General features: G+C 46.4%; 1 protein-coding gene across 1 annotated transcript; it reads right to left on the bottom strand.

The window, feature by feature from the left end:
- Nucleotides 1-9,881: 9,881 nt before the first annotated feature.
- On the bottom strand, nucleotides 9,882-38,646 carry CTCFL (CCCTC-binding factor like). The gene is made up of 10 exons (XM_074405406.1): nucleotides 38,113-38,646; nucleotides 37,508-37,733; nucleotides 29,835-30,005; nucleotides 29,385-29,518; nucleotides 26,369-26,489; nucleotides 25,275-25,424; nucleotides 23,251-23,411; nucleotides 19,279-19,461; nucleotides 14,907-15,027; nucleotides 9,882-10,030 (listed from the first exon to the last, which is right to left on the bottom strand). Exons 1-10 carry the CDS (start codon nucleotides 38,644-38,646, stop codon nucleotides 9,882-9,884), a joined length of 1,950 nt encoding a protein of 649 aa, XP_074261507.1.
- Nucleotides 38,647-71,794: the final 33,148 nt, after the last annotated feature.

Consider the following 71,794-nt stretch of genomic DNA (forward strand, 5'->3'; position numbering starts at 1 on the left):
TAAAGAACTTGGTCCAGAACACATAAATAACTCTCAAACAACCCAGAATATAAAATGTCAAAAGATATGAACGGGCACCTCACCAGAAACCATCTGCAGATGGCGAGTAAGCATATGAAAAGATTTCCCAAATAATTGGCGATTAGTGAAACGCAAATTAAAGCTGCAGTGAGATGTCACTACATGCGAGGTAGAATGGCTAAAAGCAAAAACAAAAACAAAAGCCTGACCGGGCGCGGCGGCTCACGCCTGTAATCCCAGCACTTTGGGAGGCCGAGGCAGGTGGATCACTTGAGGTTAGGAGTTTGAGACCGGCCTGGTCAACATGGTGAAACCCTGTGTCTACTAAAAATACAAAAATCAGCCATGTGTGGTGGCACACACCTGTAGTCCCAGCTACTCAGGAGGCCGAGGCAGGAGAATCGCTTGAACCCAGGAGGCAGAGGTTGCAGGGAGCAGAGATGGCACCACCACACTCCGGCCTGCACTCCAGCCTGGAGTCTCAAAAAAAAAAAAAAAAAAAAAAAAGAAAAAAAAAAAAAAAAGCCTGATAATGTAAGTATGCAAGTGGTGGTGAATATTTCCAGTGGGGCGATGGGCATGCTCAGACCTTGCCTGTAGGAATGCAGAGTGATGCATTCACGTCAGAAAACGGTTTGGCAATTTCTTATAAACATTTATCTACTTAGGGACTCAGAAATCTCACCCCTAGGTCTTGCCCAAGGGAAAGAAAAATATCTGTTTACCCAAAACCTGTATGCAAATGTTTAGAGTGGCTTAATTCACAAGCCTCTCAAATTGGAAAGAAAGCCAGTGTCCTTGAACTGGTGAATGGATGAAAGGATTGTGGAATGATCACACAATGGAATATCCCTCAACATTCAAAAGAAAGGACCAGCCGGGTGCCAAACAGCAGGGTGAATCTCAAGTCATTTGCTGAATGAAAGAAGCCACATTCAAATACATAGTGTAGGATTCCAGCTCTGTGACATTCTGGAAAAGACAAAACTCTATAGGACAATTGAAACAAGATTCAGTGCTGGGCGCTGGGGATAGGGTTAGTGATTGACTACAAAGGAGTATTACAGAGCCAAACTGGGATCTGTTTGGCACAGTAAAACTGCATGTCCACACCAAGCTTTCTAGTCATAGAAAGAAAGGTTTTTCTTGTAGGGTGTCAGGTATGGAGAACGAGGCAGCTCAGAGTTTCAGTTCTGACCTCCCTGATGACTTGCAGGTCAGGGTTTTTGAAGGTAGGGGTAAATTATTGGAAAGTAACAGTTACCAGCAAAATTAAAAATTAATATAGCCGGGCGCGGTGGCTCAAGCCTGTAATCCCAGCACTTTGGGAGGCTGAGGCGGGTGGATCACGAGGTCGAGAGATCGAGACCAACCTGGTCAACATGGTGAAACCCCGTCTCTACTAAAAATACAAAAAAAAGAGTTAGCTGGGCATGGTGGCGTGTTCCTGTAATCCCAGCTGCTCAGGAGGCTGAGGCAGGAGAATTGCCTGAACCCAGGAGGTGGAGGTTGCGGTGAGCCGAGATCGCGCCATTGCACTCCAGCCTGGTAACAAGCGCGAAACTCCGTCTCAAAAAAAAAAAAAAAAAAAAAAAATTAATATACGAAGGTTCTATATTGGTTGAGACTTAACAGGGAGGGATGTCTTCAAGTGGGGCTTGCAGGTTGTAGGTAGATTCAGAGAGCTTCTGATTTGCCATTGGTTAAGGAAGACAAGCTTTGTTTAAAAATCTGGGGTCAGGGCTGGGCATGGTGGCTCACGCCTGTAATCCCAGCACTTTCGGAGGCTGAGGTGGGCGGATCATCTGAGGTCAGGAGTTCGAGACCAGCCTGGCCCACATAGAGAAACCCCTTCTCTACTAAAAACACAAATTTAGCCAGGCGTGGTGGCACATGCTTGTAATCCCAGCTACTCGGGAGGCTGAAGCAGGAGAATAGCTTTAACTTGGGAGGTGGAGGTTGTGGTGAGCCGAGACTATGCCATTGCACTCCAGCCTGGGCAACAAGAGCAAAACTCTGTGTCCAGGAAAAAAAAAAAAAAATCTTTGGTCAGTAGAAAAGTGTTAACTGGCTGGGGCCAGTGACTTTTTTAAGCCCCTCAGGATAAAACTTAGGACAAAGGATGATGATTAAAGTTGAGTTTTTACTTTTCTTAAATTTGAGCTGTATGTGTCTGGATCTGTCTGATGGAAGTCCTTAGAGGGGGTCTGAGATTTTGAAAGACAACTCCGTAGCTTATGTTAAGATGCTGTCTTTGAGTTTTACAGGGAGAGTAAACATTTTGCGGACTTTAACTTTTTTAGTTATTGTCGTAGGTTATTATTTTGTTTTAGTAAGTTATTTATTTACATACTTTTGGGCTAGCTAGGTGTCTGGATTTCTTTTTGAAGGAACTCAGGGTTTTTATGTGTGGGGTCCACAGGCCCCTAAAAAGGTGGTCCCTGTTCTAATTTGGGGGCACGGTGGGATGCCTGGATGATGGAGGTGCTCTGTGTTTTGGTTTAAGGGGTGATGACATGACCATTCATTTGTCAAAACTCATAGATACTTAAAATTTTACTGTATGTAAGTTATTCCTCAAAAAAGTTTTTAATTTAAAGACTTAAAAATGTGTAAAACAGTGCATTGTTGGGAAATTGCATTAAGAATTCTGTTTCCACTTCACTAGATGAAAAGCTGTGTAAGTAAACTCATTTCCATTTGGCCAGGTGATGCCTCACCTTCTCATGACTGATTTCTAACCTCCATGGAATTAAAAAATATACATCTGTCAGGAACTATCTACCTGTCTGCATCCATCCGTCCAAGCGTCTGAAGTCACCCTACTCCTTGCAATAAATGGTAAGGATAATGTTTAAAAAGCAACTGCCGCTCTTATTTGGAAATGGGTCCATATCACCAAGGGTGGCATGTCACCCAGATATAAGACCAAACAAGACCCAAAGAAACTCGAGAGTCAGACAGACGAGTCCCACAGTGGCTGAGTCCTGCCACGCTCCACATGAGCCCATCTACTGCCCGGGTGGAAGGAAACCCGGTGTAGTCAGACCTGAGACCCCCTTGCTGCCTCCTTCCCGTCCCCCGAGCCTTGCGTGGCCACTGCAAAACTGGGGTCTTGTTGCTTCCGCTCCCACGTCACCTGGGCATGCAATCGTGCTGATCACTCTGTGGAGGAGGCCTGGCAAATTCCACAGCATGGGTCACGTGTTGCTTCCAGAGGCTCTGGAACAAAGACCGGGTGACAGGCCAGCAGAGAGATGCTGAATTGCTCTTTGGGGTTGAACCACCCAGAATAAAATGCTGAGGGCCAGGCTACTGAGAGAATCTTCCGTTTGTTGAACATCTGTGGAAGCAGGAAAGACACGCAGGCTGGAGAGCAGGTGGCCTCTGGGGCTGATGCTCCTGTGCCACTCCCAAGATTCTGTTTCTGAGGGTCTGCGAGTGGGGGAGGGGGTGTTCCTGAATCTGTTCTTCTTATAAGCTCCCTAGAACATCCCTAGGTCCAAAGAGATTCATGAGTCACTGTGGTCGAGGGCCTTGAATGTTGGGTGAGGGAGCTGGGCTTGCACCTCCAGATGGTGGGATCAGAGGAAGGCCAGGGTGTCACATGTCAAGACTTGAGCAAGGCCACACGGCAGGAGGAGGGAACACTTTGGCCCAGGCAGATACAGCCACTGGTGACACAGCGAGAAGCACATATACAGGTAGGAGGGTACAGGGAGTCTGCCCAGCCTGCCTCTAGTGGGAAGCAGCCCCACAGGGACTGGGTGCCAGCCGTAGGCGCACAGAGGTGGATCGACATGTGTTCAGTCAAAAGCCGGGCTCTCCCTCCGTCCTGACAGCAGCCGCAGCATTCTATCCCGAGGGCATCTCCCCTCCCTCCCACCCCCTCCTTGCACCTCTCAGCGAAAGCACCACTCACCCTTTCCTTAAAAATGACTTGCATTCGGGTGCTGGTAATCAGCTGTAACATGGGGCTGTATCTAGGATATTGTATATTCACATGCTTGGGATCACATTCTAAAATTGCAGGCACCTGAAGTCAAAACAGAGTGAGGTCAGCAGTCATGGCCACGTTTCAGGGAGGCTGTGGAGCTCCGAAGTCATGTGGGGCTGACCCTGGGGACTCCGGTGTTCGTCCAGGGGCTGAGTGCGCCGGGGAGCTGGCGGCTCAATTGGGTACATCCATCGATGAAACTCTCTGACTCCTTCCACCTCCTCGGAAGACTTTCGAATACCAGATTCTTTTCAGGGGTTGCAGGCAAGAAGCTGCAGACTGCTCACTGGTGCTTTGCCGCAGAGACAGAACAGGCATGTTTGTTCCTGTTACTGCTTTAAATCACGCTTTGAACTCCAGGGCAGCTGAATCTAACTCCTATACAATCGGTAAATCTGGCATGCCTGTGTAACAAGGGCATTATTTAACGGACACAATGGTTGTTTTTATCTAATAGAAGAATCCTTGGATCACTGTTAAAATTGTGTCTGTATTCACAGATAATTTTAGCACCGCAAGCCTGTCGCTCTCCCTGCTGCGGGAAAGAGGTTCTCATGCTGTGACAATGCCAGATGAGCTTCTTCCCACACACGAGTATGTGTTTAAATTGTCACGCGGCCATTAGGTGAAGAGCTACCCTGGAAAAGCGAGAGAAAACACATCTTTTTCTGTGGAATCTAGTGACCCATGGGGACTGAGTTAAAGTCATTCATTGCTGCTGGGCACCATGCCCCACTCCTGTAATCCTGTCACTTTGGGCTGCAGCGGGCCAACTGCTGGAGACCAGGAGTTCAAGACCAGCCTGAGTAACATGGCAAGACCCCATCTCTACAAAAAATACAAAAATTAGTCAGGCATGGTGGCACACACCTGCGGTCCCAGCTACTCGGGAGGCTGAGGTGGGAGGATCGCCTGGGCCCAGGAGTCAGAGGTTGCAGTGAGCCGAGATCGCACCACTCCAGCCTGCATAACAAAGCAAGACTCTGTCTCAAAAAATAAAAAAAAATAAAAATAAATTAATTCATTGTCTAGTATGTCATTGTCTGCCATTTTACTGCTTCTGATAGTTCAGGCCTTAGGGTATGATTATAGCAATTACCAGAATGAGTCTGTTAATCAGCAACCTTTGGACTCCTGTGCACATGGTCATACTTCATTAAGAGGAACAATAGCGTGTGTTGAGGCTCCCAGTTGCACCTGAGAGGAGCTTTGCACAGCCTTTCTATATGAACTCTGCAGCCAGCTTTCATCCACTGCGGTGCAATTAGGAGTTTTTGGTTTGAGACAGGGTTTTGCTCTATCACTCAGGCTGGAGCGCAGTGGTGCAGGCAGCCTCAACCTCCCAGGATCAAGTCATCCTCCCACCTCAGCCTCCCGAGTACTGGGACCACAGTCACATGCCACTGCGTCCAGCTAAGTTTTTACATTTTTATTTTCTGTAGCGATGGGGTCTCCCTGTGTTGCCCACGTTGGTCTTGAACTCCTGGGCTCAAGCTATCCTCCTGCTTCCGTCTCCCAAAGTGCTGGCACCTGGTCTCAATTAAGATTTTTTATTTTTTTTGAGACAGGGTCTCAATCTGCTGCCCAGGCTGGAGTGCAGCGGGCTCATTAAGGCTCACTGCAGCCTCAGCCTCCCTGGCTCAGGTGATCCTCCCACCTCAGCCTCCTGAGTAGCTGGGACTACAGGTGCACACCATCACATTCAGCTAATTTTTGTATTTTTTGTTGTTGTTATTGTTGTTAAGGTTTTACCATGCTGACCCGGCTGGTCTTGAACTCCTGGGCTCCAGCAACCCTGCCTGCCTTGGTCTTCCAAAGTGCTGGGATCACAGGCACCAGCTACTAGGCCCAGGCTAATTAAATTTGTTGATGGCACTTTTTGTCCTGACAAAGCGCACTGAGCATCCCATATAGTACTCTATCTGCCATGCACGGAAAAATAAACATATGCATCTTAAATTGCTAAATTGTACAGACTTTAAAAGATAATGATTTAGAGTAACCAGGTTCATAATCACACCCATGCCTTAGACATGGTACAAAAGTTGCTAAACACAGCATGAACTAGGCTGCCCCTTAAAGCCTACATTCATCTGATACTCTCAAATACAAATAAACTGTAATGGAAGCGTGAGGAGATGCGGAAAGTCGATTTGATAAGCCAAATGTCCCAAGGCATGAATGGAACAGATTTCAGCGGAAATTACAACGCCCATTAACCCATTAATGACTAATAGTCATAAGGAATGCATTTACAAGGACTATTCAACGGTTATCAGAAAAATTAAACATATACTCTGGAAATAATATCTGGAAACTATCTTGCCATTTTCGAAAGGCAGGCTGTCAAACTTTATCATATAAAACGACTTCAGTTTCATCGTGCCTATCCAGCCTTTCCAGTGACTGACCTCAAACGATAGAGGCTAACATGCATCAGCCAGGTCTCAGGTTTGTTTAAAAGCCACCCTTTATATGGTAAAACTGTTGTCAAACAATGTTGTAATTTAAACACCCCCTCCCTGCAAAACAGAAATGTTAAGCTGTGCAAGGGGTGTACATCTTGGAATTATTTCCTGCAGGATCTCAAAACTATTTTAAGCAAAAGCATGTCACTCACCAAACATTCACGAACTCACAGCCAACTAGTGTCCTCACTCCTAGATTTGGCAAAGGTCCCTTCTCTTCCTTGACAAGGAAAAGTTTTCTTTCTGTATCATAGAATTAATAAAATTGCCAAGACTTTGCTATAACTTTGCGTTCTGATTAGCCTCGAATAATAAACCTGTCTCAATATTGGAAAAGACAGAAGCGACTGCCCTCTTGTGGGCACTATTGTCACTGCTTCTATTTTGGAATCAAATGCACTAACACCTTCTTGCCGGGTGTGGGTGAGAGTCACACGTAACTGAGTAGGTATTGCCTATCTCCTCTGAATTTTGTTCTCCATCTCAGCAGGTGTTACACACATGGAACACTGCAACTATTTATAAAAGTGTGTTTATAAGGAGCTTTTTTTTTTTGGAGACAGTCTTGCTCTGATGCTCTGGAGTGCAGTGGTGCAATCTCTGCTTACTGCAACCTCTCCGCCTCCTGGTTCAAGTGTTTCTCCTGCCTCCGCCCCCACCCCGGGGTAACTGGGATTACAGGTGCCCACCACCATGCCCGGCTAATTTTTAGTAGAGATGGGGTTTCAGCATGTTGGCCAGCCTGGTCTCGAACTCCTAACCTCAGGTCATCCACCTGCCTCAGCCTCCCAAAGTGCTGGGATTACAGGAGTGAGCCACTGCACCTGGTCTAGGAGTTTTATTTATTTATTTAAACTGTGTTTAGATACCAACTGGTCTTGCATTTTCAAACATGTTTCTTATATGATCTGTTCTTGAAGTTAAAATACAGTTGGTCATGGTAAAATACACATGATGTAGTTTGGATATTTGTCCCTGCCCAAAGCTCATGTTGAATTGTAATCCCCAATGTTGGAGGCAGGGCCTGGTAGGAGGTGGATGGATCATGGGGGCAATTTCTCCCGAGCGGTTTAGCACCATGTGCTCGGTGCTGTCCTCATGACAGTGGCAGTCCTCATGGGATCTGGCCGTTAAGAAGTGTGCGGCACCTCCCCCTCCCACTCCTGCTTTTACCATATGACACGCCTACCCCCTCTTTGCCTTGACTGTAAGTTTCCTGAGGCCTCCCCAGAAGCTGGGCAGATGCCAACATCATGGCTCCTGTACAGCCTGTGGAACTGCAAGTCAGCTAAAACTCTTTTCTTTATAAATTACCCAGTTTCAGGTATTTCTTTACAGCAATGTGAGAAAGGACTAATACAACATAAAATTTATCATCTTAGCTATTTTTAAATGTATGGTTCAGCAGAATAATTAGGTAGATTCACACTGTTGTGTGGCCATCACCATTGCTGATCTCCAGATCTCTTTCTTCGTCCCAGATAAACTCTGTATCCATTAAACACTAACTCTGCATTCTCCCTTCACCCCTCAGTGCTTGGCAACCATCACTTTACCGTCTGTCTCTATGAATCTGACTAGATAACTCCTATAAGGTATTTGTCCTTTTGTGACTAGCTGATTTCACTCAGCATAACGTCCTCCAGGTTCACCCATGTTGCAGCACGTTTCAGGGCTTCCTTCCTTTTTAAGACTGCATAATATTCCACTGCATGTATATACCACATTTTGTTTATCCATTCACCTGTCAATGGAATTTGGGTTGTTTCCACCTTTATATGCTGCTATGAACGTGAGTGTGCAAACGCCTCTTGCAAGCCCTGCTTTTAGTTCTTTTGGGTATACAGTCTATCTGGAAGTGGAGTTGGTGGGTCATATGCTCATTCTATTTTCATTTTTTTTTTTGAGAAACTGCCATACTGCTTTCCACAGTGGCTGTGCCATTTCACATTCCCACCAACAGTGTGCAGAGGTTCCACTTTCTCTACATTCTCTCCAGACAAAGAAGGCATTTTTAAGGACCAGTACTGACATATAACAAAGATAGCAATTTTAAGTCATTTCATTTTATTGAATTATGTAAAACATCTTTAAATAACAGTAAAAAAATAAACCATTGCAAAAATTCAAACAGTTACAATGATGGCATACTACAGCCCACAGAATTTAAATCTTATGTGAATTGAGTTGAATTATTTGCTGGTACAAAGAGAATATAACGCTCTTCCTGCTGGAAAATTATTTCCACATATTCACATTGTATAGAGCTTCTGAATTTGTGATATTTTCAGTAACAGATCCATATCTTAAGAATTTGAATTTAGGACCTATCAATGATCTTAAAATACAGGGGTAGAGAGACGTTTGCAGCAAAAGAAACTGCTGAACTAAGCAAAGAAGAAAAATCTAGCTCCATATAAAGATAGATACTAATTTCAAGTGCTAAAGGGGCATCTCTCATGCTGCTCGAGGGTGGGAAAAATCTTGTCAATTGGCAACAGAGAAATACTCACTAATCATTGGGCGTTATGAAAAAGTGCAAATTCCTTACAGGTTCACATTTTCATTATCTGATTTTTATGTTTCTTCTCACTCTGCCAATTATTTTAAAAATATAAAAAAAAGTAGTTTTGTTGAAAAAAGCGTTATGAAGTGAAAGAAATACTAATAAGCAATAATGGAATGTAACCAGGGCAATTTCATACTTGCCAAGGAACATAATTAAAAGAGACTACAAAAATATAAAGGTGAACTTTGCTACCGATACCAAAGTAAAATAGATTTATTCCTTATTTTTTAGTCTAGTCTGGTTGTTTCATTCCCTACTCAGTTTTCCTTTTTATAACACTAAAACACTTTTTTTGATTGAATTTATAACTAATTAAAAGCATTATGGTAGCTTTAAATTTGTAGAAAATTCATTTGTATAAAAAATATAAAATTCGTCTTTAACGTTTACAATCATACTATTAGAAATATCATGGGTGTACACAGTGCAACATAAAAATGTCCAGCTTTGGCTGTTGAAGCTCTAGCTGGTCTAGACTACTACTTTGAAGTGACTATTACCCCAAAATCATTACTCATTCATTGTGGACCACCTTGCCAATAGCAAGGAATAAATTCATAGGTTTGAGGTGTTACCCTCTCATTCAAGGTTTAAGATTTGATAAAATACCTGCAATGTTTCTTTGAAATATCCAGCTAAAAACAGAAAAACAATTCTAGGCATTACCTCCAACTTGCATTCATTCATTGTCATGAACTTAATTGTTTCAAAGCAAATGCTAAACATTTCTAAATTGCTTTAGGATTTAGGGGCAGTGAGCAGGCAGCCTGAATCTCTCTCACTTATCCAGGATTTAGGGGCAGTGAGCAGGCGGCCTGAATCTCTCTCACTTATCCATCACGTTGAGGAGCATTTCGCAGGTCTCTTCATGCACGTACTCTTTGACTCTGGCTGTAGCTTCTCCATAGGCGACAGGCAGCGTCTCCCCTGGGAACTGTTCCCGCTTTGTGGTGGAAGCCTCCTCAGCAGCAGCTTCTTGAGAAAAAGCCCAGGATGAGCAAATTTATCAGAAAGCCAAGGAACTGGAATTAATCAACTGTGCAAACATATTTTGGAAACTATCACTTAAATTTTAATACAGCAGCAAGCACGTTAGAAAGCAATCTAACTGAAATGACAGTACTAGTCTCATCTAACTACTGCCTCCAGTCAGGGTTTCTCTGCCTCAGCGCTACAGATGTTTGGGGCCAGAGAGCTGTCTGCTGGGGGGAGGTGCTGTTCCAGGCAGTGTAGGATGTTGGCAGTGACCCTGGCCTCTACTGGTAGATGCCAGGAGCACCCGCCTTTCCAGCTGCAGAAACCATAAAAATGTCTCCAGACATTACCAGTGTCCCCTGCAGGTGACAGGGGGGCACAGTCACTCCCAGCTGGCAACAGCTGCTGTAGGTGAACGAGGAACTTAGAGATTTCTATCGAGGTGGATCATAGAGATTGATATCGTGGCTAGGCTGTTCACCTAAGTCTCATCCCGGTGCCCGTGGAGTGACGATGCCTACATGAAGCCAGTCAGCTGCTCACAGGACATTGGTCCCTTTGGCCAATCAACATATACTGAGTACTGATTCTGGGTCACGAATCCTGCTAGGGATGCTGGGGCCAACTCCAGGTGTGTACCTAGAACCTGATCCCCCTCCAGCAGCTCAGGAGCCAGTCTGCACAACTGGGAGAGTGTAAAACAGACCACTGTGAGCCGACCCACAGTCAACCCTCTACTCCAGCTGTCCCCAACCTTTTCATTACCAGGGACCAGTTTCATGGAAGACAGTTTTTTCATGGACTGGTTGAGGGGGTTGGTTTTGGGATGGGTCAAACACATTACATTTATTGTGCACTTTATTTCTATTATTATTATATTAATGAAATAATTATATAACTCACCATATTGTGGAATCAGTGGGAGCCCTGAGCTTGTTTCCTGCAACTAGGCAGTCCCCTCTGGGGGTGATGGGAGACAGTGACAGATCATCAGGCATTAGATTCTCATACGGAGTGTGCCACCTAGATCCCTCGCATGCGCAGTTCACAACAGGGTGTGCACTCCTATGAGAATCTAACGCCGCCACTGATCTGACAGGAGGTGGAGCTCAGGGGGTCATGAGAGTGATGGGGAGCGGCTGTCAATACAGATGAGGCTTCGCTCGCTCACCCACCACTCACCTCCTGCTGTGAGGCCACAGGTCCATGGCCTGGGGGTTGGGAGCCTCTGCTCTATTTATCTTCCAAATTACTTCCCCAAACACCCATAGAGTGCCACACTGAAGAACACTATTGCCTCATGCCAGTTTTAAGCTGTCTGAAGATATTTTTGCCTGTGCTTCCTTGAAGTATTTCTGGGTGGGGGATGGCAGGGGACAAGAAGACCCAGTGCTTAGATATGAAAAGAAACACTGAGATCCACAAAACAGGCCATCAGGCCAAGCACAGTGGCTCACACCTGTAATCCCATCGCTGGGAGGTTGAGGTGGGCAGAGCACTTGAGGTCAGGAGTTTGAGACCAGCCTGTGCAACATGGTCAAACCCCATCTCCACTAAAAAAAATACAAAAATTAGCCAGGCGTGGTGGCAGGCACCTGTAATCCCAGCTCCCTGGAAGACTGAGGCATGAGAATCACCTGAACCCAGGAGGCAGAGGTTGCAGTGGGCCAAGATCACACCTGAGCTACAAAGTGAAACTGTCTAAAACACACACGCGCACACACACACACGCACACGCACATACACACACATAGACACACACACGCACACATACACATACACACACACGCACACACACACACACATGCACACATGCGAACACACACACATACACACACACGCACACACACACACGCGCACACATACACATATACACACACACACACATGCACACACACATACACACACATGCACACACACGCGCACACACACATACACACACACACACATACACACACACACACGTGCCATCAGTAACATGTCGAGACCCATCCATGAACTGGAAAGGTGCTGCACAATTACCTGGATAACACAGGCTGTAAAAACCCTGAAATGCAAATTCAGTCTCATAGTTTTTGCCAGGTTATCTGCCTTAATTCATACTTGCTTTGGATATCACTGCTGACCGTAAAACATATGAAAAAGGTCTGCATACTGAACGACACCATTCCTATCAGCAGTCTTTAAGCCTACGAGAGCCTTCTCAACTCTTCTCCACAGCAAAAATGTCACCGACTGAGGGTGACATTTTCAAAATTCACCCCAAATCATTTGGTCTTCTAGAGGTTTCATTTAAGAGATAATTTAAAAAAACCCACTACACTGAGGTGTGAAGATGGGGAGAACTGCAGAGGTGGCTTTAGGTGTCGAATGAGTGCAGAAGTCACATTTCCCATGGACCTTTTAGGATCTGACCTAACTTAGGGCGCGGGCAGCCAGTAACCTGGCCTCGGATCTCCACAGTTCGAGCGGACCAACTGTGAGTCACATTTCACCAGTCTGTCTTCCCCAATAAAGGACTGTGGGTATTATTCACTTGTTTATTCAGTAAGTGGTGGCTTCACGAGCGCTGCTAAGGCCAGGCCTGGCACCAGGAGCTGGGGACAGACGGAGTGGGCCAGGCCCACCTGGGAGGAGCCTGCAGTGGGCTGCAGGTGGAAGTCTGGTGCTTATTAAATAACCAAATAAGTGTGAAGTGCACAGGAGGGGCAGCAGGGGACCAGGTGGGCGGTCGCACCCAGTGTTTTTATTTTTCTGAAGACATGGAGCATGTTTAAGGCTGATGGGAAAGGGCAGGCCAGGAGGGATGAGTTGGCCAAGGAGGGTGAATGGGGGTCATAAAGCTGCCGATCTGGGGGGTGGGTTCCAGACTCAGAGGCAGAAGTGGCCTCAGATGGGAGGGGTGGCTCCTGCAGCCCCTTCCTCCATTAAAAAATATGAAAATTGCTATTTTACATCATTGGTATAAAGACAAATGAAATCCAGGCTGCATCCATTACTTGATACCCATCAGTGTGACACTGATTTTTCTTCTGATGTGACCCTATGAGCCCGGTGGACAGCCCTGTGCCTGTGGGGCCGGATGAAGAAGCCCCAGGAGCTGGCAGAGGATAGCGGGAACTCAGGCTGGGAGTGAGAGGAAACAGGAGTGCCAGGGGCAGCGGGCAGCAGAGCCCATCTGCTGGTGAGAGTCAGCGAGGCCTCCACCCAGAGGGAGGGAGGCAGGGGCTGGGAGTTAGGGATGAAGGAGCTCATTGGAAATCAGTAGAAAATTTTTGATGCTGAAGTCCAGAATGAGGTCTCTGGGGTCTGGTCACAGCCTCACCCTCCAGGACCTGCGTGCCCGGGCAGGCTCGTCCCCACCCTGAGGTACAGCTCTCTCTCTGCCAGACAGATGATAGTGCCCCCTGCAGAGGACTGTGGTCAGGATAAGAAGGGACTCACATACACTGTCAGTGATAACTGCTGAGCCCTGGAGGAGAAAGGAGGGTGCTGATTCTGGAGAGTTCCAGCTGAGCTGAGCAATGGGGCACTGCCTGGGACCCCTCAGCCTCGCCACTGCCCTGCCAGACAGGGCTTGGCTGTGTGACGCGGGCATGGGAAAGGCAGGCCTGGGGCACACTGAGGCTTAGGGATTCGCCAGATGGTGAGACACACAGAAAGATTGGGCAAGTGTGGCCTGGGGACAGAGCGGCTGGAACCAGGGACCCAGAACTGACTCCCCACAGAGGCAGCAGGAAGGACTGCAGGATGCCTGCTTCTACTTGAGTTTCAGATACATGATGGACATTTTTTTTAGTAAATGTATATCCCAAATAATGTGTGGGACACATTTAAACAATGATTCACTGTTTATCTGAAATTCAGATTGAGCCGGGCATCCTCTATCTGATCTGGCAACTTTTGAGGGAAGGCAGGTGGAGGGCAGTTATCACGTGTGGTAAATTCTCAAGGCAAGAACTGAGGCTGGAATCAGAACGTGGGGGACGTGCTTGTGCCGTGAGGTTGGACGGTCTCCAATCATCTCGGGTTCTGAAGTCCTCACAGGAAAGGAGTGGAGAAGCTAGAGAGCAGGTGTTCACCTGTGCAGGCGTCGGGTCTGCCCCTCTTACAGCGGAGCCATGCACAGGACACACAGGACAGGGCCCAGCTTCGCACCAACCTGGAAACTCACTTCAGCTTCCTGAGGCCAGAGGGGGAAGACTGTGATGGCTGTGTGGGCTGGATGGTGGTCCCCAACAGGATATATACATATCCTAAGCCCCATAGCTGACCTCCTTTTTTCAAAAGAAGTCCTAAATTCCTAAATCCTAAGTGACAAATGTCTTTGTAAGAGGCAGAAGAGAAGGCCCAGACATAGAAGAGAGGAGAGAGCTACAAAAAGACGAAGGCACAGACTGGAGGATGTGGCCATAAACTGAGGAACGCCGGAGCCACCAGAGCTGCAAGAGGACAGGAAGGACCCTCCCTTAGGTCCCCAGAGGGAGGGCGGCCCTGCCCACATCTGGATTGAGGATTTCTGGCCTCTAGAGCTATCTGAAAATCAATTTCTGTCGTATCAAGTCACCCAGCTTGTGGTCATCTACTGCAACAGCCCAGGAGAGTCCCCATAGCTGAAGGCGACAGTCCAATGTGATGGAAGAGGGCTCCTGGCGGTGGGGGTTGCACGTGGACCTGCGTGGGGCTCTCACACTGACTTTCTCACGCTATGCTCACTGCCATTCTGAGAGGCCTGGCACAAGTGATCTGGTAGGACCAACTGGTAGACAAACATGGGCTCTGGACACGTCCCCTGCACAGTAACACTCGGCACCCAGGACAATTACAACCAGAAAATCACTGTCGTATTAAAAAAAAATCCGCGTAAAATCAGTACCGTCTCTCCTCGTGGCCTCCTTCGGGACAGTCTGCTTCCTCTTTCCTGTTCTTCCTTTTCCTGAAGTGGCTGCCTTCGCTTGCCCTGAGCCACACTTCTCCGAGTGTCTATGCATGTTACTCTGCCGGGGAATTGACACAGAACACACAAGGCGAGTGAGAGGGAGCAGGGACCCCTGAGGGGGACCCCCAAACATGGAAATAAAGGAGAATCCTGAGTTCTTTTGAAGGAAACTCCAGGTACTTTGCTAGCCCTAAGGAGTGAATGAGAAACCTGATTAGCAAGAAGGAGGCTGGGCATGGTGACTCACATGTGTGATCCTAGTGCTTTAGGAGGCCAAGGAGGGAGGGCTGCTTGAGCCCAGGAGTTTGAGACCAACCTGGGCAATACAGTGAGACCCCATCTCTACAAAAGATAGAACATAAAAAAAAATTAGCCAGCTGTGGTGGCAGGTACCCTGAGATCCCAGCTACTCATGAGGCTGAGGTGGGAGGATCGCTTCAGCCCGGGAGGTCAAGGTTGCCGGAAAAAAAAGGAAAAGGTAATAGGAAGCAAAAACAATAGCCAAGGAAGCTCAACTCCGGGTGTTTGGTGCCCTTGCAGAAACCTAAGGTAACAGCCTCTTTTTGAGATGGAGTCTTGCTCTGTCCCCCAGGCTGGAATGTGGTGGCAGGATCTTGGCTCACTGCGACCGCTATGTCCTGGGTTCAAGCAATTCTCTTGCCTCAGCCTTCCAAGTAGCTGGGAGTACAGGTAAAATGCCACCACACACTAATTTTTGTATTTTTAATAGAGACAGGGTTTCACTATGTTGGCCAGGCTAGACTCAAACTCCTGACCTCAAGTGATCCACCTGCCTTGGCGTCCGAAAGTCCTGGGATTACAAGTGTGAGCCACTGCACGGGCCAAGACAGTATCTCAACATCTGTCCCTGAGTTGTTTTTTAGAAACCTGGATCTTTACCAAACAGATCCCCTGGCAGGTAGACCTAAGATACGGGGGAACTGGGGGCTGACATTTGGCCACTGCTAAATCTGTTCTAATTTTGTTCTTAATTTCCTCCTAAGAGGCCTGGAGGGACAGGTCATGCCCATGAACCAGAGCTAACATTCTTTTCTGTTGACCCCAAAATTTTAAACAAAACTTCTCTTCCTTAACCAATTGCAAACCAGAGTCTCTGAATCTACCTACAACCTGTAAGCCCCTGCTGCAAGGTATCTGACCCTTTCAGGGCAATGGATCCTGCATGCACTGATTTATGATTTTGTCTGTAGTTTCTGTCTGCTTGGCACCCTGCAAATAAACACCTTCCTTTCTTCTGCTGCAAACTGCCATGTGGATATCTGGTCTTACTGCACCAGGCAAGCACATCCCAGTTTGGTTCTACGACAAGAGTTGGCTTCACCAAATTCACTGAAAAATGCACAAAGAGACAGGCTTTGGGAAAATGGTGGGTAGCATGGACCTTTGATAATCTTGTACAAAAATGATGACTGTTAAAGGTGGCCCTTTCTGTTGTGTTTAGGTCTAGTCAAATGCTAGCTTGCTTTAAGCATTTTTTAAATAATAGAAATCAATGAGAAGACAAAATTTATTTTTCTAGAATGCTTCTACTCTTGAAAGCGAAGACTGATGTTGAACCAAAAATTCAATACATCAGTCAATTTTATCACCATCAACCACATACCATAAAGATTTTACTATTCTGTTAGCTTCTCTCTCAAAGCTACTGGGCAGAGGTCATGGGTGGCAGTTATGAAATTGTACACAACATTCAGGAATAAAAGTCAAACACTTCCTAGTCAAGCCTATTCGTGATACCATCTCATCTAATGAACACTTAGGATAATTTAAGTTAGAAAATTTTCACTTTTTGAAAGGGTCCCAGGCAAAAGTAAAAAACTGGTAATGGGTGTTTAAATTTGAAATCATACAAAACATCTTGCCTGGTGCCCATTTTGACTTTCCCACTGTGCTTAACAGGATGGTCTGCGTTTGTGATGGAAGGAGGAAGAATTTATGCGTAAGTGGGGGCGATGTAACAGGCTGTTTAAACTTCTTCCATTTTATGCTTAGACACTGGGGTTGGCAAATGATGACCAGTGTGTCAAATCTGGCTGCCAACTGTTTCTGAAAGAAAGCAAGTTTTACTGGGACACAGCCAGGTCTATTCATTTACAAACTGCACCCGCAGCTGCTTCTGTGATACAAGAGCAGACTCAAGAAGTCATGGCAGAAACTGATGTGCGTTGCCCTGGTGATTGATGACGCTGTGCTTATTGGCCAGCTCTATGTCTTCTTTGGAGAAAGGTCTATTTAGACACTTTACCTGTTTTTCATTGGGTATCTGTCTATTTGCTGAGTTACGAGACTTCTTTTTATATTCTAGATATAAGTCCAAATATGCTTTCTTGAATAGGAGTTTCGAAACTTCTGATTTTATGTTCTGAGGGACAGCATGAAGCAGACTTGCTCTTTTCTCTGCATTCTTATTTCTTGCACCAAAGGGCAGTTTCTTCTCTTTATAATTCTACTCGCTAATTTTAACTCTTTACAATTTTAGCATGAGCGACCCTGTTTTGGGAGCACTGCCACTGCTTTTATTTGAAATTGTAAACTAATAGGGTTGACATTTCAGAACTATCCCACTGTGCCACTCAGAAAAACACAACTACACTACTGTTTTCTTTTAAGAAGAAAGATTTTTTAAAAAATGGTCAACTTCAGAAAATTCAACTTTTATAAAACTTTTATAAAGTTGGACTGAAGCCTGCAAGGTCCAGGGGTCTAGCCAGCCATGTGCAGTGGTTTTCAAATGTCCTGAAATTCTTTGATGCTTTTCATTTCTAAAGAAACTTCATTCCCTACTCCGTGAGTGGGGGTGGGACTCCAGGATTCATTGCTTGTGACTAGAAGTAATGTGCCACCTTTTTTGTTTTTGAGACAGAGTCTTGCTCTGTCACCCAGGCTGGAGGCCTCTGGTGCCATCTCAGCTCACTGCAACCTCCATCTCCTAAGTTCAAGTGATCCTCCTGTCTCAACCTCCCAAGCAGCTGAGATGACAAGCATGTACCACGACGCCTGGCTAATTTTTTTTTTTTTTTTTTTTTTTTTTTTTTTTTTTTTTTTTTAGTAGAGACAGGGTTTTTCACCATGTTGTCCTGGCTGGTCTCAATCTCCTGGCCTCAAATTATCTGCCTGCCTTGGCCTCTCAAAGTATTGCAATTACAGGTGTGAGCCCCTATACGTGGCTGTCGTGCCATTTAAAAGACTAGATTGCAAAAGGCACCGTGGCTTCCTGCTTGCACTCTCTCACTTGCTCTGAGTCAGGAGGACACTCAAGCAGCCCTGCAGAGAAGTCCCTGTGGCAAGAAACTGAGAGGCCTGGGCCAGCAGCTTGTGGTAGGTAAAGCTATGCTGGAAGCAGAGCCTCTGGCCTCAGTCCAGCCTTCGGATGATGCAGCCTAGCGGACACCCTGACTGCAACCTCAGGAGTGACCCTGAGCCAGGACCACGCAGTTAGGCCGCTCCCAAGTTCCCAACCCACAGAAACTATCAGATGACAAATGTTTGTGGTTTTAAGCCACTCCATTTTGAGGTAATCTGTCATGCAGAAATAGATAACTAATACAACACCTAAAAGAATAACACCATAAATGTATTGCTTAGCCCAGTACCAACAGCACTATTCTTTCTTTTTTAATTTAAAAAGTTATTTTAAAGACAGGATCTCACTCTGTCTTCGAGGACAGAGTGGTGTGGTGCTTTCGTGACTCACTGCAGCCTCCAACTCCTGGGCTCAAGTGGTTCTCCCATCTCAGCCTCCTCAGCAGCTAGGCCTACAGGGATAGACCACTACACCCAGCTAATTTTTTTGGAGGGAAGGGGCGTCTCCTTATGTTGCTCAGGCTGATCTCAAACTCCTGGCCTCAAGTGATCCTCCCACCTTGGCCTCCCAATAGCTGGGATTATAGATACCAGTAACATTATTCTAGGGACATCTGAGAAATGCGTGAAAACTGCATTCTCTCTGTCAAGTAGCCTAAATCTAGTTCACTGGAACAATTTGAAAATACTACTCTAAAAGCTGGGGCTCTCTGGGGAGTCTGATAACTCTCTAAAACTATTTGTAAGATTTTGTTTGTTGGATTGTCCTTTTGTTTTAGGGGATGAAGAGACCACACTTTCATAGGATTCTTCAAGAATTCTGTGATTTTAAAAAACTAATAACCACCTTCCTAAGGCATGACAGACGTTCCTGAAGTCCTGGCAGGTTTCTATAACCAGGTTTAAACTCTCCTGGTCTGACACTGTCCTCCTAAGATAGAGAGATCTTTCCACAGGGGATTTATGGTGACTTAAATAAGCTTACCCAGCGGGAGAAGCCTTTGTCACACTTGGGGCATTTGTAAACAGCTGGGATGAAACTGGCATCGTGATATTTCCTGAAGTGAACCTTTAGAAGTTGCTTCTGTCGGAAACACTTATTGCAGGAAAGGCAGGTGAATGGTTTCTCTCCAGTGTGGATACGAATGTGAGCAGTCATATGACGTGCCTAAGAGGGAAGGGGAAGAAAGCAGCTTGTCTAGTTCAAAGTGTCTTTTTCCACGTTAGACGTTATTTATTGTACAGTACCTTTTATTTCCCTCCCCAAAGGTGAGTCCATTAGTAAGCAGAGTTACTGCAAACACATTCTCAACAGGGCGGCATTCACTCGGGACGATGTGCCGTCTGGGAAACACACTTGTCTGCAGTGCCAGCAAGTGATAAAGGTCTTGCAGCGAATTCCTTGCCGGCTCTCCCATCCAACTGGAGATGTGGGAGTACACACCTCAGGGCGTGCAAGGATGGCTCCTTGTCCCCTCATGTACTGGGAGTCGTCCCTCTGTACAATTATTTGCAATTACCTGGGTTTACAAAAGGCAAACAGAACCTGCAAACTTAAAAATCAAATGTCAGAGTTTAAATTCAGTGGGCATTTGGGGTTGCAAGTATGTTAAGTATCTAAATATTTTTCCATTTACCTCCCAATAGTATCATAACAGATCTTAGCACCAATTTTTTTTTTTTTTTTCTGAGACAGGATATTGCTCTGTCACCCAGGCTGGAGCATAGTGGCACAATCAGCTCCCTGCAATCTCAAACTCGAGAGCCAAAGTGATCCTCCCACCTCAGCTGCCTGAGTAGCTGGGACTGTGGGTGTGTGCCACTATGCTCAGCTCAGTTTTTATTTTTTGTAGAGACAGGTTCTCACTATGTTGCCCAGGTTGGTCTCAAACTCCTAGCCTTAAGCAATTCTCTTGCCTTGGCCTCCCAAAGTGCTGGGATTTGGGTGTGAGCCACTGTAACTGGCCTAAATAGAGATTTCAGCTTAGACAGGAGAAAATAATTTGGGAAATCAGGACAAAAATACATATGAAGTTAGGCAAAAGTACCCATTTTGTTTTATTTAAAATGTGATGATTATTTGGATTAAATGTATATTTGGTCTATTCTGCATTACTGTCAATAACCTAATTGACGGTCTTCTAATTTTTCTTTCAACCAATTCACTGAACACTCTCTTCCACACACAGCTTTCATCTCATCACCCTCCTTTGGGACAGAATCTCTGGTCTGCCTGCTGGGAGCCTGGCTCTTCAGGGCGGCAGCAGCCAGGAGTGCCCAGCAGTGCTCTGAGCCTCCGCCTGCGGCCACAGCATGGCTGCCTGCTCTCTGCTCCCACACACCGGCTGTATGCCTGCTCCAGGCCCCTTGTCCTCTTTAAGTCTTATCCTTCTTTCAGGAAGCCCTCCTACTTCATTTGAACAAATCTGAGCCTGGGACCTCAGAACATTCTTTGTTCAAAATCTACCAGAAAAACTCTTTTTCCTTTATTCAAAGCATTTACAGTTTACAGCCCACATTTGCAAAACACAGTAAGCACTGATTTTCACCTTTGGTAACCAAGAGCCTGCAGTGCTTCCAAGTAGTGATTTAGTTTTCAAACTTTGAGTCTTAGGACCTTTTATACTTTAAAAAATTACTGTGGCCTCTGAAGAGCTTTTATTTATGCAGATGGCAGGTATTAGTACTTACTTTCTTAGCAAAACTGAGGAATTCTAAAGGATTTAAAAAATAAAAGTTTATCAACTCATTTAAAAATAACAACAAACCAGCTACATATTATTTCTGTAAAATTATCTATTTTTCAAAACAAAACTAACCCAATGTTTGTCTTAATAGATAAGTTTGCCAGTTACAATATAGGCTGCAACATACTTGTATATAAAACTATTTATGGCCGGGAGTGGTGGCTCATGCCTGTAATCCAAGCACTTTGGAGGCCAAGGTGGGCAGATCACCTGAGGTTGGGAGTTCAAGACCAGCCTTACCAACATGGTGAAACCCCGTCTTAAAAAAAAAAAAAAAAAAGAATTAAAAAAAAAAAACCTATTCATTGTCTGAAATTCAAATGTCACTAGGTGTAGCGTATTTTTATTTGCTAAATCTGACAACTCCATTCAAAGCATTCAGATAGATTCCTATCTCTGCTCTTCCCTCAGTCCACTGAGTATGTTAAGTGATAAAGAAAATCTCTCATAGACACGTTTGAAAAGAGAGCAACATTTTACTAGCTCTTCCAAATAACTGTGGCCATTCTTTCCCCATGATTATACCAAAACTCAGTTAGTAGTAATTTCTTTTTTTAGAGTCTCATTCAGTTGCCCAGGCTGGGGTGCAGTGGTAGGAACACAGCTTATTGCAGCCTCAACCTCCTGGGCTTAAGTGATCCTCCAACCTCAGCCTCCTGAGTAGCTGGTACGACTAAACAGATAGGCACCATCAACCCAGCTATTTTTTTTTTTTTTTTTGTAGCGACGGGGTCTCATTATGTTGCCCAGGTTGGTCTTGAACTCCTGAACTCAAGAGATCTGTCCTTCTCGATCTCCCAAAGTGTTGGGACCATAGGTGTGAGCCAGTATGTCTGGTCATGGTAATTTCTTAACCATGGGTTGCAATGTGGAATCTGAAACCCTGTCAATAAACTTGTTTTCCTCTATGACGTTAAAATCTCTTGGTTTATCTTTTACTTTGAATGGATCTTTTACCTGTGCATGAGTCTGTAACATCATGGACTGGTCATTTTAAATACTGGTTTACTGAGTTATACAGATCTTCTAAATGCTGACATATTCCATTACACAATATAAAAAAATTGTTTTTGAAAATCACTTCAATCTTATCAGAAAAATCTTAAGTATTAGAAAGCTGTAAAGCTTGTAATGGTGAATATACATTTTCCAAAATTTGAATTCTGATTTTTCTCTTGAAAAGTGAAATTGCATCATTGGTCATATGTGTTTCCCTTGCAAGAACAGGCTCAGGTTCTTCATTTCCTTTTTTTTCTTTTTTTCTCTTTTTTCTTTTTTTGTGAGACGGAGTCTCACTCTGTCACACAGGCTGGAGTGCAGTGGCGTGATCTCGGCTCACTGTAACCTCCTCCCGCCATGTTCAAGCGGTTCTCCTGCCTTAGCCTCCCAAGTAGCTTGGATTACAGGTGTGTACTATCACACCCAGCTAATTTTCATATTTTTTAATGAGATGGGGTTTCACCATATTGGCCAGGTGGGTCTCGAACTCCTGACCTCGTGATCTACCAGCCTTGGCCTCTCAAAATGCTGGGATTACAGGCTTGAGCCACTGTGCCTGGCCTACGTTGTTCATTTTCAAAATTATGACTGAGTAAATAAAGTTCGTTTATCTTGTTCCTTTCTCAATGAAAATGACATTCACTGAGAAAGTGGCTAATTGAGCAGGAAACTCAAACAAGCCCCAAGTGCCTTCCCTCAGGCTTCAGATGATGGAGGTGCATACGCCAGCTTCTCATCTCATCACAAAGAATATCTAAAAGACAGTCTTTCAGGTCAAGATTGAATAAAGTAAACAACTTTTGCTGCTTCTTCAAGGACACTGTCATATAAAACTGCCCTTTATTTTTGCTGCCAGTGTGTGAGGGTGAAGAATACTGCAACGACCTGTTCCGCCGGGGGTCCCTGCCTTGATCTGGGCTAAGGACCACCACTACTTTGGCACCGAAAGTACAAATGTCAATGTCTCAAAAGGGCAAATGACACCTTTCCATTTTCCTAACAAGGGCTTGGCTCTCACGGGCCCCCACTTGATTGCAGGGACCTCCGGGGGTACGTGAACATACTTTAAGAACTGCTGTTTCGAATGACTGGCTCACAGTTGCTTTCTAGTTATTCTGACTCTTCTCAGTATTTTCAAAGTGGTAGAGAATCCCACCCTAACTCTCCATTCTTCCACGCACCGCCTCTCCAAATTAAGTAAAGTACAATACCTGCTTGCAGGCATAACTGCAGTGTTCACACTTGAACCTCTTCTCATTTTTATGAGTTTTCTGGTGCTGAATGAGGGCATAGCGTTCATGGAAGACAGCAGAACAGTAGCGACATTTCAGCTCTGCGGCACTGTAAGTATGCAAGTTGCGGATATGGACACCTGAAACAGACAGAACGTTATCTACTTCAGGAGTGTTGCTTTCTGTTAGCCTGCTTCCCCTCTCTTCTACATGGGGGTTTCTCAGCCTTGGCGCTGGAATGTGCTAGTTCCTTTCTGGGCGGGGGGCGGGGGTAGGTGGGTGGACTATCCTGTGCGCTGTAGGATGTTAAGGATCATTCCTGGTCTTCATCTACCAGATGCCAGCAGCACCTCTTCCTCCCCAGTTGTGAAAGCCGAAATACCTCTGGATATCACCACATGTCCTCTGGGGGGGCGTAAAACATTTCCGTTGAGAATCACTGCTCTAAACGAACAGAATGCTGAAATACTATTTTAAGTAGTCTTTCAAATGGAGTTAAATGTATATACGGAATGTCATACTGGACCTAAAATGTTTCTTTACCAAAGCACTTTGAAAACTACCATATTATGGGGTAGGTGGATTTTAGGATAATGTTAAGGTGGATTTATATAAAAAGATCTAACATCTTTATTTTACCTTAAACAATCCATACATTGTTAGAAGTCAGTGCCGTTATTTCCTATGTTAAAATTAACCTGATAGACCCAGTAAGTTCTGGCTGGGTATGCTCTAGATTAAGTTTTGCTCATTTAAGTCTAAAGAATGATGGCTTTGTGATATTTGTGTAAGAAACCAAATGACAATTGACAGCTGCATAATAGAGGTATTCCACCTTGCCCACAGTGACTCACACATTTAGAGAGCTTGAATTCTCATATAGTCATGGGAAAGAAGAACTAATGTGTTTATAAAGCATCTTACAGGCTATTCAAAGTGTATCACCCACTGGCATGACATAGACATAAACTGGGTTATTTTGTCATGGGGTCAAAAAAGTCCAACAACTGGGGAGACTTATGCCCCACTGGGCTGTGTTTTGTGATGTGCTAATATCTATGGCAACAATAACAAAATGGTCTGGATGAAAAATAAAAGTTAAGACTTTGCGAAACACCCTTAGCCTTTCAGAAAAGTTTCCAAAAAGTTCATCTTATCTCCAGAATTTCTTTGGCCAAAAGAGTAAATATTTCGTTTTGCTAACATATTTTGCGTATCACAGTGCCATATATTTTGGAAAGAGAAATAACATCATGGAAAAAGGGAGGCCCAAGAATCCTGAAACCAAGAAGAGGCTCATTCACTCCCGCTCACCCACCCCTTCCCTTCCATTGCTCAAGTCTGGCTGGATTCCCGGCAGGCAGCACCAAATCTCAGCTCTCCTAGGCCTGGTGCTCCAAGTCCCTCTGGACTCCCACTCCCGCTCTGTGGGGTCTCACAGTTAAAAGGCTCACCACGTTAGATGCAGATTACCCATTACAGACTCGTCTCCTTTCTCCAAGTGACTGTCCTAAGGGGAAAACTGTGTCTTTTGTAAATTCTGTTCCCAAAACTTTTTAGGCCCATAGCCAGGGTTTAAGAAAAGGTGGCTGGGTGTCAACGGAGAGAGCACTGATATATAGGAACCCAGAATCCAGCCACCTCCTAGCATCCTTGGTCATGTGACTCCCAGGCAGGTTTCTCTATGTCTCTGAGCCTCAGGTCCTAATCTGAAAAACAGGCTGAATGTGGAATGAAATAATACCCATCTGTGAAAGGTCTTCGCACGTGCATAGGGAACAGGCCTGGGCCCGGATTCTAAAAACATGCTATAAAATGCACTTATGAGGTCCGGCCACCAGATGGTGCAACAGGACCTCTGTAAGAAAATTTGTCCCAGGGTGAAGTTCCCAAAGACCGAGCATCCCAGCGTCAGGGCCAGTACTTTGCAGGTTTACAGGGCCTCGCTCCAAAGAGCCAGCAAATACTGTAGTAAAAGAAAGAGCACTAGAACAGACACTCACGCAGGTCACTTTTCCGTGCAATGATGGTGGCACAATGGGGGCACTGGTGTTTGGGGACGTTTTCGTTGTGTTTCTGCTGAGTATGTAATTTCATGGTCCCACTCTGGGTGAAGCGGGCGTGGCAGACGTGGCATTCGTAAGGCTTCTCACCTGAGATGTAGACAACAAAGTGATTCCCCCTCCAGGCCTGATCCTTGCCAAAGGACACCTGTGCTGAAGCGTTTCTTTTGCCCCAAGCTGCCCCTTCTCACAGGACAACCCCCAGTTAGTATGAGACTCCCCAGTCAAGCCCAGACAGCTTATGTCAAGTACAGCTGTGTCCAGGACCGACCAGAGATGCGACTTCTCTGCATCTGGTAGCAATGCAAAAGTTCAAGGTGCTTCACATCCATGGGGTTGTATGAAGAACCAGGAAGTGGCCATAAATGTATTCTTTACACAACCAGACATCAAGTTCCTGTGTTAAGTTTTGCCTTAAAGTTGAAGAATGAATTAAGGAGTTGACTTTTATTGTGTTTTTATTTACTTTTTTTCTTTTTTTTTGAGATGGGTTCTCGCTCTGTCACCCAGGCTGGAGTGCAGTGGAGTGATCCCGGCTCACTGCAGCCTCAACCTCCCAGGTTCAAGTGATTCTCCTGTTTCGGCTTTCCAAGTAGCTGGGATCACAGGTGTGCACCACCAGGCCCAGCTAATTTTTAAATTACTTGCAGTGACAGGGTCTCCCTATGTTGCCCAGGCTTGTCTCAAACTCCTGGACTCAAGTAATCCTCCTGCCTTGGCCTCCCAAAGTGCTGGGATTACAGGTTTGAGCCACTGTGACTGGCCGTGAGTTGAGTTTTAAATACCTGAAAAATCTACGGAGGGAAATACTTCGTGTTTTATTCTGTGCAGTGGGGTTGCAGAACAGTATCTATGCAGACTCTCTTACTGCTAAATAAACACAAAGGCACAGATCACAATCCTCGTATCCCAAAGGCATGCAAAAATCTACTTTTACCTTTGAACTTGAACTGTGCCAATAAAAACTAATTTTTTAAAGCTTGCTTTAAGTGCTAATACTGTACGTATCAGGCCTTCAGCACCAGAGCCCTTACCTGAGTGTGTTCTCATGTGGCGTTTCAGTTTGTAGGTGTCTCTGCTGGCGTAGCTGCATTGGCAGCACTGGAAGGGGCGCTCCCCCGTGTGGGATCGGACGTGGCGCTTCAGTTTACTTGCCTAATAAATACATAAAAGATGCTCATTGCAATGGAAACTCAAAAATTGCAGTGTCTTCCATTAGTCAGCATTAAAAAAGAGATTTCAATGAATCAGATTTTAACATCAGAGCATGAGAGCATATTTCACTCACTGAAAAAACATGAAAAAGTCATTACTTTTAATCATCTGTTATGGGCGATTTTATTTCATTTAATGTGTGTGTGTATAAGCTCCTTTAGGGAAAATGAGCAGCACTTCTGAGAGGCTTTTGCACTCAGCTTCACTTCAAGCCCACCTGACGAATGCCATGCCAGACTTTATTTTCATTTCTAGGACAACACATTCTCAATAGTTACAAAATGTACATTACGCTGTAAAGGCACAACAGCAAACATTTTTATTTTTTTGCATAAAGTGAAAATTTTGAAACTCTAGCTCTTGCCGGGTGTGGTGGCTCACACTTGTAATCCCAGTACTTTGGGAGGCTGAGGTGGGTGGATTGCCTGAGCTTAGGAGTTTGAGACCAGCCTGGGCAACATGGCAAGACCCTGTCTCTACCAAAAATAAAAAATTAGCTGGGCATGGTGGTGCACGCCTGTGGTCCCAGCTACCTGGGAGGCTGTGGTTGGGAGGATTGTTTGAGCCAGGGAGGCTGAGGCTGCAGTGAGCCGAGATCATGCCACTGCACTCCAACCAGCGTAACAGAGTGAGACCATGTCTCAAAAAAATAGAATAAAAATGAAACCCTAGCTCTTTAATGGAGGAACATCTGTAGGTGTCACCTCGAGGTCACAAGTCCTGCAGACTCCACCCTGGCTGGCCCCAGGGTAACAGTGTGAGTGGAGGAAGGTGTCCCTGGCTACTCAGCATCGGTACCATGTGACAGTGGGTTCCTAAGAAGAATTAAGTTTTAAGTAGAATAAATTAAATTATAATTTGAATAATTATGTATCCCAGGCAATCAGTTAAATAGCAAAGAACACCTCCCACTTGAGCATTCACTGCCTGACTGGTTTATTGCCTTCTAGAACTATTCTTATTCTGTATTTGTGTATGGCAGGCCCTATCTACCCCTAGCAGGAAATTGGACTGTCAACTATACATAGACTACAGAAGTTAGGAGGCCACATCAGTCCTGCTAGTGACCCGGGGACACCACACTCCACCCACCTCCCCAGTAAGTGATGAGTGCACAGAAGCCTGAGGAACACTCAAGAACAAACGGCTTACAATGGAAAACAATAGCCAAGCCAAAACATTTTGCTTAGATTTTTAGAAGAAAAGTGAATGCCTTCAAGCATATTCACAAAATGAAAAGAATCTTTAAAAGTATATAGCATGAAAGGTCTGAGGAGGATAAGTGGTGTAAATGAGCGAAGAAGGCCGCTATAAAAAACTCTGGATGACTCTTAAAGGTGGGATGGGAGGACAAGTTGAGTTCAAAAGCTTTTTTTTTTTTTTTTTTTTTTTTTAGACAGTGTCTTGCTCTGTCACCCAGACTGGAGTACACCATCTTGGCTCACTGCAACTTCTGCCTCCCAGGTTCAGGCGATTTTCCTGCCTTAGCCTCCTGAGTAGGTAGGACTACAGGCATGTGCCACCATGTGTGGCTAATTTTTTGTATTTTTAGCAGAGACGGGTTTTCACCATGTTGGTCAGGCAAGTCTCGAACTCCTGACCTCAAGCAACCCACCTAGTGCTGGGATTACAGGTGTGAGCCACTGTACCCGGACAGTTCAAAAGCTTTTTTTAAAAAACGCGTGCATCTGTACCATAGCTCTGATACGTTCCTGCTGGGACTTGTGTCACGGGATGGGATGAGGGAACAAACAAGCACGGCCAAGACTTGGAGACTGCAAACATGGGGGGCTATGGCAGCAGCAGAGACCCCTGTGCTGAGGACACCTCCCACAGGCTGCGTGCAGACCGCTGGCACTGGGAGAGGGGCTCACGGACCTGGGAAATGTGCCCCGAGCACTGGCAGGGCACCAACACAAACTCCACTCCAGGCCTAGGATCCCCAGCTGACTCTCTTCCCTGAACCCTTCATTCTACATTCTCATACTACAATCACAACCTTTAACTCTGATGAGAAATAATTTTTTAAAAATAGTAACAGCAGAAAAAAGTTCTTGGCATCAAATTCTGACCCAATCCATGAAATTTCCTAATTTGTGAAACCCAGCTGCATTGTTACTATATTTAATCTCTAACTGTTCCCTTTAACTTAGTTCCATCTGAGTGTACTGTTTACCCAGTCCTGACCGGGCTCAATACTGGCCTCAGCCTGTTTCCCGACACACAGTGGGACTCCAAAAATTAACTGGTGGAAAACTGGCTGTGATAAGTCAATGACGTTTCATGTGAGTACCACCAGACCTGTTAGAAGGTACAAATGAAGCAAATCAACTAAAATTAATTAAAATCACCATGACACACCTTAAGTTTGGAAAGGGCAGTCGCTCTGTAATTAAGAACAGCAGTGGCTATGCTTAAATCTTCAAGCAAGCTGCTGTAAATCTAAGCTCAAAAATTTCAGCCAACATTCAGATTGGATCTGCATTCTACGTTAGAGCAAACACATTTTGACTTCGTGGCCCCGAGTACCAGATGAAATGCAGAACTCTTAGACAAATCTGGGACTTATTTCTTCACCACAAGTAATTTACTTGTAATTTGTACACCTTTACATATTATGTTCACTAATTACTAATCAAAGAAACAAAGAGATCCAATTTTCCATTTTAACTTCATAAAAGAGAATACACATTACTTCCTGCATACATTTTATATGAATAGTATCTTTAGCAAAGCCTGTCTGTAACAGATTCTACTGTTAGTTACACTTGGCATAACTTGCATAGCAGCCTCTACTAAGACATCATGAAGCTTCAGGTCCAAGAACGGCCTCACCTCTACACTGGCATACGTGCACATGGAGCATTTAAAGGGTTTCTCATGAGTGTGTTTATAGCGTCTGTGTCGGACAAGTTCTCCACTGGTGACAAATGCCATGTTGCAGTCGCTACACTTATAGGGCCTGGTTCCTGTAAAAATCACATAGTTCATACTTTTAAAACAAGACTTAACCAAAAACCCCAAGGAATTCATAGCTTTTAAATTATATTCAGTCTCAAATACGCTTTAAAAATTAAGAAGAGACTCTTTAGAAATACCATAGGTACATGTGAGAAAAATCTTTTTAACACTCAGTATTTTTAATGGAAATTCAAGAAAAAAAGAAAAAGACTAAACTCAAGTATAAAACGCTACACAATGCTACTGTAGAAACAGGGGATTGACATTCTTACGTAAGCCTGAACACACACGATTCCAGAGAAACAGCCTGCCCCGAGGTTTTACCTGTGTGGGTATTGACGTGGTTCCGTAGCAGAGTGACCGTGCGGAAGGTTTTCAGGCAGAGGTGACACAAGTGAAGCTTCTGACTGGTGTGAGTTCTCATGTGACGATGAAAACTTGACATTCTAGAAGAGGTGAACACGCAGACATCACAGCAGAAGGTGCGTTTTGCTCCTATCGGCAGGAAATAGACAGTTTATGTATTCATTTATTTCGAGGTTCAAATTCCCTTTAAATATTTGAAAGTAAATAGGCACATCCTCTTTCAACTAACGTGGGAACTGAACAGTAGAACATGCTATTAATTCATAAGCTGATCGAAGCAATTCAGGACACCATGTTCCTGGATAACGAGCAGTGCCCCTTCTGTTTTGAGATGGGCTGATGTCTGTTTCTGGGCATACAGTGGCCTAGGTACTCTGCTCATCCTTCCTGCTGAGAAAAAAAAAAAAATGCTAGGGGGAAGACGCCTGGACATTTCAGAATGTCTTGTAGACCTGAGGAGACATGAGAAAAGACACAATGCCTGCCTGAAGTGGGGCACCTGCGAAGAGATTCTCCTGTAAAAATGTGGCCCCGAAGGGATGCATTCTCTGTAGGGTGAACTGAAGATAACCTGCCCCATCCCTGCATCCTTCACTCCAGCCAGGGGACTGCGAGAAAAACCAGCTAGAATTGTGCCATCCAAAACCATAGCCACGAGCCATGTGTGTGTGACTCTTAAATTTGGATTTAAACTAATTAAATTTAAATAGAATTCAACTTTTAGTTCCTCTGTTGTAAGGTACATTTCAGCTGCCCAAAGGCTGCACGGAGATAGTGGCTACCATACTGAACAGGGCAGATAAAGACCATTTCCATCAGCAAAGGCAGCCCTCTTGGATGATGCTGGCATAGCACTGACTGAAAGGTGAAGAAATCCCCCCCAAGAAGATGGCTCCGAAGAGGGAAGGTGGCCCCAGTGAGCACAACCTGAGTGGTTCTAACAGTGACCCTTGGGGGATCTGGTTTAAGACAGTTTTTGACCATCACTGCCTGGCAGAAGTTAATATATACCATCCCCTCAAAGAACCCACTTTCACCCCAGGCTTCAAGGGATTTCCACAGACAACACTAAAAAGAACCTATGAGCTCACAGTGATGAACAAGATGCCAGCGTGAGGGCAGTGGAAGACAAACAGAAGGCCCGGACCCACGAAGACTTCAGGTGTTGGAATCATCAAACACAGAAGATGGCTGAGGTATTATTCCAAAAATCCATCCCTCCATAAAAGCAATGAAAACAACTGGCAAAAAAATGTCACGAGCAACCTTTTCAGGACGCTGGAAACTAATCAGAAGCTTCCAGAAACCAAGGGAAACAATTTTAAAAATCTAGCTGATTTGCAGTAAAAAAAGAGAGCTTGGTGGAATTCTAACTTATGCTGGTTCCATTCTCTGCTCCCTAGCTCAGGGGTAGCCTTGAAAGTAACAGTCCAACCTAGGTGTGGTGGCTCATAGCTGCAATGTTAGCACTTTGAGGGGATGAGGTAGGGGGATCACTTGAGGCCAGGAGTTTGAGACCAGCCTGGGCGACATAGCAAGACCTCAAACACAAAATACAATAATACTAAAAAGAAACTAACAGCCTAAATGCACAGTATCAGTACCAGAGAGAGCAGAATAGACTTCATTCACAAAAAAAATCATAATTTTTGCTTTCACCTGCCTAGTGGCTTCCTAGAAAAGACCATGTTAAAAGGTTTGCCTTTATCTTGCCTAACATGGAAACTGCCCAGTGCTAAAGAGGCTACCTGGAGTGAGGTGAGTGGAGAGATGTTTGCTGAAAACATTCACAGGCAATAGGTATCAGGGAGGGCAAATAATGAACTAATGAAAACCCTGGGAGGAAAGGCTGAGGAATGAGATGCTTTGGGGAAGAAGGGCACAGACAAGCTCTAACATATTCCTCGGAATAGAGAAGTCCACGAGTACGCTCCTGGCTCAGGAACAAGCTGAAAAGGCAGAGAAGGCTCCAAGCTCTCATCACTGGCTGACCTCAAGGCCCTCAGGAAGCAGGAAGTAAAGGCTAAGACAGAGCTGGATGAATGTTGGGAAGGCCAGCTCTAGTAAACACACAGAGCTCTTCAGCAAAGACTGAGAGATTTAAGAAATTTTTTTTTTTCTGGTTTCAGGTGTCTAAGAAAATCTTTGTCTAGTTATTAACAGAGACTTCAGCAGCCACACAAAGCAAAGCAAACAGACTTTACAATGTTAGTTCAGAAACATTACCAAAGAAACAATGAATACAGCCAGCAGCAACAGCTAACCCTGGGGAGGAAAGAATCTGATTTACAAAGCTGGCACATTATAACGTTCCAAATGGCCAGTTTTCAGTAAGAAATTATAAGGCATGCAAAGAAACAAAAAATATGATAGCCCATTCAGAGAAAAAAAATTTAATAGAAACTGTCCTTGAGGAAGTCCAGGGATTGGACATACTAGAAAAAGACTTTAAATCATATATATATATATATATTTGGAGACCAGGTCTTGCTATGTTGTGCAAGCTGGTCTTGAACTCTCTTGGGCTCAAACAATCCTCCCACCTTCATCTTTTTAATTTAATTTAATTTTTTTTTTTTTTTTGAGACAGAGTTTCTCTCTGTCGCCCAGACTGGAGTGCAACGGTGTGATCTCAGCTCACTGCAACCTCCACCTCCCAGATTTAAGCAATTCTCCTGCCTCAGCCTCCTGAGTAGCTGGGACTACAGATGCCTGCCACCACGCCAGGCTAATTTTTGTATTTTTAGTTGAGATGGGGTTTCACCACATTGGTTAGGCTAGTCTTGAACTCCTGATCTTGTGATCTGCCCACCTCGGCCTCCCAAAGTGTTGAGATTACAGGCATGAGCCACCACGCCCGGCTCCTAAATCATATATCTAAAACATATTTTATCTAAAAATATGTTCAAAGATCTAAAGAAAACTGAGTCTAAAGGACTAAAAGACAGGCCAGGCATGGTGGCTCACATCTATAATTCTAAAGCTTTGTGAGGCCAAGGTGGGAGGACTGCCTGAGTCCAGGGGGTTGGCATCAGCCTGGGCAACACAGTGAGACCCTGTCTCTATCAAAAATTTAAAAATTTGGCAGGTGTTGTGGGGTATGCCTACAGTCCCAGCTACTCAGGAGGTTGAGGCACGAGGCTTGCTTGAGCCCAGGAGTTTGAAGCTGCAGTGAGCTATGACTGTTCCACTGCACTTCAGCTTAGTTACAGAGTGAGACCCTTTCTCAAAAAAAAAAAACAAAAAACAAAAAACAAAAAACAAAACAAAACAAAAACATGAACATGACGCTTCAGCAAACTGAGAATACCAATAGATAAAATTTATTTAAAAAAACAGAACTTCTGGAATTGAAAAGTACAATAAGTGAAATGAAAAGTTCAACAGAGGGACTCAACAGCAGAGCTGAGCAAAAAGAAGAAAGAGTCAGTGAACCTGAAGTCAGGTCAATTGAGATTATTCAGTTTGAGGGAAAGAAAGAAAAAACAAGAACAACAAAGAAAAATTAGCAGAGCCTAAGAGATCTGTGGGACATGACCAAGCACACCAACATACACACAGTGGGAGGTCCAAAGTGAAGGAGAAGAGAATACTTGAAGAAATAATTGCCAAAACTCCCAAAATTTGACAAAAAATCTATACATCGAAAAGCTTAATAAATTTCAAGCAGGATAAAGTAAAAAACACCCATGTAAAGATACATCATAATCAGATTGCTGAAAGACAAAGAATGAATCTTTCAAGCAGCAAGACATGCCTTGTCACATACATGGGATTATCAAAAAGATTAACGGCTGATTTGTCATCAGAAATCATGGAGGCCAGAAAGTAGTGGAATGACATTCAAAGTGCTGTAAGGAAAAAAATATATTAAACAAGAACTCTATGTCTGACAAAACCTCCTTTCAAAAATAAAGGCAAAATTAAGACATTCCCAGAAACATAAAAACTGAGCAAGCCTGTCATTGGCAGATTTATTCTACAAAAACCATGCTAAAGAGACTCCAACAGGCTGAAATGAAAGGACACCAAACAATAACTCAAATCCATATGAAAAAATAAAGACAGTGGTGGAAGCAACAACACATGCAAATACAAAAGACAATATGCATTTTTAATGTGTGATCCTCTTTTTCCCTATCTGATTCAAAGAAAGCATAAAGCAATAATTATAAATCTATGTTGAGGTATATAATTTATAAAGATACACTCTGTGACAATACCAACAGGAAGTGGAGTGGGGAATGGAACTGTATAGGAGTTTTTTTTATATATTATTGAAATTAAATTGGCATTAACCTAACCATATTATTATAAATTGAGAGGTTCAATGTAACACCAAGGACAACTAAATAAAATAACTAAAAAATATACAGTAAAATAAATAGTAAAGAATTAAAATGATACCCTGGGAAGTGGCTATTCAATACAAAAGAAAGGAGTAATGAAAGAACTGAGGAATAAAAAATGTGACATTTAAAAAACAAATACAGAAATAATGAGATAAACAACCCCCACCCCCCACCGCAGTTTTTTATCAGTAAGGAGATTAAACTCTCCAGTGAAAAGGTAGGGATTGGCTGAAAGGACACTAAACAAGACACCATTATTTATCTTCTACAAAAGACTCACTTTAGATTTAAAGACAAATAGGCTGAAAGCAAAAAGATCGAGAAAGATATTCCATACAAATAGTAACCAAAGAGAGCCAGGGTGGCTATACAAGTATCAGGCTATAGTAACTTTAAGACAAAATTGTTATAAAAGACAAAAGGGCATTATATAATAATGAAAGGGTCCATCTATCATAAAGTTACAATTATAAACATGTATGTGGCCAGGCACATATGTAGCTCATACTGGTAATCCCAGCACTTGGAAGGCAGAGGCAGGCAGATCATTTGAGGTCAGGAGTTTGAGACCAGCCTGGCCAACATGATGAAACCCCATCTCTACTAAAAATACAAAAATTAGCTGGGTGTGGTGGCACATGCCTGCAATTTCAGCTACTCAGGAGGCTGAGGCAGGAGAATTGCTTGCATCTGGGAAACAGAGGTTGCAGTGAGCTGAGACTGTGCCACTGCACTTCAAGCCTGGAGACAAAATGAGACTCCATCTCAAAATAACCCAACCAACCAACCAAACAAACAAATATATATATGCACCTAATAACAGTCCCAACATATAAAGAGACACAAACAGAGACACACAGGAATAATTACAAGTGATAACAGAGGCAGAGACTGGAGCAATGCTTCTGTAAGCCAATGAATGGCATGACTACTGGCAATACCAGAAGCTAAGAGAAAGGCATGAAATATATTCTCCCCGACAGCCTCCCAAGAGAGCATGGCTTTGCCAACACCTCCATTTCACACTTGCAGCTTCCAGAACTGGGAAAGGTATGTTTCTGTTGTTTGAAGTCACTCTGTTTGTGGTGCTTTGTCCTGGCATCCCTGGGAAGCTAACAGAGTGCCAGTTAAAAGTGGGCAGAAGATTTGAAGAGCCATTTTTTCCAAAGAAGATACATAAGCCAATGAGCACATGAAGAGATACTCAATACCCTTAGTCATTAGATAAATGGAAACCAAAAGTACAATGAAATACCTCTTCACATCTGCTGGAATGGCTATAATTAAACAATAACAACAAATAGAAAGCGTTGTGAGGATGTGGAGAAACTGGAAGCTACACACACTGCTGGTGGAAATTCAAACTGGTGCAGCTGCTATGGAAAATAGTGTGGTAGCTCCTCAAGAAGTTAAATATAGAGTAATCACATGATCCAACAATTCCACTTGTAAGTATATACCCAAAAGGATTGCAAACAGGTGCTCAAACAAAAATCTGGTACACAGATGATCATAATAGCACCACTCACACTAGCTGAAAGGTAGACACAACTGCAGTGTATATCTATGAATGAATGGATAAATAAAATGTGGTGTACCCATACAGGGATTATTACTTAGCCATTAAAAATGACTGAAGCACTGACATGTGCTACAATACCAATGAACCCTGAAAACATTATGCTAAGCTAAGGAATTTAGACACAAACGGCCACATGGTATATACATTGATTCAACTTCTGGAAAATGTATAGAACAGGAAAATCTATAGAAACAAAAAACAGATGAGTGGTAGCCAGGGGCTGGGGAGGCGGAAGGGAGTAGGAAGCAACTGCCTAACAGGTACAGGCCTCTTACTGGGGTGATAAAAATATTCTGGAATTTAGACAGCGGTTGGTGATGGTTCTACAAATTTGTGACTACATCAAAAACCTAAAAATGAGCTAGAAATGGTAAAATGTGGGGTACAAAGCTCTTGATTTAAACACATGAGAAACTACTATATACCAAGAGGCTGCAAACTCAATCACCTATGGAAGGCAGAGGCAAGAAACCTAAGTGAAGCGCCCTGACCACATGTAAGAAGGAGATGGTGGTGGCAGTGTGTTCGGGCAGCATTCTCCTTTTCTACACCGAGTCACTTTCCAATCCCAGGCACCTGTTGCCAGAAGGAAGGAAACTGTGCCAAATGCTGCAAGATACAATTTTTTAAAAGACCTAGAAATGGAAATTTTTGGGGTGAAATCTGTTGATTTTAAAAAGCGAGAAACTAATATTTTTTTTTTTTTTTTTTGAGACGGAGTTTCGCTCTCGTTACCCAGGCTGGAGTGCAGTGGCGCGATCTCGGCTCACCGCAACCTCCGCCTCCTGGGTTCAGGCAATTCTCCTGCCTCAGCCTCCTGAGTAGCTGGGATTACAGGCACGTGCCACCATGCCCAGCTAATGTTTTGTATTTTTAGTAGAGACGGGGTTTCACCATGTTGACCAGGATGGTCTCGATCTCTTGACCTTGTGATCCACCCGTCTCGGCCTCCCAAAGTGCTGGGATTACAGGCTTGAGCCACCGCGCCCGGCGAGAAACTAATATTTTTTAAAAAATAAGCTGAACAAATCATTTTCATAGGACAGATTCATCCTGTGGGCCGCTGGAATGCAATCTCAGTTTAATATGGCTTTAATATTGCTTCAGGGTCTCCCTCATCTGGCCCTATCCACCTCTCTGAGGCCCCAGGCCTACAGACACAGTAGAGCTCTCCACCTTCACATACAAAGCAGATACTTTCAGAGCTACACACCCAGACCACTTACTAGTGCCTGGAATCATGATCCCTGTCTTAATGGCTTCTTTGTCCTGGATTCACCTAAATATCACCTCCCTTAGAAGGCACCCTCCACAGCTTCCTGAAGGAGGAATCATTCCTTCTCCTGGCCCTGAAGCACACAAGGCCTCACCACCTGTCCTGTAATGACTGGTCCCCCATATCCCTCTGGGGCTGCAAACTAGACAGCAAAGATCATCGCTTGGCCTTCTATACTTACGTGCACAAGGCTTTGCGGGAACATTTTTACTCTGCTTTTAAAACGTTTGTGTGCAAAATGCAAAACCCTTATGGATTTGATTCACAATACAGAACATTAGTTTAAAATTTTTCCCATTTCCTGACATTCTGAAAGCAACTAAAAGTCAGCTACTTAAAACTTCAATCACCATCACCTTCCCATAAAGAAAAACAGCAGCCCAGCTTTATGGAGTGTCTTCTATGAGATGTACTAGCCTACCCTTTGTCTGACTTTGATTTTTTGCCGATTTGGCCTGTTCAACATTTGCTGGAACAGCTATAGGTTGATCCTCTTGTTCTTCCATGTTAAAATTTGAAATTTTCAGAAAGATTTCGTCACTTCCTTTGTCTTCTGGCATCGATTCCAAATGTAAGAATTGCTCCTTTGTTCTTTCAGCCAATCTTCTTTCAGGCAATAACTGCTCTTTCTCCTGCCTTTCCTGGAGCTAGAAAACAACAATAAATATTCAAACAAATACACTATTAATTCCAATATGATTAAATTTTTGCCTGGATAAGCCACAGAATACAAAAAGCAAAGCAAAAGTTGAAGATTATGTATCACAATGTTAATGATTTAGTATCAGGGTTGTAGCAGTGAAACTTAACACTTTTTAAAAAACATAATGTATCTTACAGTATTCCAATTAGCACAACTTCAAACATCTTTTAAAAAAAGAACATAAGATCTCTCAGGATTTTCCTGGGAAGTCTTTTTACTGTCTTTAATTTGAAAAATACCTTGTCCAGATATAATACTGCATAAAAGCTGACTTGAAAATTTTTTGTCATGGAAGGGGTTGCTTTTATTAAAACCAGCTGTACCTTAGTCGGTCCAGCACTTTCAGCCAGGCTCGCCGCTAACTTGCTCTCTTCACTGGCCATCACATTATCCTCTAGAAGGGGGAGCTGCAACACCTCCATCTCTTGCAGGGAGTACAGCTCTTCCTGGATACTTATGGCCAAATACTGCTGCAAGCTATGCTGGGGCCCCTCCTCAAGCCACAGCAACCCAGGGCCAGCCTGCTGTACCATCACCTGCCCCGCTTCTTGCTGCTGTATGCTCAGCAAGCTCAAATCCTGCAACTCGAAAGCTTCAGAAGTGAAGGGCGCCGTCTGCAGGGTCAGGATGTGCTTGTCACTCTCCTCGGAGGAAGCGGGCAGCAGCTCCAGCCCTTCCTCCAGGTCCTGGAGGGCGCGAGCGGTACACTCCGCCTCCAACTCACTAGGACTCTGATGGTCTTTCTCTCTGTACACTCTGTCTTCCTCCTCCTCCTTCAGGCCTTTTTCCGGCATCAACTGGAGTTCTTTGATTTTGGTGAATTGCTCAGAAAGGACAGAGATCTCAGTGGCTGCCATGATGACTTGGAGCCTGTATGAGAAAGCAGCAAGCGGTTTTCACGGGGGGAGAAAAGAGGGTGCTGGGGCCTAGCAGGCTTTGGAGTGGAAACAAGGTCTGGCCTCAAAAGGCTTTGGACCTAGCAGCGTCAGGACCATGCTGATCCGGCCTGGGTCGAGGAGGGGGTGGAGGCTAAGCGGGAGTCAGGCTGACGCAGGATTTTGCACGAAACTCTCGGAGGAACAGGTTTGGGCCTCGGCAGGCTTGGGGCACATCCTGAGCCTGGCAGGGTTCCGCCTGAGCAGGCCCGGGGCCGGTGCGTGTCCTGGGCCTGGCGAGGCTCGGGCGGACATTCTCCTCGTGCACGCTTCTGTGCCTAGCGCCCTCGGAGCCAGGCAGGCTTTGGGCCTAGTGGCCTCGACCCCACCCAGACTTGGCCAAGCAGGCCTCAGCCAGGTCAAGCACACCCCTCTGGAGGCCTGGCAGTGCCCCTGCTTCACGCTGCCCCGCACACCCGCCCCACCCGCCCCACCCTCCCCACCCTCCCGGGCAGCCCCTCAGCCTCTGCCGCGTGCCCTCGGGCCTTTCCCGCCAACCCCTCCGCCCACGCCCAGAACAGCCCTTCCTCTTGGAGGAGGGCCGGAGGGCTGGATCCTGCCCGGGGCGGCCTCTCACCGCCGGAGGCGTGGCCGGCGTGCCCTGCCCACTGCGTTGGTCGCCTGCGGGCTCCACCTCGTGCCCCGGGTGCTGCAGGCCACAGCCCGCCCGCTGCCAGGCTGGCGCGAGTGGAGGGCGGCAGTGCGCAGGCGCGGGGCGGAAAGATGGGGCGCGAGGGGGAGGAGCCAGGCGGGGTTGGGGGAGGGGTGATGCGCTGTGCGGGGAGGGGGAGGAGGGCCCCGCAGGGGGCTCTGGTGGACCTGGGGTTGTGCGTGAAGAGCGGGCGAGGGTCCCACACGGGGCACTGGGAGACCTGGAGGGGGTGGATAACGAGGGGAGGAGGGTCTGCAGGGGTCGCTGGAAGACATGGGTAGGTGGGCGCCTAAGGAGGGGGCACTGAAATATCTCCCGGTTGAGGTGGGAGAGGAAGGGAGGAGGGCCCTGCAGGGGGCGCTGGGAGACCTCAGGGGTAAGCCAAGGAGGGCACGAGGGCCTGCAGGGGGCCAGGGAGACCTGTTGGGGGTGGTGGATAAGGAGGAAAAGAGGGCCCGCAAAAGGCACTTAGATACCCGGGGGAGGGGTGGGTAAGGGGGGAGGGGGGCCTGCAGGGGGCGCTGGGAGATCTGGGTGGGGGTGGGGGGGAGGAATGGATAAGGAGGGGAGGAGGGCCTTTAGGGGGCGCTGGGAGATCTGGGTTGGGGTGGGGGGAGGAATGGATAAGAAGAGGGGAGGGCCTGCAGGGGGCGCTGGGAGATCTGGGTGGGGGGGAGGAATGCATAAGGAGGGGAGGGGGGCCTGCAGGGGGCGCTGGGAGATCTGGGTGGGGGGGGAGGAATGCATAAGGAGGGGAGGGGGGCCTGCAGGGGACGCTGGGAGATCTGGGTGGGGGGGGGAGGAATGGATAAGGAGGGGAGGGGGGCCTGCAGGGGACGCTGGGAGATGTGGGCGGGGGTGGGGGGGAGGAATGGATAAGGAGGGGAGGGGGGCCTGCAGGGGGCGCTGGGAGATCTGGGTGGGGCGGGGGGAGGAATGGATAAGGAGGGGAGGGGGGCCTGCAGGGGGCGCTGGGAGATCTGGGTGGGGGGGGGAGGAATGGATAAGGAGGGGAGGGGGGCCTGCAGGGGACGCTGGGAGATCTGGGTTGGGGGGGAGGAAGGGATAAGGAGGGGAGGGGGGCCTGCAGGGGGCGCTGGGAGATCTGGGTGGGGGTGGGGGGGAGGAAGGGATAAGGAGGGGAGGGGGGCCTGCAGGGGGCGCTGGGAGATCTGGGTGGGGGTGGGGGGGAGGAAGGGATAAGGAGGGGAGGGGGGCCTGCAGGGGGCGCTGGGAGATGTGGGCGGGGGTGGGGGGGAGGAAGGGATAAGGAGGGGAGGGGTCCTGCAGGGGGCGCTGGGAGATGTGGGCGGGGGTGCGGAGTGGCGAGGGAATGGATAAGGAGCGGAGGAATCTGCAGGGGGCGCTGGGAGACTTGGGGGAAAGGAATGGATCAGGGGAGGAGGAAGGCCCTGCAGGGGGCGCTGGGAGGCCTAGGCAGGGCTGGGCGAGTGGAAGGACAAGCAGGGGACGTGGGAGAGGCCGGGGAAGGGGGCACCAAGGGACTTGGGTGGGGAGTGGACACAGCGGGGACTGGGGCGGGCGAGGCCTCCCAAGGGTTCTGGGAGATGGGTGCGGTGGGCTGGACAGGGGCGGGAGTGGAGGGCGCGGAGGGCCCCCTGGGAGCCGTGGAGACCTGAGCGGGAGCCAGGTGGGGGCTGGGAATGTGCAGGGAAGGAGACGGGGAAGGAGGGGGAGACAGGGCGGCCGGGGTGATGGGGACTGGCGGGGACCCCAGATGTGGGGGTCAGGGGATGGGGATGGAAATAAACGGCAAGAAAGAGGGTTCGCGGTGGGAAAGGGGAGGAGCTCCGAGGGCCCCGGGGCACTGAGGTGTGCAGAGCTGCCGAGTCCTGAGTACCGTCGAGGGAGCTCAAGGAACGAGGAAGAGAGGGGACGACGAGGCAGACAGACGAGGGCAGAAAAGGGAGAACTTTTGTGGGCGGGGGTGGAGGAGGATGAGCGTCCCAGGGAGAAGACAGGGGAGTTGAGCAGAGAAAGGACAGGAATGTGGCGGCTCCTGCGCTCTTCTCAGGAGCTCGTTTAGGGCAGGGGGGAGGGTGGGGGCACGGAGGGCAGGCGTGTACCAGGAAGAAGTTAAACACAACGGGGCCGCGGCACTGAACGGGCTGAAGCACACCGAGCAGTTCATTCTAAAGGGGTTCATTTTTTTATGTGCGTTTTAACTTCAGTCAATTACTTTTAATAGAAGTTAATCGTACTGATGGTCTCTAGAAGAAGTTGGGTTGATACCTCCAACCAGATTTTCAAAAATGCCAATTTGGAGCCAACGAGTGATTGAAATGATTTGTACCTCACTGATTTCTTTTAAGGTACAGCTTACAACATTCCGGGAACTGTTGTTTTCACTTTTGTTTCAAAATTGTAATGGCATTTCATTTGCTGATTGTGAGTAAATATTTGTATGCTGCGAAAAACAGATCCCAAAACAGCAGCTCAAAGGAGAAAGTGTGGCAAACAGGAGATTGGAGATTGATCCCCAAAACTCCTGGAGTGACGAACATTGACCTGGATGAAGAAATGGTTTCACTTGGCCTTCTTTTGTTTAAACATGTCTACCGATCGCAGGGATGGATTTCCCCCACATCCATCGCCAGAGAGCTTTCTGTATCCATCAAAGTGCTTTCTCTATGTTTTCCTGCTCTCCACAGCTCCACATACTTTGTATGTCGTCCACAAATAGTATATACTCAAAGATTATTTTCATTTTCAATAGTATTAAAGATAGAACGAAATTCAGTTTTGAAAGGCACCCAGGTACCAGTGGTAGTGCGTTTGGCAGTGATGTTCTTGGCTCCCTAGTTTCTGGGTGGTGTCTGGGGTTTCTGTCACAGCATGTGTACTATATGGAGAAAATACATATTCGAGGGTCACTGGGAAAATAGTGTGCTACAATGATTTATTTTAAATCATTTAAATGAGTCTTTCTGCTTGAACAATCAGCACGTATTTAGTGCATTTTGGGGTAATTTGGCATGATAGCTGTGACACTCATGCAGCTAGAACGTTTTTCAGAGTTTATATTACAGAATCATGTTTAGAAAATGTCAAACACCAATTTAAAAGGTGTTTTTTTAAAAGGAGATCTAAAGCCAATGGGAGGAGGGATGGAGAAAGGGGAAACTGAGTTAGACTTGAAGGGGCAAAGGGGCTTACAAAGAGAAAGAGATGGCAGGGGAGGGCCGAGGAGCGGGGACCAAGCAGGCAGGGGAGACAGGCCTGCAGTTGCCAAACTTTGCTCCTTCCCCGCGTTCTTGGATGATATTTGCGGGGAGGTGCTCCAAGCCAGACCTGCTGGATTTCCGCTCATAGGCCTGTGCGGCCCAGGAAACTGTTTAGAAGAGTAAGATGTGGGGTCCTATTTGTATCCCGAGTGTGTGGAGTAGTTTCTGCCAGGCAAACTTCACATGTCTGCTTTTTAGGGGATCAAGGTAGACTGCAAGGCAAGGTGCTTGTATTTAGTCTCGGATGAAAGAACAGTGGACTCCTGGGCTCACACCCTCCTTGTCAAGTCTCAGTTCCTCAGATGGGCTTCTGTTTCCCCTTTAACCAGTGCCACGCACCTGTCCAGCCTCTTCATCTCTGGAGTTCTGTCCCCGCTCCCTCCAGACCCATGTCCTCCTTATCCCCAGGGGCTGTGCTGGAAGTGGATGTCAGGGGACCAAGTGTGTCTTGTTGCTTGCATCCAAACCCTGCTGAGACCCAGGCCCTCCTCGTTGTAAATGCCGTTTGGTCTCTTACAGATGCCCAGGTGTGGTGACGGGCCAGCCGTGGGTTCCCCCAGTGCCTACTGTGGAGCTTGGTCACTGACCTGCTCCAGCTGACGGTGATGTTTATTATGCCTTTTGTATTTGATGTTTGGGGACTTCCACATGGTGGACAGGCGAGCTTTGCTCTCCCAGCTGCCAGCTGGCTGTAGCACATGTGTTTTGCAGGTGGTATTGCTTTGTGGTGGGTCCACACTATCAGCTTATCAGGCAATGTGCTCAAAGGAAAGGAAGGTGTTGCAAAGCGTGTGCCACAGTTAGGGGCTATACACATATTACTGTGTCCCCCAAAATTCATATGTACAAATGTCACCATATTTGGAGTTAGGAACTTTAAAGAGGTAATTAAGTTTAAACGAAGGCCTTTAGGGGCAGTAGGGGTGGGGGAGAACTAAGCCACCTGACTGTATTAGGGCCTCCAAAGAGGCGATTATTAAAATGACAGTGAGAGGAGGGGCTCTAATCCTACCTGGCTGAGGTCCTTAGAAGAAGGGAAAAGACGCCAGGGAAACGCACAGAGGAAAGGCCCTGTGAGAGCAGCAAGAGGATGGCCTTGTGTAAGCAGAGAAGGGGGCCTTGGGAGAACCAAACCTGCCAACACCTTGCTCTTGGACTTCCAGCCTCCAGAACTGTGAGAAAAAGATGTCTGTTTTCTTAACCACTTGGTCTGTGGTCTTTTGATATGGCAGCTGTAGCACACCAGTGCAGGCACACACCAGGACAGGCTTACACCACCACAGGCACACACCAGGACAGGCTCACACCACTGCAGGCACACACCAGGACAGGCTTACACCACCACAGGCACACACCAGGACAGGCTCACACCACTGCAGGCACACACCAGGACAGGCTCACACCACTGCAGGCACAAACCAGGACAGGCTCACATCAGTGCAGGCTCATGCCAGGACAGGCTTGCTCATACAGGACAGGCTCACGCCAGTTCAGGCTCACAGCAGGACAGGCTCACACCACTGCAGGCGCACACCAGGACAGGCTCACACCACTGCAGGCACACACCAGGACAGGCCAGGCTCACACCAGGACAGGCTCATACCAGTGCAGGCTCACGCCAGTGCAGGGTCACACCAGGACAGGTTCACACCAGGTAGGGCAGGCTCACACCAATGCAGGCTCATGCCAGTGCAGGGTCACACCAGTGCAGGCTCACACTAGTGCAGGCTCATGCCAGTGCAGGGTCACACTAATGCAGGCTCACACCATACAAATGGGACTGATGTGGGAGGCTGTGCTACTGTGTGGCTGCTGAAAGCAAATGTTGGAACATGTTCTACTTAGCCCTTTGGGCTGAGATTTATCCCCAGCATGTGTGTCTGACTGGGTGGGCATGGGGAGACAGGAGCTGCAGAGCATTATTTGGAAAGGGCATAGATGCAAATAAAGATGGACAAATCAGAAATAGAAACATATTTTGAAAAAACATTCTATGGGGCAGCAGTGGATGAGACAGGCCATTGAGTGCTGTTGTTGTCTTTAAAAAATACCATGTTCACTGCTTCCAAAGTAAGTGTCATGAGGTTGACTACATAGTTGTTCCCCGGCTCCCCTAAGTTGACTGTAAAATCTTTATGAGGTACTTGGTAAGCACATCAGTATTTGAAGTACCCAGGAGATAAAAGAGCTCGATAATGAAATGGTGAGTGAAGGCTGGAATTGCCCCACAGTCTGTGTAGGAAGGAGACCTCCGGCTGAGTGTGCTAAGCATGAGTTATCTCTCAAAACTTCCAGAAAGCCCTATGAGGGGGCAGTATCATAATCCCCTTTTCACAGAGAAAGAAATAGAAAGGTTAAGAAACCTGCTCAAGGCCAGGCACAGTGGCTCATACCTGCAATCCCAGTGCTTTGGGAGGCTGTGGCCAGAGGGTCGCTCGAGGACAGGAGTTTGGGACCAGCCTGGGCAACATAGCTAGACCCCATGTCCACAAAAACAAAAAAGTAAAAAAAGAAGAACTTGCTCAAGTGGTGGAAACAGTGATTCAGAGAACTTTGTCTTAAATGCTTTATAATTCGATACTTCTTATGTTTCTTGTTAATTTCCACATGGCTAATTATATATATGCTTATACTTAAAAAATATATATTAGATATACATTAAATACGTATTTCTACATATGTTCCCCATATATGTGCTATGTGATATATATGGTAATAAAGCTCAACACAGGCAGGGATCTTTGTGAGTTTTGTTCACTGTTGTATCCGAAGTGCCTGGGACAGGATCTTTGATAACAATCTGTGGAATAGCTGAGGGTTGGAGTCCATTGGCCCTTGGCCACTCTTTTTTACAGCCTCTCTGGCATATACAACGGGTGAATTTGTGTTTTATATCCCACAGCCCTACACAAATAAATGTCATGGTGAGTTTAACTGCCGTGATATTTGCCTGGACAATTTAATCATGTTGCTGACCTCTTCATTTTAGGAAACCTTCAAGAACTTTTTACTCCATTTGACAGTTGTCTATTCATGCCATAGACATTTATAATGAGCTGTGATATCTATATTGTGGAGAAATGGGGAACTCAGAAGGCTTTTCTTTTCTTTTCTTTAAGATGGAGCCTTGCTCTGTTGCCCAGGCTATAGTGCAGTGGCATGATCTCGGCTCACTAAAACCTCTACCTTCTGGTTTCAAGCGATTCTCCTGCCTCAGCCTCCCAAGTAGCTGGGATTACAGGTCCATGCCACCATGCCTGGCTAATTTTTGTATTTTTAGTGGAGATGTGGGTTCTCATCATGTTGGCCAGGCTGGTCTGGAACTCCTGACCTCAAGTGATCTACCCGCCTCAGCATCCCGAAGTGTTGGGATTATAGGTGTGAGCCACTGCACCTGGCTCAGAAGTCTTTTCTGAAATGTAATCTGGTGCCCAGAATTTCCAGCTTTGACACTTTCCCTAGATAGACTACAAACCTGCATTAAGGCAAAGGGAATTTAACACACAACAGGCCAGGAAGTGTTACAATTTATTAGCACTGCCTCAACTGTGTGCATTACTATAATCAGCTGAATTCTCAGGAAAAACAGCTGGGGAGTGGGTTGCTACCTTGTCAAATAGCAGAACTAGAGGGTAGACACCAAGTTTTCCTTCTGTACGGCTGGTTCTTCTGTATTTATTTATCATCACTCTGAAGCCTGACCAGCAACTGGAATGTAAACTATGATTTCATCCACGCTTACATGGTGTCTGCTCCTGTAAGTGTTATGAAGATAATTTGTACCATAAAAGTACATAAACAGTTTTGCTCTCTTTCACCTGATTTCAACCAATGAATTGCAAAGGAGTGTCCATTTCAGAACATGTCAGTTAACCTATTGGGCAAACATTGTTTATATACAGAGCATTATACTTTGAACTTTGATATGAACACAGAGAGGGTGTACCCTTATTGAACGAGCAGTTCAGCTTTGCTCATGGACTTGGCCACAGAGGTGAGGAGTTCTGGGACACATGAGGCCCAAGAGAGAATTCTTGAGACTATTTGTAATGTTTGTGAAGGGGAAGAGGCAGGGTAAAAGAATGGGAATTTGACTGTTATGTAAAAGTGTGTCAAGTGTTCTGGAACTCTCCAGAACTTTATCATTAAAACCTCTACCTTCTCCTGCTTGTCCATGAAGAAGCCTTTGGAAATGGGCAAATAAAAGCTTTATTACCTTCCTACATTCCCTCCTTGGATTGCATGTGTGAGCTACCGTGCCTGGCCTTGAGCAAGTTTCTTAACCCTTCTGTTTCTTTCTCTATGAAAAGGGGATTATGATACTGCCTCGTCATAGGGCTTTCTGGAAGATTTGAGAGATAATTCATGGCTGGAGGCCCCCTTTGTGCTCCCATTAAATGGGGTCTGAAAGCAAGCATCGTGGGGAAGAAGGATCTGGAAAGTGCATTGTAACCCATGAATGGTCATTTGGGAGGCAGATGGTGAAGGGGCTGAGGCGAAGGACTACTTTTTCTCCTTCGCATAATTGCTTTAAAGAGTACACATTAATAGTGCAAAGAGAAAGGTAAGAATCTTGAGGTGGGAGGATTATGCTAGATGCTTCAGCTGGGCCTAACGTCATCCCAGGGGTTGATAAAAGGGAGGCAGGAGAATCCGAGATGTGAAGAGGAAGCAGAGAGATGGAGATTAGATCAGAGGCTGCTGGCTTTGAGATGGAGGATGGGGCCACAAGCCAAGGAATGGTGGTGGCCTCTAGAAGCTGGAAAAGGCAAAGAAAGATATTTTCCCCTGGAGCCTCCAAAAGGGACACAGCTCTGCCGACCCATTTTAGACTCCTGACTTCCAGAACTGTGAGAGTATACATGTGTGTCGCTTTAAGCCACTCTTGAAGTCTGTGGTTGTTTATTACAGCAGCTGGGGGAAACTTGTGTTGTAGTTTCCCGCATCCGGGCTGCCCCACACCTCTGCTTCTCCCTCCCTCCTCATGGCTAGACCCTCATCTCAGTGCTGCTTCTGTTTCTCCTCCTGGCCTCTCAAGAAGAGATGGGGGAACCCAGGCACAGCCCTTGGATCTTGCCTCTCTCTGCACTCTCTCCACTGGGAATCTCATTCGGTTTCGATACTCTCAGTGAACCGTGTGTGCATGATGGCTTCCAAATGTCCCTCTCCATTGGGGACTGCTTCCCTGACTCCAGATCCTGGGACCCACCTGCCCCCCATCATCCCTGTCGAGCTGTCTAATGGGCAAACATAGCTTGCCCAGAGCAGAACACGTGCTCCCTTCCATCCGAATGCTGTTTTACCTAGTCTTCCCATCTCGGTGATTGGGGATCCTTCTAGATGCTCTGGCTGAACACCTTAGAGGGTCCTCTTTCTCTCACAGCTGAATCCATTCCACCAGCAAGTGCATCTACCTCAAAAATGTCTTCAGGGCCTGGCCACCTCTCCTGACCTCCCGGTCCCTACCCTGAACCATCTATCACGCCACCACTCCAAACACCACCACGCCCAGGCAGGACCCTTCCAAGCTTCCCTCCTCCTCTCAGATATCACAGCGGGCCATGCTGTCTCCCACCTCTCCCACCTCATGGCCTCTCGCTGTTGCTCAGACACCCCATGCTGTCTGTCACCCCAGGCACTTGGCATTTGATATTTCTTCTGCAGGGATGCTCTTGCCCCTGAGTACCAATACTTGTTCTTCCACTTTCTGCAAGACTTTGTTCAACTACTTTCTCTCTGAGGCCTTCCCAGCCCTCCCTATTAAAAATGACAACTGCAGGAGGATTGCTTGAGCCCAGGAGGTTGAGGCTGCAGCGAGCTGTAATCATGCCACTGAACTCTGGTCTGGGCAACAGAGTGAGACCCTGTCTCAAAAAATAAATAAATAAATAAATAAAATCAAAAATTGCAACCCCGGTTTTTGTTGTCTCCTTTATTTCCCCCAGGATTAAAAGGTGCTGGGGCCAGGCACAGTGGCTTACACCTGCAATCCCAGCACTTTGGGAGGCTGAGGCGGGCGGATCACTTGAGCCCACGAGTTGACCATCCTGGGCCACATAACAAAACTTCATCTCTACCAAAAAAAAAAAAATGCAAATATTATCTGAGTGTTTTAGCGCATGCCTGTGTTCCAGCTACACCGGAGGCTGATGTGGGACGATGGCTTGAGCCCAGGAGGCAGAGGCGGCAGTGAGCCGTGATCGCAACACTGCATTCCAGCCTGGGCAAAAGAGTAAGACATTGCATCAGAAAAAAAAGAAAATAGTTGCTGGTATCTTCTCCAAAAATTAGGGGCTCATGATCTGCTATGGATAAATATAATTAAAATGTCCAATGTGCCTCCCCTAGGGCAAGGTGAGCGTTCTTTCTGCTGTGGGTCTCTCCCCAGTACCAGATTGGTGCACGACACATGCCAGTCAATCCACAGATGTGTGCTGAATGAATGAACCTGAATTGTGCAATAAGTTTACCTGGTTCTAAGAGCTGAGTGTTCGAAATAAATTTGCAGTGGGTTTGGTTTAATCTGTCTTGGTTTAGATCGATTAGTTGTCTATATTAAGTTTAACATGATATGCACATTAGCCCTTCTCTAGTATCTCTATTTGTAGAAATTATAAAGGCTGTTTACTGTAATAAAACAATATAAAGCAGACTCCCCAAGCTGAAAATACATTCATGGTCTACCTTTCCTGCTCAAATTACCTCTGGCTTCTTACTGAGATGTGTTCCAAATGATATTTTCTCCAGAATTAGAATTCAGAATCATTGCCCTGGACAGGGAAGGGACAATTTTCATTTGGAACAAGGGCTATATTTAGGTCGATAAGAGGACTCATGGGGAGGAGACTGCTTTGCCTTCCATATCCTGAGGGGCTCCTCCTCAAGTCTGGGTCTTTAGGTGTGCCTTGGGGAGAGGCTGACCAAGTGTCTGCAAAGGGAAGGAAGGAAAGAAGAACAGAGCGAGCTGGCAGAGAACAAGCAGCCTGGCCTGGGTCAGAGGGAGGTTGCAGGAGGGAGATTGACCTGGACTCCAGGAAGTTGCAGCTCTAGCTGGAAACACTCTCTCAGAGCCCGGGACCAGGGGCAGGGACGTTGTTTGGTGCAGCTTGTCCACTCTTCACTTGACAACACAACTGTCCTGATTCAGAAAATCAGCTTGACAGTTTACCTGAGGGTGGGAGGGAAGACCCTGATGAAGACGCTGAGGGAGAAAGCCAGTGACTCTCTGTGACTCTGCATCACAAAGGAAGAACTGGTCATTTTTGCTTTTTGTTGTTTGTGTGTTTGATTTCAAAGGGGTGGGACATGAAAAGAGCAGAGAGGAAGTGGGGAAAGTGGATGATAACAGCCCTGCGAAATGGCTGAAATGTCGTTTCAAGATGTATCTTACTAAAGTACCGGTTGCGTGTGTCTCCTTCAAGCCGTCAGCATGCTCTGTGGCACTCACAAAAGCCTTGGGGAGTGGTTTCTTGTGTGTGCTGTGGTGTGGTGTAGCAGAGAGGCTGGTTCCCAGCAGAGCAGGAGCACTGTCATCTTGGACAGACACCACCCCTTTAAGTTCCAGATCCCTCTCTAGCCTCATGCATTTCAAGGAAATCACTTCTCTTCTAACTACAAGCAGCCAGCGAGAGTGGACAGTAAAACACAGACAGGACAGCCGGGGTCTAGAGGGAGGTGGAGGGAGAGCCTCTTGGGTAACTGCCAAACTTCACCCTCATAACGGGTTCCAGGAAGATGGTGGGCCTTAATAAACACACTCCTTTCCCTTTCGGTGCACTAAGATAGGGACGCTAAGAGCAGACTCAGCAGATATGCCTGCAGCTGCAGAAAGATGTATGGGAACAGATACACAACTCTCCCTCTCAGATAAGCACAACAGAGAGACACAGAAGCAGGCCAAGCCTCTTGTAAACTCTCCTACCCTAAATCCTTAAAACCTCTTAGTCTGTAGGAAAGTGTGCCTCTGACCTAAGGCAGCCAGACACCCCTCTCAGGTTTGTTTTCTCTATAACAAACCTGTCTTGACCATCAAGCCACCTTTTGTGTTTCTTTCCTCTTTCTTTAATGCTTGCAGTTCCCTGTCTGTGAGCACGTGCGGGGCAGGACAGCATCTCGGGAAGGGGAGAGTGATCAGCACGTGGGACCCACCCGGGGTGGAGAGCTTGGGCACAATGTCTGCCACTTTAGCTTGTGTTTAATCAAAAAACCTTTTTGTTTTGAAAATAATTATAGTTTCACAGGATATTGCAAAACAAACAAAAACAAACAAACAAACAAAAAAATGAGTATACAGGGAAGTTCCATGTATTCTTCCCCGAATTTCTCCTAATGGGCACTTCTTATGTTTCATTGTACACACCAAAGCCAGGAAGCTGACATTGGCACAGTCCAGGGTTTGTTTAGATTTTCACCAGTTCTCCCTGCGCACATTTGTGTGTGTGTGTGTGTGTGTGTGTGTGTGTGTGTGTGTGTGTGTCTATGTGGCACTATCACATGTGAAACCACCACAATTCAATCAGGATGCAAAACAGCCAATCACCACACAGATCCCTCAAGCTACCCATTTATAGACACATCCACCCTTTTCCCTCACCCCACGCAGATGACTGTAAGAATGTAACCCCTTCTGTAACTAGCAGAAGTCTTGGGAAGGACATTGGAATTTTCCACAAGGCTTATATGGAGGTTCATGCCTGTCTTATCTAGAAATGAAGGGCCATCTGGGTTGCTGTACTGTAATGCTGGAACTATGCTGATGCTACTGAAAAGGACATTGATTTTAATCCTGAATAGCTCATACTCCAAAGTCCTCTCATTTCACAAAAACAGTGGGGCCCAGCCCCTTTCCGCATTGGCAGACAGTCTCTGGTGAGGAGCAGGATGGTGTACAGGAGCCATCCTGAGGCTGGGTCCTCGAGCACAAGGGGTATTCATGGAGAGGGGAAAGAAGGCATCAGGGAGGTGGTGAAGCATGAGGGGGTGTCCCCTTTTATGGAATTCATCTTTTTCGGTAACCCCAAATCCTACTCAGTGAAGTGGCAGTGATTGCATAAATGAGACATCACAGGTGCCTACATTATAAATAAATGATATATTTTAAAACCCAGGACAAAGGTTACAGAGTGATTTGCCTGCAAGAATCAGGCAAGTCAATGACTTTGGCAGCTGGAGAGGGACAGGCGTCCTCTGTCCCAGGTTCCACCAACCACAACCATGAAGAGCTGTATGCTCATCTTATTTTTCTAGAGAAGACAGATGAAGGTGTGTAAGTAAGTTACTCCTGAGTTTTAAACAGTGGCAACTAATTGAAAGAAATTTCAAATTCTCTAGTCAACCAAGCAAAACATATGTGTGACCTAGATTTGGTCACTGCCAGCTGGTGACCTTTATCCTGGATCTTTCTTTCCTTCCTTCTTTCTTTCTTTCTTTCTTTTTCTTTCTTTCCTTCTTTCCTTCCTTCTTTCTTTGTTTCTTTCTTTCTTTCTTTTCTTTTTCTTTCTTTCTCTCTTTCTTTCATTTTTTTTTTTAAAGTCACAGAACAAGAAAACAAAGAAGGAAAAAATCATCCAAAAAGTACTTGTAAGCACTTTATTAACTCGATAAGTCATTGCTTTTCTAAAATGAGAGCTCTGGAAATAATAATTAATATTTGCATAATGTTCTAAGGCTTACCAAAGTCATGTTGGAACACACTGCCTCAGTTTTCCTCCTGGAGAGATGGGGACATGGATAGTATGTCTAAGTTCTCAAGGCAGGGAGGTGGGTGCTGTAATCAGGACTTGAACCCAAAACCGACTTCTGATCCTATGCTGTATTTCAATCCCATACCCAATTCTCTTTTCTTCTGGCTCCCTCTCCCCAAACCAGTGTGCCTACCTATAGCAGAGCTCAGTTTTCTTTGCCAGGCATTTCTGACCCTTCTCAATTGGCCTTAAGCAGGAGGATTCAGCTGCTACCGCCCCACCAACTGTGCCCACTCCCCTGAATGTGTGGAGTCAAGACATGAGCCAGCAGCTCACTCTTGGTCAGTTTCAGATCCATGGTCTTCTTGGGGTGAGTGAATCTGAGGGGTTCAGCACTGTCCTTAAGTCTTAGCCCCGTCTTAGTTTGAGCTCCCCTGGAAGCAGCATCAAGAGTCCAGGGCTTGGGTACAGGTAGTTTATTTGGAAAGGGTTCTGGAAGGAAGTGAGGGAGCAGGGGAACGACATGAGGAAGAAGGGAAAGCCAGCATAAGGGCGAATTATGAGGCCACTGCTGTAGTCCACGGATGCTTCAATGCCAGAAAGGCTTCCAGAATGCATCCCAGATTGTCGGCCAGAAGGACTGTCGGCAAGGAGTTCACCCACCTCCTCCCACGCTTGCAGTCAAGGGGCGCTCTTGGGGTGTCCCCCACTTCCCAAGAAGTGGGTATTTGCACATGGATTCAAGGGGACCCCCACTCTGAGGAAGGCCCTTAGGCAGAGAAGGATACTTTAGGCTCCGCACCAGTGCCTGGGAAGCTGGAATGCACACAGAGCTGTCACCACAGGTACACACAAAATCGGGGCGCGAGGGCACTACAGGGCTCTCACCAGAGCGCCCAGCAATATGACCATACTTCAGCGGTGCCAGCCAGAGAAATAGTGTGCGTTTCCAACAGAGAGGAGCAGCTGGCTGTGCTGGAACTGTTGTGTTGAAACAGAGTTTATTGCAGATTTTTGAGGAAATTTCATGTAGAATTTAGACCATATGTAATTTTGACTGTGTTCAGAACCTAATCCTCATAGGAAATTTTATCTCAGCACCTTCAAACATACCTTACTGTAGACATCTGCCCCCTCCCCCCCCACACAAACACAGATAGGGAAACACACACACGGACACACATTTCCCCCCCATGCTGTTTTGTCACTTGTCCCTCTCTTTACCTGAGTCTAATCCAAGCATCCTTCATGACCCCTTCAAATCTCCCTTCCCCTGTATCTGCCTGGGCCCCACCAGCCGCTTCTGAGCCACTTCTCCTCCCTCCTCCCTGTGTTCAAAGCCCTGATGAAGGTGGTGAAGAGACAGAGCCCAGCTCCTGCAGAGCCATGTAGACAGACCCTGGTGAGGAGTTTGACTCTATTTATGTTTCACAGGAAGCCATTGGAGGGTTTAAATGAGGGAGTGACATGAAACCATAAACCGTTTATGAGTTTAAGTGAGAGAGTGACATATGACATGAAACCGTAAACCATTTATGTGTGTGTGTGTGTGTGTGTGTGTGTGTGTGTGTGTGTGTATTTTTTTTTTTGAGATGGAGTCTTACTCTGTCATCCAAGCTGGAGTGCAGTGGCACAATCTCAGCTCACTGCAACCTCCACCTCCTGGGTTCAAGCAATTCTCCTGCCTCAGCCTCCTAAGTAGCTACAGGCCCAAGTCACCACACCCAGCTAATTTTTGTATTTTTAGTAGAGACAGGGTTTCAACATGCTGGCCAGGCTGGTCTACCACTCCTGACCTCAAGTGATCCACCTGCCTCGGCCTCCCAAAGTGCTGAGATTAAAGGCACAAGCCACCGCCCCACGCCAAAACCATTTATATTTTAGAACGTTCTTTTCTTGTTCTTTCTTATCGTGTCTCCAGTGTACCTAGGACGGTGCTTTTGACTCACTGTTGTTGTGATCTTTGCAGCTGGAATGTCTGTGGTATCTCCATGTCGGGCAGGGGACACGATGATCTCTTGAGGTGTCCTTGTGCTGAGGGTGCTGGCTGGCAGGTGCTTCACTCAGTGAGTGGCAAATGACTCCGTGCAGCGCAGGCCGACTGCCATCTGTGTCAGGAGGTTGTAATTATTTTCTTACAGCTATAAAGGTCACAACCATGACTGAGCTGATCCCCATCTCTAGGCCTGAATGCACAAATGTTGTTACGACCGAAACATTTTCCTTCTCAGGTTATCCTTAATGGAGATGCCCGCTCGGGACCTGTTTAGTCTTTATTGTTTTGAATAGCCTGGGCTGAAGCGTAAGGCGATTAGTCTTTGGTTTGGTGACCTTGAAAATTTGATCTAGAAGGAGGTTGAGGTGCTGGCTGCTTCTTCTCAGATAGCATCGTTATACAATCGCTTGTCGTGTTGGGTCGCATGCGCCAGGCCCTCAGTGGCTCCTTCCCCTCCCACGACCCCACTCCCGGAGCTGCAGCCTCCCCAGCTTCAGCCTTCCTCATGAACACCCAGCTCAGGCCCACTTTCGGAGGGGATCTTCCCTGAAATATAAACGTGGCCCGCTCATTCCTTCTCATCCAAACTGCACTTTCCCCAAAGCAACCGCTTTCTAAAATATTCCCCTTCCCCCCACACAATGTCTGTCCCACTCCCATGTTCTAGATCTTTCCTATCTGCTCTCTTGATGGGTTGGCTCTTTGCTGTTTGTTTCCGCTTAGCAGGCAGACCCCAGGAAAGCAGGGCCCCGTGTGTCTGGGTCTTGCTCTCCGTTTTCCCCAGAGCTTTGAGCAGTGTCCAGCGCTCACCTGCTGCATGGACGTAGAAAGTCTTAAATGTCAAACGCACATCTGAGTTTTGAGTTCTTGCTGTGAACTGGAGCCAGGGCACTGCTGGTGTTTCTGATCTTGACAACCACAGACATAGCACACATAACTCCCTCACCTCAGTCTCCTCCATCATCAGTCCCACGCGAGCATTCGGCTCTTGCAAATGGACTCCGTGACACCAGGCATTCCGGGACGTCATGCACAGGAAGGAGGCGGAGGGCTTGGGGCTCCGTGGTTAACATGTACCAGTGCACCTTTTGTCCACTGACTTTGCCACCCTAGGCCTGCTTTCTTCCTAAGACTTTCCTCGGGCGTCTTTCCAACAATCTGTCAGGGAGTCATAGACTAAGCTCCCCCCCGGCAATTAGACTGGACTTCAGTTGTTTTTGAAAGATGAATTTAGAGGTAATTTTCTAATTACTAGCAGTTGTCAAATAAACTGAGACAAAAGACTGCTGAGTCTTTGCCTGGGCATAAATGAGCCTTCGCTACAGCAAGAGCTGGTCGTGTGCCTTGGTGATGAATGCAGGGAGACAGCAGCTTAAAAACCAATTAACTTTCTGCTTCTTTTGCTAACGTGGGGACAGTGCTAGGAAGAGTTTGGCTGCTTGAGGATGGAGTTCAAACAGGGCCAGCTGTGGAAGTTAAGCTAGCAGAACTGATGAAAGGAACACGCTTCAAGCTCGTCTGCGTTCTTAGCAATATCAAAACGTTCATCTTCATTTGATGGAACACTTCTGAGTCTGAATTGTCAGTACAAACGTTAAAGATGTAATAGCTATTGACGCCTATTCTAGATAATAATGCCTAAAGGTATCACCAGGACATTTTTCCATAGGAACTTTAATCTGTAAGTGAAAGTTTTCATTTCAGTTGCTATCTGCAAAAATGTCAAACTTATGCACAGTAATATTTATAAGGTGCCTTTTGTGTTTTCTTCTGCAATTGTTTGTGTGACATTTTGCTTGGTTAATTGTTGCATCCTGTCGTGGGTTGATGTCACACGGCAACCAGTGTCACAGAAGGCCTGGGGTCACCTGAGACCTGTTTCTTGGGCTTGGGGTCCGGTTTCCAAACCTGGAGGCCAGGAACCTGGTGCTGTCAGGATCTATGGCAGACCCAGACAGACTCAGAAGCACTGGTGTATGAACCAGGGGGCAATGTCTTAGTTTACAACAAAAGTACCACTTTTCTAGGGAGACGGACCCCAAATCTGCCACCCAAGCTGCGTCCCTCCTTGCGGCTACTGTCAGAGGCGGTCATGGCGGGTTACAGTCATGAAGGGGTGGAAAGGTAGAACGAGTGTAGAAGACTTGTTCCAGCCCACTAATGAACTTGGAGAAGCCTCAACCTTCCTGAGCCTCAGTTTCCTCATTTGTAAGACAGAGATCATGCCTCCTATGATGGGGGCTATTGGAAAGCTTGAAGGAGAACACGTATGTAAACGGCTGGGTCCAAGAATAAGTATTGAATCACTTAAATGGGACAGCCAGGTACAGAGTACAGGCTGGAGCCAGTCTGTGGATTCTTGTTCCAGCCACATGGCCTGAAATAAAGTGCTGTATATTTCTGAGATTTGGGATCTATACACTAAATTGGGATCAGAATGATATCTACTTCATAGGCTTGTCACTGTTGTGGTATCAGATAAGATAGTCTATAGAAAGCGCATAGCATGATGGTCATGGTACCCAGACACAGGAAGGGCTCAGATGAACCGGAGCTCTCATTGTTACTGGGAAGATGAATGATTCTGGTGACAGAGTAGTAGCAGCTGTTGTGGTACCACCAGCAACAAATGCAAGCAGCCAGGCGGTGCAGGTCATTTGGTGAGTATAAAATCGGAACAGAGGCGGACTGTGTAGAGGGCTTGTCAGCCCTGGCACTATTGATGTCTAGAGCTAGAGAGATTTTTCCTGTCACTCTAGCAGCGTCTCTGGCCTCTACTCACTAGGTGCCAATAGCACCAACCAGTTGTGACAACCAAAGATGTCTCCAGACACTGCCATTGTCCCTGGGCAGGGGGCAGAAGCACCCCAGCTGAGAACCAGTGGTCTGGGGGAATACGTCGCCCGGATGACAGGGGAGCCTGCGGCCACCCAAAGCATGCCCTTGTGCCTGCATCTGCACACGTGCCTTCCTGCCCAATGCTTTGCTTCAGTTCTCTCCTAGATTTAATCCATTTGATGACAAGGACTGAGTGGCCACTATGTACAAGCACATGGTCATAATCTGTGGGAGAAGCAGGCTTGGCCTCTGCCCCCAGGACACCACACAGACCTCCCTTCACCCCTTCTCTAGCACCGCCCTTCCTCATGTGATGCACAGTGCTGTTGACTAGATCTCAGCTGTATCAACGACACGGCTGTCTGTGGGAAGCCACTGCTCAGCCCTTCTCTGAAGGCCGATCTTCTTTGCAGTGTACTATTTAATACTTCTTCCAAGAACTTGCCTTGTTCCTTGTGCAAATGCCCACGATATTTGCTAGCATGGTAACCTTGGGGGAGCGCATTAACCACGTCGGACCTCAGGTTCCTATGCAAAACGGGGATAACGGCATGCTCCCTTCAGTGGTGCTTGCAAGTGGATTAACAGATTCTGTAGGCACTTCCCCCGTTCTCTCCTTTCCAGTGATAACTTTATTCTAAATCGCAGGGGCACCTCACCATGGCCTCCTGGTATTTACCATAAGAGTTTTTTAAGGACAGAAGTTAATGCAATGTGTCTAGACTTCAGGTTTTTATTAGGTCCTGCTTTCCTTATGCCCATATTTATCTGCATTACTATCTAATTTAAAAATGTTAAGTTATTCACCAGCAGAACTCAGTGGTTTGCAGATCTCTGTATCATGAACAAAATAGTCCATCCTGTTGCAATTAGGACTAATGTCTAAGAAGGTCTGCATGAGTAAAAGCTCAAATTATCTTCCAATTAAAAAAGATATTTTATGACTTTCAAACCCAGCAAGAACTGGGCTGGGAAACTCTGACAATAAAATTCCGTAGGGAAATAGTAAGTAAACAGATAGGAATGATTCAGAGCTCTGTTTCGTCAGCTGTGTGTTGATGACTCACTTTCTGGCCATCTCCAACACCCACCGAGAGCAGTGCCTTTATAACTCCCGCCATGCTTAACGTGTTTAAAAACAGCTTATGCTTTTAAGTAGCTCCAACAGTCACCCAAAATCCTGTTGACACTCTTAAATTGCTTAGCAAAGACTTTCTTTGAGATCTTACAAGGTAAACTTTCACCCAGCCTCTGTCAGAATCACTAGGAATTAGAGTAATTCAGAATTAAGAAAGGTTACTTAGCTCACTTCCACCCTGTTGCAGTCACTCGAAACGTCAGGACAGTCTACATTTCTGACATATATGATGTTCCCATGACGACAGTTTTCATAGCTGCCTCACAGCGTTTAATTACAGGCACCCCATTTTAATTGTGTCCTGTTTTATCTGTTGATTTTTTAGTCCCAAATACATAATCTTAAAAGGAAATTTGAATTCATTTTCACCTATGCTGGTTCTACTGGAATGCTCATAGGACCAGATACCAACAGACCCAGCCAGATTTGAATTTTTCTCTAAATTCTCAGTCTGAACCTCACACTTATAAACAAATGTGGCTGCTGGAAAGAGTTTCGGTGTTGGAGTCAAGAGACGAAGCTCTCGTCTCTGGCAAGTCTCCCAACCTCCCAGGGTCTTAGTTTCCTTGTCTGAACAGAAGGGAGTTCAATGGGGAGCTTCTCAGCTGCCTTTCCAGCTCTCAGTACCCTGTGATTCCAAGATTCTCTTCTGGTCATTTTTCTTCCCAGCGTCTTTCCAGAAAATCCCATTCTGACATCTACTTTCTGGTACTTACCTGAAAAGAACTTATTTTGTTCTATAACTTTGGATGTTTACTGTATTAGGAATCCTTCAAATGAGAACTTCTTAACACAAGCTGTTCCTAATTATTCTTAAACTGTCCTGTGTGATTCTAAAACTACCCTGAAACTCCGTGTATGGACTGCCTGAATTGTGACCATGAACCCATCTTTATATAATCATTTGGTTATACAATCAGGCAGTGAAGTTTATGTTAAAAAGAGGAGTGTCTTGACTTTTGTCTTGAGTCCAGGATCCGCCCTTGGGACCCATTTATCACCTTATTTCCCTTCTTGACTTGTTTATCTCTCCTGTTCCTGTTCAAAGGAACATGAAAATACCAAGTACAGCACTTCATCTGATTGAAGTGATAGCTCTGTGTGAAAAACAAGGCTGTCCACTTAGAACTGCGATAAGTCAGTTTCCGTGCTATGAGGACGCTAAGTGTAACTAGATATTGATATTGGAAAGTTGAGGGTTGAGGAGGGGGGTAAGGAGGAAAGAAAGAATGGCAACAGAGTCATGTTGCAGTCAGTAAAGGTTAGAAATGAATCACAAGATCGGGGTAGGAAACCAAGTAATAAAATAAGTGCATAATAGTGGGTTGCCAGGCAGACAGTGGGCTAATCCTGAAGCGACAATGGAATTGCAGCAGGGAGGCTGAGCAACAGAAACGAGAGGGCGAGATGGAAAAATAAAGAGAGAATAATCAAAGCCAACACAGAGGGGGAGAGCAGGGGAGTCTGTCACTTTGTCTTGGGAGAAATTAAGAAGCCAGACAAATTATAAGTGTACTTTCATTTGGAAACATGATCAGACAGTCTGTGGTGGGTGCTCCGGGGTGGGGTAATCATGGCTGTAGGGGCCTGTGAGTGGCTGGCTCTGACCTGGCATGGGAAGGGACAGGACTTGCCAACGTTTGCAGGTGGCAGTGAAGTGCAAGACTGAGAGTATGTGAGGGGGCTCGCTGCATCTCTTTGATTCTTCTGTTCAGAAGGAGAAGAACAGAGAAAGAAGGCTTACATTCTTTTTTTTTCTTTTTGAGACAGAGTCTCATTCCATCACCAGGTGCCAGGCTGGAGTACAGTGGCGCAATCTTGGCTTACTGCAACCTCTGCCTCCCGGGTTCAAGCAATTCTCCAGCCTAAATCTCCTGAGTAGCTGGGACTATAGGCATGTGCCACCACGCTAATTTTTGTACTTTTAGTAGAGAGGAGGTTTCACCATGTTGGTCATGATGGTCTCGATCTCTTGACCTCTTGATCCGCCTGCCTCGGCCTCCCAAAGAAAGCTTACATTCTTAAGGGCCCTGGGCCAATGTGGGTGTTCTCACTGAATTCTCGCCAGGGCCCTATGCAATAGGTACTGGTCGTATCCCTCTAGTTCAGATGAGAAAACTGAGGCCTGTGGCTTGCTCATGATCACATGAGCAGCAGGGACTCTTGCTTCTGACCTCCCTGCCACCTGCCTGTTCAGGCTGCCTCCTGAAGCTACTGCTTCACGGTGAATATACATCTCCCATGAGGGCTGGTGTGTGGTTTACAGCCACGGGGAGGGGTTTTCAGGGCCCACCTGGGGTTGGATGACGTCACTCTCCTTTGTCCTGACACCAAAAAGGAAACTGTCATGGCCACTCTGAACATTTTGTCTTTGTTCGCATTTGGTTGCTTTTTTACCCTCCTCTATTGGCAATGGTTCGATCAGGTTCTCAGCCAAAGCAACGCATTGCCCAAGCGCAAACGTGACCCTCGGTGTATCACGGGAGCACGTTGCACAGAGAACTCCAGAATACTCAAACATTGGCAGTGCCTCCTCGCCAGCCCTGGCAGACTTGAGGTTTGGATGAGCTTTAAGTTGATGGAGCCACTTAGCTCTGGGGTTGTGATAAGAGTGGGGTCTGAGAGATAGAAGTTCCTCCTACAAACATGCCCTTGAGTCTACACTGAGGCCAGTAACCATGCTTGGCTACAGTGGCCTTGCAGGTTGAGGAGGGATTTGCTGTCCTTCTAGAGGTTTCTCTCTAATTTCAAATGTCATAGCCAAATGAAGAAAGGAATACTTCCTTTGAAATTGATGCCATCCTCAGAGCCAGCACACTGAGCTCGGGCCTCTTGCTCTGCCCGGCCTCCTCATGCAGGGTCTCGCTTTGCTCTTCCTGTCTGCCTTGCACCAAGACCTCAGGGTGCCTGAGATCCAGGCACTTCCTGAAGAGGTTTTCACTAAAAGTAAAAAAAAAAAAAAAAAAAAAAAACTCAGCAGAACAAAGAAAGCTTCTAGCATGTCCAGGCCTAGCTAATGCTTCATGAGGACAATAGAAGGCATAATTTGTTTTCAAAGCATAATTTTATTATATCTTAATGCAAGAAAAGGTAAGATAAATTTTCTATTATTTAAAATTAACCATGTCATTTTTATAATACCATACTACGGTAATAGCCATTTTACTGCAAGTGATGAATATGTAATTGCCTTTCTTATATATTAGGATATTATGATTTACCACCACAAAAGTTGTTTTTCTTTTCTTAATTGATTTTTATATTTTCAAAATTGAAAAACTTTTCAGCATCTTCTAAACTGGCTCGTTCAGGCTTACACTGTAGATGTTTTGCACCAAGCTGATAGTTCTGCCATCGTCTCTCTTTTCAGATGGTGAATTGCCCTGAAAGGTTTAATGAATAAATGAATAATTAATTAGAAATGCCCAGAGAAGGGTCTCATTAAAACAGCTTGTTCGGCCGGCATTGGGTGAATGGGGCTGACTATCATCTGATGAAAGACGAACCTAAGCCCCCTGCACTGTCTCCTTTCTGACTCATAGAGTTTTCACTGGTATGGTTATGTAAACGAGCAGAGCATGAGGGAAATTATTGTTTAATTTCAAAAACACAAATGAATCACGAATCCACAGTGTGCTCTTGCCTCACGCTTTGATGTCTAAGGTGACTCACCCTGTGGTACTGCACTTGAAAGGAGATGGGGCTTGGAGCAAGTTTGCCTGCCTAAGGGAGGTTGACCCAGGTGCCAGGAGGATGCAACGTGCTTCTTCCTGTGGGCAGAATTCACCTTCAGTGCCCTCCACCGAGACTAAAGGTGCAGAGACATCCCGCAGGGTGCTGTGGTGTTCAGGGCAGGACTGTGACATGGCCTGTCCAAGATTCTGCCCTACGCAGGTAGCGTTCGCTACCCACCTGTAGCATTTCCCTAACTCTATGACAACCCCCCAATCTCCTGCATATCTCCAAAGGCAGCCCCTGGGCAGGTGGTGGTGAGGGTTCTGCCTCAGGCTGAGAACGTGTTCAGAAAGTAAGGTTCTGCCAAGTTGTAAAGATGCCGTGTGCACAGGCAGCGAAGTGCCCATTTGTCTCTCTTGGATTAACTTGTAATCAATCTCATTTAGTGCTGTTTTTAAATCTGGCAAGACACATTTGTTTATGCTATTTTGTTTTCTAAATAAAGAATGACTTCAGAAAGAGGCTTGAGGGGGGTCTCAGGGAAGCAGAGAGGTAAAGTGATACATGCAAATAAAACCCGGAATCTTCTCAATGATGTGTTTAGAGGGTTAAATAAAGTGGAGCAGTGCACACAGGCTGAGCCTTGGCCACGGTCTCCAGGGTGCGTTGGGGGAACACTCACGCCTGCCTGAGCTTTCCAAGTCCCAGAGGTACCACCTCCAGCTTTTCACATCCTGGGAGGAGATCGTTCTCAAAGGTAGGCTCATCTTAACCAAACTCAAGAAAGCATTGTCTAGAACAAGAAAACCGACATGTTGATATGCTGAAACCAGAGCTGAGCTGGCTCCAAGAGCTTCTGGTCTCCAGGATCTGCATGGCCTTCGGAAACCAGTGCTCAATCCCAGGGGCTCAAGGCCAGAGAATCAAGCAAACATGCTGGTTAGAGGAACGGAAATTACTCATTCATTCGACAAATGTTATTCAACACCTACTCTGGTCTAGCGACTGTTTTCAGGGCTGGGAGCATAGTTGCTATCAAGACAGACAAGGCCTTTTTCCACAATGGAGCTTTTGTTCTAGTTAGTCATGGATTCTGGGATTGAACCCTTAGACAAGTGAAGAAAGGCAGTGTCAAACAGTGCCTGTCAGAAAGCAAACATAATGGGGGGCGTGTTGCAGGAGCTGGGAAATTCGGAGACCCAGATGACACGAAGGCCCCTCCATGCACAGGCCAGGAAGGGTGCTCCATGCAGAAACAGCAGGCGCGAAGGCCTTGAAGTGGGGATGAGGGTGGCTCAAAGATGCGATCTAGTTCAGCTCACGAAAGGGAAGCTGACTGTGAAGCTCAAAGGAGACCTTGTAGCTCCCAAGGCCTGACCACAGTCTGAGACAGAGAAGAGAATCATCAGATGGAACAGGCTGATAAAGCAATGGACTGGAATGTTCAGTATTCCTCTGGTTGTTCTATGTGATTTCCCATGGCTGTCTCACCCCTCAAAGCTGTTGGCACAGTGCCCAGCCTGCAAGCTGTACTCAGATACATGTTAACACATGGTCACAGCAGTGCAGAGAGCAGAGTGAAGTGGAGTAGACAGGCCTGTTAAATGCTTTTGTTAGCATGCAAGCGTCTGTAGCCAGAGATGATCAGCTTTCTCCATTCACCAAGATGGCCAGTGCAGGCCTTGACTTCCCAGGGAGAGTTAGATTTCATCTCCGACTTAAGACTTTTTTTTTTTTGTTAAAGAACAACACATGTCACATGAAACTTTTTTTTTTTGACATGACAATACCTGGAATAATTAGATACATAAAGAACAATGAAGGAGCTGCGCTTTTCTGAGTGTATTTTGAGCAATTATTACCCACCATCAGTGCCTTTCAAATGTCACTTGTGGAGTGTTCATCTGTTTGTCGTGAAGCACGAAACTTTTTCTCTATTCTTTCCCGAAGTCGCTGAGAGCATTTTAAATCTCTGTGTTGAACTATGGCAAGTCACTCCAAAATTAAAGTGCTCAAAACCTTTATTTTGAGAAGCCCGAACGGTGTCCATCAAAGCAGCGCAGAGAACACTGTCTCCTCAGCACTCACCCAGCACATTCCTCTGGAAATGTCAGATATGCTCTCATTTAAATAATCTGACAGCTCGCAAGAAGCCGTCTGATGAGTACTGCATTCAATTGTTAAAAGTACAACAGAAAAGTCAAGAAGTTTTTCTTCCAAAGAATTTATCGTTAATAACTCACATGAGCTATTTTATAGATGGTCTCCTACTAAATGCAATCATTTAATTTTTTTCTCTCTCTTTCTCTGCAAGTGGAGGCTGTAAAGACCCATTTTAATATACAGGACACTTGGGATTTTCACCTGAAAATGAAAAACCAATGCATCAAGACTGCTTAAGTAGGCTTCGCACCTTCAATACGTATGCAGGAATGTCTAAACACGGAAGTGCTAGACACATAGAGAAAAATACATGTATTTTTAAAACGTGCTTGACTCAAACCACCTGAGCATTTATTAACCACCATGAGGCAGCTCACTGAAAATCCAGCCTGGCCGGTTCTGTGGGTGCACACAGCGCGTTTGTTTGAAGAAGTGCTCAGTGTGCAGGTTGGTTGTGCACCTCCTCAGACTTGGGTCCTGGACGTTGTATTTGGCTGAACAGAAATGAACACGTGCCCCTGAAAGATTAGTTCGTGGCCACCCCTCTTGTTCCCAGGGTGTTCCAGACCTGGAGGGACAAATGCTGGGCTTTTTGTGGTTTGCAGTGTTGCAGGCTGAATGGATGCTTCAGGTCGAGGGGATGGATACTCAGGGGCAAGAGCGAGTCAGGGGCTCCCTTACAGCTGTTCCTGTGCCTGTCATTCAATCAGCTCTTCAGACTCGACCAGGTCTTCCTCTTCTTTCACTCTCTATCTTTGGGTTAAAGTGTGAAGACCTGACTTGAGTGAGTAGCCCACTCTCACGCTCCGGTCAGCCCTCTGCATCACAAGTGAGTTGCAGCTACGCCGTGCTTCTGGGGAACGAGGTGCGGTAGGAAGCAATTCAGAAATTGCTTTGCTGACACAGCCCCTTGCACAGGGTACCTTGTCTCTGAAGGAACAGCTATCCTCTGTTGGGGAATATTGGGTCCAGCCAGTCTGAATTGCTGTGCACATTGGCGATGTGGCCAGAGCCTCAGAATCCACTGGGGAGGGGGTGTACCGGTTGCCGTGTTTCCTCTTGGCAGGCTTAAATTAATTTCTTCAAATGTTCCTGTTAGTTAACAATGATTGATAGAGTGAAGATATTATTAATAAAAATTAGGTACCCAGCTAGGGAATGGACTTCTGTTCATGCCTCAGCACTCAGCAAAGGGCAAATGAAAAAAGGTGTTTTCAGCAGCTTGTGATTGGAATGAGTGGGGCCAGGTGGAAAATGAATCCGGCCATCCATCAAAGCTGTCAGGACGAGTCTCTCACCAGCAGTGTTTACCAATATTCACCATCAGCTTCCGAGTTCTGCTAATGGGAGCTCATTCGACTGTAACTCAGAGGACTTGGAAACGACTTAGGGGCCTTAGCGCACCTGTTTTATTGAATTCGCGTAAGTCTTGCGACTCTCGATGCTGACACTTATGAGAATGCACGGTGGGACTTCCAGAAAAGCTAACGATGCGGTTCAGGAAAATGTCTCCATGGGGGTGGGTGTGGGGGCTCTGAGTAAGTCCAGGTGGCACGTGCCCTGGGGAGGGGAAGAAGCGAGGGGCATGGCAGCCTCAGGAGTGAAAAATGAGCCGCTTATTCCATGCACATAATAACATAAATCTGATTCAAGGAAATGAGAGAGAAGGAGAGTCGACATGGAAGCATATGGAAAAAGTTAAAGAAAAACCCGAGCTGCTCTCACCGTGACTCCATGTTTAGAGATTTACTGGGGAGTGGGTGTGTTTACTGCCCATACAGCACACGGCTTCGTCATTCACAGCCTTGTGCAGCTCAGCTCCCATGGGTGTGGAGTTGGTCTTCCCAGCTGGGCCTGGGTGGCAGGCATTTGCTGAGCACCTACTATGTGCCAGGTGTGGTTTGGGGTGATGGGGCTGCTAAGAGGAATGAGAACGCAGACTCCTAGGAGTTGGCGGCTCTGCTTGGATGATCTTGTTCCCTCCATTGTCAGCACTCCATAAGAGCCAATTGTCAAGTAAATAAAAAAATTTACACCCCAAAAGAACGGTGGTTTTTATTTCCTTCTTCTAGAATTTTGGAGTGTCTGCTCAGATGTGCCTGGTACTAGACTGGGTTCCCAAATCTAATCCTTGTAAGTAACTACCCTATAAAACAGGTACGATAATCATCCTCATTTTGCAGATGAGGAAACTGAGGAAGCATAGAGAGCGTAGGTCTTGATCTTGGGCTACATGGTCACGATTTAAAAGGAAAGGCTTGCCTCCAGAACCCACGCTGTTGGCCTCTACAGGACACTGCCTCCCCAAACCACCCCATTGGCCCTACAGATGAAAAATAGCTAGCCAATCTGTCCTTCTTCAAAAAAAATTTCTTTTAAATGTAGAAATGGGGTCTTGCTCTGTTGCCCAGGCTAGTCTTGAACTCCTAGGCTCAAGCGACCCTCCCAGTTCAGCCTATCAGAGTGTTGGCATTATAGGCATGAACCACCGCACTTGGCCCAGTCCTTACTGCTGATGCTGTCACTGGCCAAGGGGGATCGACTGCTCAGTGAGGTTGATTAGACTGTATAGAAGTTAGTGTCTAAAAGCCCAGGGACCCCACTGCCTTCCAACATATGAGCACTTGACTCTGGTACTTATAGAGAGAGCCCCAAAGGTTTGGGAGCTGAGGCCAGCCCCTGAAACAGAGAGCCACGTCCTCACCCTGCTGGCCCGCCAGTCAGCTCCCGACCAGTGAGGGATTTGGAAAGAGGCCTCTTGCATCATCACTTCCTTGGGCCAAGCCAGGTAAAGAAAACTTGTATAAAAGTTTTCTGGGCCAGCATTTGGCAGAAAATTGGAGGATGGAATTCCTTCGAAATGAAAGTTTAAGAATTACAGATCTTACCATATATGAGAACTTGCAGGTGCCCCGACCCCTGCTTCCCAGGTTTCTGTTTGAAACACCAACGTGTTGAGAAGTCCTCCCTCTCTGTGTTGGCTTGCGATTCTGTTATCCCAGGGCAGATTTTTCATCTGCTTAACAATTTTGCGTTTTAAAAATTCAAAACACCAAAATGAGCATTTCTTTCCCCATCATCTTGCTAGGTTGCTTCTTCAAAGCAATGCAGGCTAGTTTTGAGAAGGAGACTTCTCAGCTGGCACTTTTTTCATCAGTCTCTGTGGTCGTTTTTCAGACAAATTGTGTTTTCTGTGTGCAGCAGGATGGACTTGACTTCTGCACCAGGCTGTAAGAACAGCAGTCCTGGAGGTGCTTAATTTCCACCATATTTCAGCTTGGAAATAGTTCAGGTTTCTATAGCTAAGATAGAGGCTCCTGACCCTGATAAGACATGCTGAGGCCGGACCCCCACACTGGGTGGTGTGTCCCCCAAGTCTTGACAAGTGTGAATTCTGCCCTCCTTGGTAGAGGAGCTGAAAGGGTGACTCAGATTAACTGAGTTTTTGGAATTGTCCCCAGCATGGATCAGAAAAGACATTTTTGGTCTGTGTCACAGTATTACAGGCAAGCGGAACGATTTGCATAGTTACCAGGGAGCTCTGGGGAAGGGTAGCGTTCAGTTCTCAAGCAATTATCTTTATTTCCAATAGAGTTAACTGCGCCGCAAAGTGGATCCGTTTTCTCACTGCAAAATAAACGCATTGGATTGTTTCTGCGGTAACTATGCAATTAGTTCTTTCGGCTCATGCCTTGCCTGGTGCTGCTGTCTTTCCTCTGTGAGTGTGTTTGAAACAGTATTCAGTGGCAAATTTGTTCTCACTCAGAAAATGGACTTTCTTGCTCTGTAATGCCTGAAATCAAGGGCACTGTGGATCCCCAGGGCCATCTTGTTTTAGGGAAGAGGAAGCTGACATCAGAGTCTAGTGAGCTGCCCCGGGGACACCTCGTTCCAGGCAGTGTCCTGATGGAGCCATCTGCGCGTGTACCAGATCTTCTGTCGGTCCTTCAAGAGTCTAACAGATGGCACACACATTTTAAAAGACCACATGTAGCCACCTAGTGCCCTCGGCACTAAAAGTCATATGCAAATAAAGCTTAGGAAAAAATAGGAATGGGGAAATATTTTTTATTGTTTATTTATTTATTTTTTTTTTGAGACCAATTTTCACTCTTATTGCCTAGGCTGGAGTGCTATGGCACCATCTGGGCTCACTGCAACCTCTGTCTCCCCGGTTCAAGTGATTCTCCTGCCTCAGCCTCCTGAGTAGCTGGGATTACAGGCACCCACCACCATGCCTGGCTAATTTTTTTTTTTTGTATTTTTAATACAGACGGGTTTTACCATGTTGGCCAGGCTGGTTGTGAACTCCTGACCTCAGCGGTGATCCACCCATCTTGGCCTCCCAAAGTGCTGGGATTACAGGCGTGAGCCACCGAACCTGGTCAGAATGGGGAAAAATTTTAATAAAAATCTGGATATGCTCGATGATATGCAAACTGAAGGAGAGAGCTAAGGCCGGCCTATGAAAAATGGGGGCAAGCCTGAGTTTTACATGGTGTTTCGTCTTTTCCTCATGAGCCATCCCTTTCCGCCTAAGGCAGCTGTGCACTTCAACTGCCTGGGGGGTATCTCCAGCAGCCTGTTCTCACATGCACATACAGCATGGGGACAAAGACCTCCTGAGCTTCCAACAAGAGGGGCAGCTTGGCAGACACAGGGTCGCCAGTCATCCAGCGCAGGTGAGAGGGGAGTAAGGCAGACACCAAACCCACCGTGGGCTTCAGGGTCTTGGTCAGGGAATGTGTGCAGTGTGATAAAGGGACAGCACTTCTCCACCGGCAATGACCTGAGAGCGCCTCTCATCCACGTCTGTACCGTGCAGATGAGAAGAACGAGGCCTGGACAAGTTTCTGGGGGAGCCGGGACTGGAAGTGACCCAGGTCTCCTGAGTCTTGTTCTGTGTTAACTGACTATGGGACCTCATCTTCTCTAGGATGCTTTTAGCTGTAAACAACAAGGGCCACCCAAACTCCAAACAGCTCAAATGACAAGGGCTGCTTCTATCTCACATTCTAAGGAGGCCGGAGAAGACTCGTGCCAGACACAGGAGAGCAGCTCTAGAATCTGCTTGTCCTGACTTTGAGGGTGATTTCTTATTACGGTCCTGAGCTGCAGCCTTCATATAAGCGAATGGTCAGCGTCACAGAGAAGTGGCATCGCTCTCTGAAGGGCGAGATCCTTCCTGGGATGGAGGTGGTGTGTGATGTTGCGGTCTGGCAGGCGCATGGTTTCTCACGGCTGGGGCGCCATTAGGCCTCCCCATAAACTTGACAGAGAAAGTGCCTGTAATCCCAGCTACTCAGGAGGCTGAGGCAGGAGAATTGCCTGAACCCAGGAGGCGGAGGTTGCGGTGAGCCGAGATCACGCCATTGCACTCCAGCCTGGGTAACAAGAGCGAAACTCCGTCTCAAAACAAAACAAAACAAAACAAAAAAAACCACCCAGCTTTTACAGAGTCATTTTGCCATGGGTCAATGGTGACAGAAACAGGACGTACCCACCCCTCCCAAAGGTTCTAATGCCTGGATGTTTAACATGGCCTCTGGGCACATCTTTGCAGCGAGAATCATGCTTTAATAACACCCACCAAGCAAAGCGGTGTAAGTCCAGATTCCTTTTTATTTCCTTATTGTGGGAAAGAAATACATGAACAAAACAAGAATACAATACAAAGAGTTTTGAGGATACGAATTTCTTTTATCCTCAAAGACTTTCCCCAGAAGGGGTTTCTGCCGGGTACATTTAGCCCAGATATCACTGTCTTACGACAGGACAAGGCCGTGTAGTGAAGTGGGAAGGATTATGTTGAAGGCTGGGCAGGTGATGGGCGTATGTTAGGGACCTGCCTACACCCTAAGTGGATTTTAGATGCCATCCCCCCCAACACTTGTTCCCACATCTTCAAAATAAAAGACTGGATGACATAATCCTTTTTTAAGAAGTTGAGGTGAAATTCACGCAACATAAAATTCACCATTTTCAGGTGCATTCACAATGTGCTGTAATCAGCCCCTCTGTCTAGATCCAAAACATTTCATCATCCCCAGAGGAGACCCCCTTACCCACTGAGCTGGAATAATGTTGTCTTCTAAGGACCTTTTCAATTATATGATTTTATGGTGTCAGAATAGGCACTTGACTCATCAACTATGTAAAGATACCCTCCAGACTGCAAAGACATTGAGATAACCCCACAAATGTGAAACTTCTAAATATTTGTCCCTAACAAACACAATTGAGATGGGGTGGATGACCTGAATCGCCCTGGTGGATGACTTTGTGGCTAATCATTACAGGGCTGGCTGGGTTTTCCTGCAGTCAGAAACTTCACGATGGGGCCAGTCGGGTGCTCAGTGAGTAATATCCCTGGCAACGGAGACCCAGGCGGATTTGCGCAAATACCTTTCGGCCCAGGACATGGGATTTACACTGGGTGTTTCTTGTCACCTTCAGGAAAACCACTGTCCCTTTTTCCCTTTACCAGATAAGAGTCAGGCTTTCCTACAAATTCAGATTCCTGAACCAAGGGGCATTTCTGTGGTCATCGCTTGGATGTCCCTGTCACTGTTATCGGTGGCTGGGGTGAAGTGGGGAGGTGATGGCTGTGCACTTGAGAGTCTTAGCTTAGGAAAATGTTATATTTGCCGTCTCTGGGTCTCAACTCTTCAGCACAACTTGGTTATGTTATGTGGAATTTCAACACGTTCCAGCTGTGAAATTCCTTGTACTACAAACAAGCATCCAATATGGAAGCCGGAAATGTACAACAGGTGGAATCAGAGATGCCATGAGTGAGGGGGGCTCACAGCCCGTCTCCCCCAGCCTTTCTCTCTCCTCCGTGAGGGAGAATCCCACAGAGCCCAGTTGGGAAAACATGGACCTTGACTCTACATGACCTCCAAGCACTGCTGTTGAGTCTTTGGAATTCTTTTTTTTTTTTTTTTTGAGACAGAGTTTTGCTCTTGATACCCAGGCTGGAGTGCAATGGCACGATCTCGGCTCACCGCAACCTCCGCCTCCTGGGTTCAGGCAATTCTCATGCCTCAGCCTCCTGAGTAGCTGGGATTACAGGCACGCACCACCATGCCCAGCTAATTTTTTGTATTTTTAGTAGAGACGGGGTTTCACCATGTTGACCAGGATGGTCTCGATCTCTTGACCTCGTGATCTACCCGCCTCGGCCTCCCAAAGTGCTAGGATTACAGGCGTGATCCACCATGCCCGGCCCCCGAGTCTTTGGAATTTCTATTCTTTCCTTGACCTCCAGTTAACCAACACTGACGTGTGCTGCCATTAGACTGTCCTCTGAATCCTCTGCTGTAAGACCCCACCAGGGTAACGGCTTTGCTTTCTACTGCTCACCTGGAACACAGCCATTCCCCACACCCACCTCCCTTGGCCAATCCTGCTGCATCTTTGCTGTCTCTGCCCGCGTTTTCTGCTGTCTTTATCACTGCTCTATCTTGCAGGGCATTCTACAGGCTCTTCAAAGTCTAGTTCACCCCCTTCTCCAGAACCCTTAATGGTAGCCTGGTAGGAGAAATTAGGCTACAGTCCCTCACAGGTGCAAAATGACACCTGAGAGGTGGTCCTGCCATCAGCCACTTCTTCCTTAACACATACTTGGTAGGCCAAGTGTGGTGGCAGGCACACCCTGGCTTGGGGGACCCATTGGAC

Source organism: Saimiri boliviensis, chromosome 9 (assembly GCF_048565385.1).
Source record: "Saimiri boliviensis isolate mSaiBol1 chromosome 9, mSaiBol1.pri, whole genome shotgun sequence".
NCBI classification, from domain to species: Eukaryota; Metazoa; Chordata; class Mammalia; order Primates; family Cebidae; genus Saimiri; species Saimiri boliviensis.

What these genes read in the sequence shown, in the direction of transcription:
- CTCFL (XM_074405406.1), bottom strand. Translation starts at nt 38,646, where the DNA reads ATGGCAGCCACTGAGATCTCTGTCCTTTCTGAGCAATTCACCAAAATC. An exon ending in CCACATGAGAACACACTCAG is followed by an intron (nt 25,425 to 26,368) that starts GTAAGGGCTCTG and finishes TCTACATCTCAG; the next exon opens with GTGAGAAGCCTTACGAATGC. An exon ending in GGAGGCCACGAGGAGAGACG is followed by an intron (nt 10,031 to 14,906) that starts GTACTGATTTTA and finishes CTTTTTCTCAAG; the next exon opens with AAGCTGCTGCTGAGGAGGCT.